The following is a 72089-nucleotide window of genomic DNA, read 5'->3' as shown; positions in this document are numbered from 1 at the left end:
AAATGAAGGTGTGATAGATACAATAGAACAATTATTGCAATGATATGATGTTTGTTTGTATTGTATAGTTGATTGTGTATGACTAGGATGTCCCAAATGCCTGACTAGGGGGCTATGATGGCATAACTGGGGTGTTAGATATAGACCTCTTATATGTAGGTGTGATAGATACAATAGAACAATTATTACAAGATGTGATGTCTGTATGTATTATATAGTTGAGTGTGTAGGACTAGGATGTCACAAATGCCTGATTAGGGTGTCACAAGGGCATGACTGGGGTGTTAGAACAGTGAGATGAAGACATAATAAATGAAGGTGTGATAGATACAATAGAACAATTATTACAAAGATATGATGTCTGTATGTATTGTTTAGTTGATTGTGTATGACTAGGATGTCACAAATGCCTGACTAGGGTGTTACAAGGGCATGACTGGGGTGTTAGATATAGACCTTTTATATGTAGGTGTGATAGATACAATAGAACAATTATTACAAGATATGATGTCTGTATGTATTATATAGTTGATTGTGTATGACTAAGATGTCACAACTGCCAGACTAGGGTGTTACAAGGGCAATACTGGGGTGTTAGATGAAGACATTATAAATGAAGGTGTGATAGATACAATAGAACAATTATTACAAAGATATGATGTCTGTATGTATTGTTTAGTTGATTGTGTATGACTAGGATGTCACAAATGCCTGACTAGGGTGTTACAAGGGCATGACTGGGGTGTTAGATGAAGACATTATAAATGAAGGTGTGATAGATACAATAAAACAATTATTACAAAGATATGATATCTGTATGTATTTTAAGTTGAATGTGTTTGACTAGGATGTCACAAATGCCAGACTGGGCTGTTAGAAGGGCATGACTTGGATGTTAGATGAAGCCATTATAAATGAAGGTGTGATAGATACAATAGAACAATTATTGCAATGATATGATGTTTGTATGTATTGTATAGTTGATTGTGTATGACAAGGATGTCCCAAATGCCTGACTAGGGTGTTATGGAGCATGACTGGGGTGTAAGATGTAAACCTTGTATATGTAGGTGTGATAGATACAATAGAAAAATTATTACAAGATATGATGTCTGTATGTATTATATAGTTGAGTGTGTAGGACTAGGATGTCACAAATTCCTGATTAGGGTGTTACAAGGGCATGACTGGGGTGTTAGAACAGTGAGATGAAGACATTATAAATGAAGGCATGATAGATACAATAGAACAATTATTACAAAGATATGATGTCTGTATGTATTATATAGTTGATTGTGTATGACTAGGATGTCACAACTGCCAGACTAGGGTGTTACAAGGGCAAGACTGGGGTGTTAGATGAAGACATTATAAATGAAGGTGTGATAGATACAATAGAACAATTATTACAAAGATATGATGTCTGTATGTATTATAAAGTTGATTTTGTATGACTAGGATGTCACAAATGCCTGACTAGGGTGCTATGAGGGCATGACTGGGGTATTAGATGTAGACCTTATATATGTAGGTGTAATAGATAGAATAGAACAATTATTACAAAGATATGATGTCTGTATGTACAAATGTATTATAAAGTTGATTGTGTACGACTAGGATGTCACAAATGCCAGACTAGGATGTTACAAGGGCATGACTGGGGTGTTAGATGAAGACATTATAAATGAAGCTGTGATAGATACAATAGAACATTATTACAAAGATATGATGTTTCTGTATGTATTATATAGTTGATGGTGTATGACTAAAATGTCACAAATGCCTGACTAGGGTGTTATGAGGGCATGACTGGGGTGTTAGATGTAGACCTTATATATGTAGGTGTGATAGATACAATAGAACAATTATTGCAAAGATATGATGTCTGTATGTATTATAAAGTTGAATGCGTATGACTAGGATGTCACAAATGCCGGACTGGGGTGTTAGAAGGGCATGACTGGGGTGTTAGATGAAGAAATTATAAATGAAGCTGTGATAGATACAATAGAACATTATTACAAATATATGATGTTTCTGTATGTATTATATAGTTGATTGTGTATGACTGGGATGTCCCAAATGCCTGACTAGGGTGCTATGAGGGCATGACTGGGGTGTTAGATGAAGACATTATAAATGAAGGTGTGATATATACAATATGACAATTATTACAAAGATATGATGTCTGTATGTATTATAAAGTTGATTGTGTATGACTAGGATGTCACAAATGCCAGACTAGGGTGTAACAAGGGCATGACTGGGGTTTTAGATGAAGACATTATAAATGAAGGTGTGATAGATACAATAGAACAATTATTACAAAGATATGATGTCTGTATGTATTATAAAGTTGATTGTGTATGACTAAGATGTCACAAATGCCTGACTAGGGTGCTATGAGGGCATGACTGGGGTATTAGATGTAGACCTTATATATGTAGGTGTAATAGATAGAATAGAACAATTATTACAAAGATATGATGTCTGTATGTACAAATGTATTATAAAGTTGATTGTGTACGACTAGGATGTCACAAATGCCAGATTAGGATGTTACAAGGGCATGACTGGGGTGTTAGATGAAGACATTATAAATGAAGGTGTGGTAGATACAATATGACAATTATTACAAAGATATGATGTCTGTATGTATTATAAAGTTGATTGTGTATGACTTGGATGTCACAAATGCCAGACTAGGGTGTTACAAGGGCATGACTGGGGTTTTAGATGAAGACATTATAAATCAAGGTGTGATAGATACAATAGAACAATTATTACAAAGATATGATGTCTGTATGTATTATATAGTTGATTGTGTATGACTAGGATGTCACAACTGCCAGACTAGGGTGTTACAAGGGCAAGACTGGGGTATTAGATGAAGACATTATAAATGAAGGTGTGATAGATACAATAGAACAATTATTACAAAGATATGATGTCTGTATGTCTTGTTTAGTTGATTGTGTATGACTAGGATGTCACAAATGCCTGACTAGGGTGTTACAAGGGCATGACTCGGGTGTTAGAGGAAGACATTATCAATGAAGGTGTGATAGATACAATAGAACAATTATTACAAAGATATGATGTTTCTGTATGTAATATATAGTTGAGGGTGTATGACTAGAATGTCACAAATGCCTGACTAGGGTGTTATGAGGGCATGACTGGGGTGTTAGATGTAGACCTTATATATGTGGGTGTGATAGATGCAATAGAACAATTATTACAAAGATATGATGTCTGTATGTATTATATAGTTGATTGTGTATGACAAGAATGTCATAAATGCCTGACTAGGGTGTTACAAGGGCATGACTGGGTTGTTAGATAGGACATTATATAAAGGTGTGATAGATACAATAGAACATTTATTACAAAGATATCATGTCTGTATGTATTATAAAGTTGATTGTGTATGACTAGGATGTCACAAACGCTAGACTAGGATGTAACAAGGGCATGACTGGGGTTTTATATGAAGACATTATAAATGAAGGTGTGATAGATACAATAGAACAATTATTACAAAGATATGTTGTCTGTATTTATTGTTTAGTAGATTATGTATGACTAGGATGTCACAAATCCCTGACTAGGGTGTTACAAAGGCATCACTCGGGTGTTAGATGAAGACATTACCAATGAAGGTGTGATAGATACAATAGAACAATTATTGCAAAGATATGATGTCTGTATGTATTATAAAGTTGAATGTGTATGACTAGGATGTCACAAATGCCAGACTTGGGTGTTAAAAGGCATGACTGTGGTGTTAGATGAAGACATTATAAATGAAGGTGTGATAGATACAATAGAAAAATTATTACAAAGATATGATGTCTGTTTGTATTATATAGTTGATTGTGTATGACTAGGATGTCACAAATGCCTGACTAGGGTGTTACAAGGGCAAGACTGGGGTGTTAGATGAAGACATTATAAATGAAGGTGTGATAGATACAATAGAACAATTATTACAAAGATATGATGTCTGTATGTATTATAAAGTTGATGGTGTATGACTAGAATGTCACAAATGCCTGACTAGGGTGTTATGAGGGCATGACTGGGGTGTTAGATGTAGACATTATAAATGAAGGTGTGATAGATACAATAGAAAAATTATTACAAACATATGATGTCTGTTTGTATTATATAGTTGATTGTGTATGACTAGGATGTCACAAATGCCTGACTAGGGTGTTAGAAGGGCAAGACTGGGGTGTTAGATGAAAACATTATAAATGAAGGTGTGATAGATACAATAAAACAATTATTACAAAGACATGATGTCTGTATGTATTATATAGTTGATTGTGTATGACTAGGATGTCACAAATGCCAGACTAGGATGTTACAAGGGCATGATTGGGGTGTTAGATGAAGACATTATAAATGAATGTGTGATAGATACAATAGAACAATTATTAAAAAGATATGACGTCTGTATGTATTGCATAGTTGATTGTGTATGACTAGGATGTCCCAAATGCCTGACTAGGGTGCTATGAGGGCATGACTGGGGTGTTAGATGTAGACCTTATACATGTAGGTGTGATAGATACAGTAGAACAATTATTACAAAGATATGTTGTCTGTATGTATTATATAGTTGATTGTGTATTTACTAGAATGTCATAAATGCCTGACTAGGGTGTTACAAGGGCATGCCATGGATGTTAGAAAGGACATTATACATGTAGGTGTGATAGATGCAGTAGAACAATTATTACAAAGATATGTTGTCTGTATGTATTATAAAGTTGATTGTGTATGACTAGGATGTCACAAATGCCAGACTAGGGTGTTACAAGGCCATGACTGGGGTGTTAGATGAAGACATTATAAATGAAGTTGTGATAGATACAATAGAACAATTATTACAAAGATATGATGTCTATATGTATTGTATAGTTGATTGTGTATGACTAGGATGTCCCAAATGCCTGACTAGGATGTTACAAGGCCATGACTGGGGTGTTAGATGAAGACATTATAAATGAAGTTGTGATAGATACAATAGAACAATTATTACAAAGATATGATGTGTTAGATTTAGACCTTATATATGTAGGTGTGATAGATACAATAGAACAATTATTACAAAGATATGATGTCTGTATGTATTATAAAGTTGATTGTGTACGACTAGGATGTCACAAATGCCAGACTAGGATGTTACAAGGCCATGACTGGGGTGTTAGATGAAGACATTATAAATGAAGTTGTGATAGATACAATAGAACAATTATTACAAAGATATGATGTCTGTATGTATTGTATAGTTGATTGTGTATGACTAGGATGTCCCAAATGCCTGACTAGGGTGATATGAGGGCTTGACTGGGGTGTTAGATGTAGACCTTATACATGTAGGTGTGATAGATACAGTTGAACAATTATTACAAAGATATGTTGTTTGTATGTATTAAACAGTTGATTGTGTATGACTAGAATGTCATAAATGCCTGACTAGGGTGTTACAAGGGCATGACATGGGTTTTAGATAAGACATTATATATAAAGGTGTGATAGATACAATAGAGCATTTATTATAAAGATATGATGTCTGTACGTATTATAAAGTTGATTGTGTATGACTAGGATGTCACAAATGCCAGACTAGGGTGTTACAAGGGCATGACTGGGGTGTTAGATGAAGACATTATAAATTAAGGTTTGATAGATACAATAGAACAATTATTACAAAGATATGATGTCTGTATGTATTATAAAGTTTATTGTGTATGACTGGGATGTCAGAAATGCCAGACAAGGGGTTACAAGGGCATGAATGGGGTGTTAGATGAAGACATTATAAATGAAGGTGTGATAGATACAAAGAACAATTATTACAAAGATATGATGTATGTATGTATTATATAGTTGATTGTGTATGACTAACTAGGGTGCTATGAGGGCATGACTGGGGTGTTAGATGTAGACCTTATATATGTAGGTGTGATAGATACAATAGAACACTTATTACAAAGATATGATGTCTGTATGAATTATAAAGTTGATTGTGTATGACTAGGATGTCACAGATACCAGACTAGGATGTTACAAGGGCATGACTGGGGTGTTAGATGAAGGTGTGATAGATACAATATAACAATTATTACAAAGATATGATGTTTCTGTATGTATTATATAGTTGATGGTGTATGATTAGAATGTCACAAATGCCTGACTAGGGTGTTATGAGGGCATGACTGGGGTGTTAGATGTAGACCTTATATATGTGGGTGTGATAGATGCAATAGAACAATTATTACAAAGATATGATGTCTGTATGTATTATATAGTTGATTGTGTATGACTAGAATGTCATAAATGCCTGACTAGGGTGTTACAAGGGCATGACTGGGTTGTTAGATAGGACATTATAAAGGAAGGTGTGATAGATACAATAGAACAATTATTACAAAGATATGATGTCTGTATGTATTATATAGTTGATTGAGTATGGCTAGGATGTCACAAATGCCAGACAAGGGGGTTACAAGGGCATGAATGGGGTGTTAGATGAAGACATTATAAATGAAGGTGTGATAGATACAGAAGAACAATTATTACAAAGATATGTTGTCTGTTTGTATTATATAGTTGATTGTGTATGACTAGAATGTCACAAATGCCTGACTAGGGTGTTACAAGGACATGACATGGGTGTTAGATATGACATTATATATAAAGGTGTGATAGATACAATAGAGCATTTATTATAAAGATATGATGTCTGTACGTATTATAAAGTTAATTGTGTATGACTAGGATGTCACAAATGCCAGACTAGGGTGTTACAAGGGCATGACTAGGATGTTAGATGAAGACATTATAAATGAAGGTGTGATAGATACAATAGAGCAATTATTACAAAGATATGATGTCTGTATGTATTATAAAGTTGATTGTGTACGACTAGGATGTCACAAATGCCAGACTAGGATGTTACAAGGGCATGACTGGGGTGTTAGATGAAGACATTATACATGAAGGTGTGATAGATACAATAGAACAATTATTACAAAGATATGATGTCTGTACGAATTATAAAATTGATTGTGTATGACTAGGATGTCACAAATGCCAGACTAGGGTGTTAATAGGGCATGACATCATGAGTGTTAGATAGGACATTATATATAAAGGTGTGATAGATACAATAGAGCATTTATTATAAAGATTTGATGTCTGTACGTATTATAAAGTTGATTGTTTAGACTAGGATGTCACAAATGCCAGACTAGGGTGTTACAAGGGCATCACTGGGGTGTTAGATGAAGACATTAAAAATGAAGGTGTGATAGATACAATAGAACAATTATTACAAAGATATGATGTATGTATGTATTGTATAGTTCATTGTGTAAAACTAGGATGTCCCAAATGCCTAACTAGGGTGCTATGAGGGCATAACTGGGGTGTTAGATGTAGACCTTATACATGTAGGTGTGATAGATACAATTGAGCATTTATTATAAAGATATGATGTCTGTACGTATTATAAAGTTGATTGTGTATGACTAGGATGTCACAAATGCCAGACTAGGGTGTTACAAGGGCATGACATGGGTGTTAGATAGGACATTATATTTAAACGGGAGATAGATACAATAGAACATTTATTACAAAGATATCATGTCTGTACGTATTATAAAGTTGATTGTGTATGACTAGGATGTCACAAATGCCAGACTAGGGTGTTACAAGGGTTTGACTAAGGTATTAGATGAAGACATTAAAAATGAAGGTGTGATAGATACAATAGAACAATTATTACAAAGATTTGATGTCTGTATGTATGGTATAGTTGATTGTGTATGACTAGGATGTCCCAAATGCCTAACTAGGGTGCTATGAGGGCATGACTGGGGTGTTAGATGTAGACCTTATACATGTAGGTGTGATAGATACAGTAGAACAATTATTACAAAGATATGATGTCTGCATGTATTATAAAGTTGATTGTGTATGGCTAGGATGTCACAAATGCCAGACAAGGGTGTTACAAGGGCATGGCTTGGGTGTTAGATGAAGACATTATAAATGAAGGTGTGATAGATACAATAGAACAATTATTACAAAGATATGTTGTCTGGACGTATGGTATAGTTGATTGTGTATGACTAGGATGTCCCAACTGCCTGACTAGGGTGCTATGAGGGCATGACTGGGGTGTTAGATGTAGACCTTATACATGTAGGTGTGATAGATACAGTAGAACAATTGTTACAAAGATATGTTGTCTGTATGTAATAAAGAGTTGATTGTGTATGACTAGAATGTCATAAATGCCTGACTAGAGTGTTACAAGGGCATGACATGGGTGTTAGATAGGACATTATATATAAAGGTGTGATAGATACAATAGAGCATTTATTATAAAGATATGATGTCTGTACGTATTATAAAGTTGATTGTGTATGACTAGGATGTCACAAATGCCAGACTAGGGTGTTACAAGGGCATGACATGGGTGTTAGATAGGACATTATATATAAACGGGTGATAGATACAATAGAACATTTATTAGAAAGATATCATGTCTGTACGTGTTATAAAGTTGATTGTGTATGACTAGGATGTCACAAATGCCAGACTAGGGTGTTACAAGGGCTTGACTGGGTGTTAGATGAAGACATTAAAAATGAAGGTGTGATAGATACAATAGAACAATTATTACAAAGATATGATGTCTGTACGTATGGTATAGTTGATTGTGTATGACTAGGATGTCCCAACTGCCAGACTAGGGTGCTATGAGGGCATGAATGGGGTGTTAGATGCAGATCTTATACATGTAGGTGTGATAGATACAGTAGAACAATTTTTACAAAGATATGTTGTCTGTATGTATTATATAGTTGATTGTGTATGACTAGGATGTCCCAACTGCCTGACTAGGGTGCTATGAGGGCATGAATGGGGTGTTAGATGCAGATCTTATACATGTAGGTGTGATAGATACAGTAGAACAATTATTACAAAGATATGTTGTCTGTATGTATTATATAGTTGATTGTGTATGACTAGAATGTCATAAATGCCTGACTAGGGTGTTACAAGGGCATGACATGGGTGTTAGATAGGACATTATATATAAAGGTGTGATAGATACAATATTTTTAGATTATTCTATTTTTAGAACAATCAATACATTTATAAATTCCGTATAAGTCATCATTTCACCAAAGTAGGCACGGGGTTTAAGTATGCATTTCGCTGCATACATAAACTTTAACGATATATTTTTCTATGAAAAAAACTTATTTGTTCATTAAATTATGGTATTATCCTTAAAGGCTTTTACATTATCTTTCAGATGCACCAAAAATTAGCTCAATTGCGTTAATTTTTGTAAAATGCTGACACTTTGAAATTTGAAGATGTATATATGATGACCTATGCGCTTGCTTCAAACATATAACTTAAGAGTGCACAGTCTTTAATCATATATAATATATCTCAATTAAAGTGATATATATATTGCTTTTTATTTATGAAATAGATAAAGTGTAAAATACCTTTATTTTTGGTTAAATTATATAAAACCAACTTTCTTAGTTAAAAAAGATATATTTAATAAACCGATATATACGACTCGTTAAAAGGTCTTTTTTTCTAGCAATGAATCTCAAGGTGTCATTTTCATCGTAGAGGCCTTGGATAACTTTAACATGTGCTTTTCAATAGAGTTCTTATATATATATTTAACTACTAGTATGCTGTATTCATTGTTGTAATGCACTGAAATATGGGCCTTTCCCAATTATTGTTATGTGTTTGTGCCAATAAAATATTTGTATATTTGTATTTGTATATAAATAGGTGCTTTATTAAGCGTAAAACACGATAAACCACCATAAAAGCCTAGAAAAACCAACATAAAGGCAACTACCCATAAGAGTAAAAATCTTCCCCCAGCACCACCCAGGCATTTGTGTATATTACAGGTATAGCCCAAACAAATGCTTATAGTGTCTTTTACATGCCTGAATCTTTATTTATAATACAAAAATATGTGGACGTAGGCCAAAATTTTTTTAATCGACCCTACCCTCAATTTGGATAGCCAGACGCCAATATTGACCATACCAACCCCGGATCTTTTCACCCTAGTGACCAAACTGACCATATTATTGGTCTATACAAGGTGTCATTTTCATCATAAAGGCCTTGGCTAACATTAACATGTGTTTTCCAACATAAATAGGTGCTTCATTAAGCGGAAAACACGATAAATCATCATAAAAGCCTAGAAAACCAACATAAAGGCAACTACCCATAAGAGTGAACATCTTTCCCCAGCACCGCCCAGGCATACCATTGGTTATTTCGTGGCAGCCAGTTTTTATTATTGTCAGTGGAGGATGCCGGAGTGCCCAGAGAAAACCACCGACCTTTGATAGGAAAACTGACAATCCTAATCAATTAAGTAGGAAAGGTCCAGTGCCAAGTATTTCACGTATGATCAGGACGAAAGAGTACAATAGGTATATATCTGCATTGAAGGTCGGGAAAAGGAGTAGGTCCGGTAAGGCCCCTTTTTGGCCCAACAATATAACAGTTTTACAAAATTGTTAAAATGTAAACTTTTAGTTATTTATTGGACAGTTGAATGCTTCTGCTACATAAATATGGGCTGTTTTTGACAATACAATGCACATATATAGGGTTGTATCACCATTAAGTCATGGTAAATTACTGAAATCTTCAAAATTCTATCATTTTAGTTAAATTTTAGACGGTTTCCGTGTAAAACGAAAGTGGCCGCATTCGTGTTCATCCTTAATATTGCAATGAAAGTTGTATTTTATGATAATACATAACATATATAAAGGTTGTGGATGAATACGGATGCGGCCACTTTCATTTTTGACAAAAATCATCTGAAAAGTGACGTTTTTTGGCATATTTGAGTGATTTTTCATATTTGAGCTTCAATCGGATCGTTTTTAATGACTTAATCTGTTAAAATCTTTCACATAAACTAATTGAATTGAGTGAAATAGACACTTAAGTGTTTAAAACATGGTCAAAATCTTTCGTCAGATGAAACTGAAATTTGAGGCCAAAATGAGTCCTTACCGGACCTACTCCTTTTAGCATTATAACTGGGTACCTACCCCGGGTATCTACGGACACCCAAAAAGTTGTTTCAGAGGTTATTCGAAATACACAGATTTGTATGGTAATCTCAAAGCATTAGGCATTAGATTTCACGTCTCCTAGCTTTCTGAATTCAATCATCACACACAGTCAAATTGACCACCCGCTCTAGCAATGGTTTGACTGCCGGTAAAAAACGGAAATTGTCACATTTCTATACCTCAGTCACCATTGCAGTTTAAATTTGTTTACGAACAACATATACAAAAAGCGAATCTATAGCATGTAGCCATATGCGATCATGTCTTTTCAAAGGACACGGTAGATAAAAAGGCAGCAAAAATCATTGATGTATAGGGTATATAACTGGTAATCACAATATCAGATCACAACAAAGGTAGGCAGAGATCAGACATTGATGTATAGGGTATATAACTGGTAAATCACAATATCAGATCACACAAAGGTATTGAAACATGTTAAAACAAATTGTAATTTAAATAAAAGGTGGAAACTAAATATTGGAATTTCACCAAGGTACAGTGTTTCAATATATTTTTTTCTTCTTCATTGATTATATTTATTAATCAATTCATTAGTACCCTTTTAGCTCTACGTTACTTGTGACGTCATTCCTGGCTTTGTTGTGAGTATATCAGCACTGTTTCAATTCTTTATCTTCCCATACAAATTATTGTGGTAAGAAAAAGTTAAAAAGGATAAAAACGTGTTTGAAAACGTACTATTTGTTTTATTTCCAGAGGATCAGTGGCAAACATTTCACCAGGAATTGTAATAAGAAGGAACATCAAGACTTCTATCAGCCTATTTTCAGGCTTTTCAGAAGGAGAGGCAAAAGACTTGGCTGAAGATTTCAGCAACATTGTTGAAAAAAGCGATGTCTTTACTAGGCTTAGTAAAATTTCCTCATCAAAAAGAGAAGTTAATGAAGTTCGGTAAGCTATTAAATTTTACAAGCCCTCCTCTTTGGTAATAATTCTAGATAAAAAAAAGTTGTAAACTGCATAAAGTATGCAATGAAAATAGTTAAAAGCTGCCAAGAAAATAAAGGTTGTGTATTTTTGAGTATGATGAAGGAATAACCATTTGCTTTTCAGAGGTCAAGGTTATTTTGGAAATTTTTATGATATATTTGTTTGGCAATAACTTGAATCAAATAACTGTGGAAAGATAGGATGAACATTCATAACTAATCCGACAAATTTCAGATTAAATCAGGATATGGTAATGAAAAAACATGATAAAGTGAAAAATGATCATATTTAACTTAACCACAACCAAAATATATTCTCTACAATTATTATATAACAGAAATTTAAATCAAATAAAAACAACGTAATTATGTGAAAAAAGGAAATTTTAGGCAACAAGAAATGCGTCAAGATTGACTTATAATTTCCCTGCCATCTTTATTCTACTTAATCGTTAGTTTTCTATTTGTTGTTGATTACTTGTTGCATTTGAATTGCAATATGCAATACTGTACTCAAATATGCATGTATACTATTACAAAAGGAGTGATTACTTTAATTCAAAATCCATGACCCAAATATTTTTACAGTTCAGATTCACACCCCCTACTTGCTATTTGAGGTATAAAACATGAAGAAACAAATTTGGAAAGGGTATAAAAATATAGCAAGTAACACACTGTTCACACTACATGCACCATAGGTACTATATTCGTAGACAATGAAAATCAATGGACGATAAATGTGTCCCCTGACCAATATTGACTGAGGTTACCTCTGGTCACCTTACACCGCTCTTCATATGTTGACTTAGGTTACCTCTGCTCACCTTGGACACATATTGACCATGTTTACCTCTGGTCCAGTTACAATGATGCTCTGATCACATAACACACTCATTTAATTTGGTTACCTCTGGTCACCTTGTACATATATTCACTATGTTGACCTCTGGTCACCTTATATTAATGCTCACATAACACAATCATTCACTTTGGTTACTTCTGGTCATTAAACACATATATTGACGATGGTTACCTCTGGTCACCCTAAACCGCTATTCATATATTAACTTCGGTTAATGTTTGTAGATAATAATGGTCAGTACTTGTGGTACAGTTAATGTGTACGTCAAGAAGACAAAGCATTTTCAAAGTTTTAATGGTTGCATACATTAGTACTCACGAGGGTTGGATGTTTGAAGATCATATTGGTCAACACTTGAGGGACCAATGTAACTTACATACGCCCAATTCTGATGTACTCTGATGGATGTAACATAGGAGGGTGTAATACGCATAATACCATAGGTACTCTGATGGATGTAACATAGGAGGGTGTAATACATATAATACCATAGGTACTCTGATGGATGTAACATAGGAGAGTGTAATACGCATAATACCATAGGTACTCTGATGGATGTAACATATGAGAGTGTAATACGCATAATACCATAGGTACTCTGATGGATGTAACATAGGAGAGTGTAATACGCATAATACCATAGGTACTCTGATGGATGTAACATAGGAGAGTGTAATACGCATAATACCATAGGTACTCTGATGGATGTAACATAGGAGAGTGTAGTACACATAATACCATAGGTACTCTGATCGAGGTAACATAGGAGAGTGTAATATACATAATACCATAGGTACTATGATGGATATAACATAGGAGGGTATACTACACATAATACCAAAGGTACTTTGATGGATGTAACATAGGAGGGTGTAATACACATAGGAGAGTGTAATACGCATAATACCATAGGTACTCTGATGGATGTAACATAGGAGAGTGTAGTACACATAATACCATAGGTACTCTGATGGATGTAACATAGGAGAGTGTAATATACATAATACCATAGGTACTCTGATGGATGTAACATAGGAGGGTATACTACACATAATACCAAAGGTACTTTAATGGATGTAACATAGGAGGGTGTAATACACATAATACCATATGTACTCTGATGGATGTAACATAGGAGGGTGTAATACACATAATACCATAGGTACTCTGATAGATGTAACATAGGAGAGTGTAATACACATAATACCATAGGTACTCTGATGGATGTAACATAGGAGGGTGTAATACACATAATACCAAAGGTTCTCTGATGGATGTAACATAGGAGGGTGCAATACACATAATACCATAGGTACTCTGATGGATGTAACATAAGAGGGTGTAATACGCATAATACCATAAGAACTTTGATGGATATAACATAGGAGGGTGTAATACACATTATACCATAGGTACTCTGATGGATGTAACATAGGAGGGAATCTCAAAAGATTGACACAATGGAGAAGCCAGTTAAAAGTTACATGTATGACAAAAGTTGTGCTATCAGTGGTGTTGTTTCATTTATCAGCGCTAATCCGTATATGGCGTATCCAGAAATTTTCATAAGTGGGGGCCCACTGACTGACCTAAGAGGGGGCCCGCTCCAGTCACGCTTCAGTGATTCCCTATATAAGCAACCAATTTTTTTCCCAAAAAGGGGGGGGGGGGGCCGGGCCCCCTGCCCCCCCCCCTAAATCCGCCTCTGAAATTGAATAATTTGTGTCCGATTCCGAAAACCCGAATATAAAGAAACGAAATGTTGAGTTATATCCAGGAAGAATAGTTTAAAAGGAAGGATGACAAGTTATAGAAATTAAGGTTGAGACAGAACAACAAAAATGACCATTATATTTATATATTTGAATAAAAAAAAATAATCGGTGTCGAAATTTTAGTGAGGCAATTTCCTCACTTGCCTCAAGGGTAGCTACGGCCTTTGCGGTAATATAGTGCATTTGTTCTTTGTCACAAATTACTCCATATAGTGAATATAGTTTATTCATATTTTATTATGGGGCCGCATCGACTTGGGGCCGGATCGACGTGGGCCGGATCGACTTGGGCCGGATCGACTTATAATAACAATCTGTGAACTTTATATCGTGTGAGACAATAGTTTAGACAAAGGAACGTTTAGTGATATATTTGATTCTTTTTCCGAACACCACCACCAATCTTTTCATTTGGTAACCTTATACCTGTTTACGACAGGGTGCTCCGAAGTCAGCGGAGGAATTTACCAGCACAACAACAACAACAATAATGGCTGTTGACAATTATCACTCACTTATTATAAAGTTTATTTTAGATGTTAGCAAGTGTATATATATTCACGGAGTGTGTACATACTTAAAGACTTTTATCCATATTACCCTCAAAAGAGGGGTGTTCCTAACAGAGGAAGCTCATACGAAGAAAAGAAGGTAAATCAATAGAAAGTAGAATTGCGTATTTTTGGATTATTCTATTTTTAGAAAAACCAATACACAGAAAAGCACTATTTATAAATGTTGTTTCTTGGTACCTAAATAATAGGAAATTGGATCGGGAAAGAAACGTGAAATTATCGCAATTAGTGAAGAAATTGATCACTACTTCGAAGTTTTATAAATATCTACACAGCAGTGAACATTTTAAATTTACTAGTTAATAAATTTTATCAAGTTAAAACTGAAGAATATCCTCATCTCATGGGCTTTTCGCGCTATTAATTTTTTGTGACATCACAATTTTAATTGAGAAAGCAAGCATAGTACATATTCATGCATATATAAAGTACGAAAACATTGATCTGATCATATGTGGGGAAGAATATTTAAAACTCTTTTAAACTACCTGTCAATTAACAACATTCAATCGTAAAAAAGAAACCCAGAATATATGGGTCATTTTCAAAAAATGTCGAATTTTGAAATTGAAAATATTATTAAAAGTTACTTATTCAAACAACCCTCTTCATAAGCAAATCAAAACAAACAGTACTTTAAGAACAACATATTAAAAGATGCAATCTTAATGATGTCATACAAAAATATGTTGAAACATTTTTTGATCGGTGGTACATTATTTTGTCTATCCTGTTACCATTTTCAAAAGAAATTTTGGGTTATTAAGAAAAGGTTTAGATAAAATGTTAAGCTTGTTTTACGTAGACAATTAGATGGTTTTCAAGAGAATAAACTTCTATATATATTCATTCTGTAATATAATAGATTATTTGCCAATTTAACAGGTTGTACTGAAAAATGCCTCTAAAAATTGGTTTTCAAAGGTTGTAAAAATTATCACCAGTAATGCAAGTCTAAGATAGCAATTTATATTGTTCGGCATTTTTTCACCCTTTCAAATAAACCCAACATCAAGTAAATCCCTCATAAGGTAGTTTACTTATCTCTATATTTCATTGGTAACAGGAACGTACGTTTCTGATATATTACTATATAAAAGTCTATCCTGTTACCTTTTTGTCTATCCTGTTACCGATATCAGTATTGCACCTGCGAATGCTTAATTGGGAAGATTAATACGTTATAACCTTAAGATGACTTCAAACAACGAAATATTTCATTCGTTTTGCACCTATATGTTAAGATAAAAAAATTAACGACGTTTTTGTCTACAATTGTCTATCCTGTTACTGTAACCATAGCAACCATAGTAACAGGATAGACATAACAGGATAGACAAATTTCTACGTTTTTGATTGCTGTTGTGAAATGACTACTCCCTTTGGTGAAGTGATTATGTTTTTCTATTGTGAATTTGGTTTCCAACACGTTATTGCACTTTTTACAAGTATACTGTTGGTGTATTTAATCAAAATTGGTGGTAACAGCATAGACATGAAAAAAAGTACGCTATATTTTTTTCACTAAATGTCTTGAAATTTCTTTTCTCTACACTGTCGTTCAAGAAACGAGGCGTTTTAAATGTAAAGATTACTTTGCACTTTTGAGATCAACACTGACTGATTCAATATTCATAGGGAGAATAATTTCACGGCTGATTTAAGTAGCGGTAACAGGAAAGACATGAACCTCCTGTACGCAGATTCAATTTAGTTTGTAGATAATATGTTACATACAATGATATAGAAGCTACGATTTTTCGTTAGAGTATTATTAAACGTTCTTAAAAAGTCCCTTTTGCAGATATCAAGGCGATCAGAAAATCGCAAAAAAATCATTTGAAATGTGTTTTTCTGACACTGTACGCAGACAAATACCCCCAAAATGGGTCTTAAATGCAGTTTAATCTTATCAAAATAGATGTAAGGTGTGTTTATTATTAATGTTCTGAATCACAAATCCGACAAGCTTTCATTTAAACCATTACAACTGAAATTTCCATTAGAAATAAAAAAGTTAGCATGGGTGTACTGAAAATTCGACATTTTTTGAAAACGACCCATATGCAGGCTTTAGAAAAAAGAAGACTATAGATGTAAGGGGACGGGTTTAAATAACATGTACATTATGTAGAAATGAGACAATTCTATACAGGAGACCAGATGACCCAGAAATAATAACTATAGGTCACCCCGTAAGCCTTTAACAATGAGCAAAGCCCATACCGCTTAGTCAGTTATAAAATATAAATGTACATGCAAATATTATTATAATATAGCCGTCTAGGGTTTTAAAACGCGTATCACATGTTTATAATCAGATTGTTCAATTAAGAAATTATGCTTCTTTTAATAATTTAATTGAGTTGTAAAAGTGTTGACTGAAGCACAACTTGTACGAAGCGGTTCGTTCGAAAAATATGCACACGATCAACAATATAAAATCCCCCTTCCCTTTTACCACAAAAAAAAAAAAAAAAAAATACAAAAAGAGGCATTCATTTCTTATAATTATATTTCTATGCTAATAAAACAACACAAAAAGTTTGAACAAGTTTTTCTTTTATATACCAGTGCACTTTTTTTTGCAGCACGTGTCAACTCCAATTTAACATATAATTTCGATATTCCTTATGTATTTTTAATTTCAGACAAACTACTCGTAATTTCATGAAAGTTTTTGATTACATTTAATTTTTTTCTACAAATATAACTTCCTTGCCAACAGAACTGCCGTTTTGTTTGTTTATTAACAAAGACTTCCGAAAAGAAATGTTATTCTTATCCTTAATATATACGCTGACTTTAACGACCTTATACTTGTTTAAATACAAAATCAAGAGATGTTCCGGTGATTGCGACTTAAGTAGTAATTTAACAATATTTTTTTTAAAAAATTGTATAAGAAGGCACAAAATTTAAAGTAGGCACGTATACATTTTGGAGGCCGAGTTTACACATTTCCCGATTTTTTATTGAGTTTAAAGTAACATATTTATCTTAAATTGTTATAAAAAACATATTGTACGTCCAAACAATATTAATATAACATCAAGATTTTCGATAATAACCGATTTCTTAAATTCTTTGAAAATGCTGAATCATGCTTACTTTAGTAGCTGTTTTAACGCATCGGGACTTTGGTAGCAATTAGTTAGTATATATATATATATATATATATATATAGGCAAGTAAAATGATTTGTCGTTCAAAGTATTTACAAAATTATAATAGAATAATGGAATTTTAAGGAACAATAACACAATGGTGGAATCTTTAAAAGCACAGATGCACGACACATGCACCAAAGAAACACAACAGGTAACACGTACAAAACAAAAGTAAAGATAATACAAATACCACATTGACAGGATTGATAAGTACGGAGCCACGTCCAATGGATATCACATAAAAAGAGACCAAACAGTAAAAGTAATAAAAATAATAGAACACAGAAAATAAAAGAACAATACAACATGTTATTAAGACAATACACCTGTAATGAATATACATGCTGCATTGTGAATGTTCAACAAATACCTGCACTGGAAAATAGCATTAATTCAGGGGTAATCAGTAATATATGTGTAATTCAGGCCTTACACAGGGTATATACTGTGGCATTCCCGGCTAATGGCTTATATCCCCTTCGCCTTTGGCTCAGAGGATATAAACTCTTCACCGGGAATGTCAACAGTATATCCCCTGTCTGAGACCTGAATAACATATAATATCGTTTGGTCTTCCTTTTTGATATTTTATTTTTTATTTTTTATTCGAGGCCCACTGATGAGTCGTATGTAGGAAAAAATTACGACCAGGAAACTATTGATGATCGCTTTATCAAGTACTATATTCATTAATCTGAAATTGCTACTATAAGCTTTTGAAAATAATTGATAATTAATATGCAGATAATCTAATTTTATGATTGCTTTGTAAGGAATAGTATTCCTTATCCTAATGTAGTTATTTAAAGCTTTGCAAAGAAATGTTATACTCTATGCATAATATTTTGAATGGACTAGAAAAATAAAATGTTGTTCATGCTGTATTTAGTCCCCTCTACAACGGAATTTGGTTTACATGCACACGTATACAAATAACGGTGTTAGTCTAACGCAATCATATGTTTGAACGCTGTTTTCAGTTAGACGTGTATTATATATATGAATTATTCGTAAACTTGCGCAAAAGTTAAACACAAAATACAATTAACATTTGTAAAATAATCGATACCTGATGTTCTAAATTACAACATTCAATTTCACCCTTGATAGGTATACAAGTATTGATGACGTTATTTACGTCTATTGTTGTTGACCTTTGGAGCCCATTTAATTTGTGATATGTTTAGCAAACTTTTACTTTTTTAATGCAGAATATATAATATTGTAGTTTTTACACTTTTTATTGAATCCTTATAATTTTATAAATATATAATATATTTTATTCGTAACCCAACAATGTTAGATCTGCAAATTTTTGAAAGTAATGTTTTGTTCTTCTCTGGCCTGGACTCGAACTCACGCCACAGAGATATCATTCACCAAATCGCCTTGCACTTTGCCCAACGCGCTAGACCATTCGACTATCTAAGCTCTATACAACTAAAAAAGCTCTCATCATTTTTTGTCTAGCGTTTTAACACAGAAAATCGTCTATTAAGCATGAACATGGAATTCCTACAAATCAGCTAAAACATCAATCTCTGAGGATCTTACAAATTTAAATAGAATGAAGTCACGTAAATAATTATATTATAAATACGTCTGAACCAGTGACAACCCTACGACAGATTTTACACATCAGATCACCAGTGATGGTGATACAAAGCTGAACATACATTCTATATATACATCAGTGTCGTAATACCATCCCAACAATGTTATACCAACTAGCAAATGAAAGATGTACTGGATCGTCTAGAATAGGCGATACTACGCAGATGAGGAAAATGTATATAATAATAACGAATAAAATATATGAAATCATATAATACATATTTTTAGTGTACTTTAAAAGTTACATGTAAAATTCCGCTGACTTAATCATAATTAATTTATTGATAATGGAGTAAGAAAGATGTTACACGTACATTATTACATGTATTAAGACGTACATAATATGCATAATCAATTATATTAACAAAGAAAAACAGACCGTCGACATTTATTGTTGTATAATTAGCTAGTAAAATAAAAGTACTTTTATTTTGCTATTATAGCTGAATATATATTAGAATATCTTATTAAACGAATTAAGTATTGACAATTCACTTGGAAACTCAACATATACCCTTACGACACTTACCAAAGAGGAAATCCTGAATAATCATAGGTCTGTTCTATGTTCCTTTGGAATTTCAACCAAAGATGAAGAACTGGATCTTCCATTACTGTATTGGATACTCAAACTACATAAGTGTCCTTACAAACAACGGTATATTGCTGGGTCTTCCAAGTGCTCCACGAAAGAGTTGGTATTGCTTTGCTTCATAAAAAAGAATGGTCAACGTAAATACAAGTATCTTGTCTTAGGAAGGGATAAATCCTACTTTGTAAAAGATGACTTTGGTTCAAACAAAAAATTCTCTGAAACTGATATTATCAAGATGCTTGATTTCTTGGTTGAAAACATATTTGTTACGTTCGGAGGAATTTGTTTTTCAACAGACTGTCGGCATTCCAATGGGAACAAACTGTGCCCCTCTACTTGCCGACTTGTTTCTTTATTATTATGAGGCTGACTTCATGCAGGAACTTCTTAGGAAGAAAGATAAGAAGTTAACAATATCATTTAACTCTACTTTCCGCTATATAGATGATGTTCTTTCACTAAACAATTCAAAATTTGGTGACTATGTTGAATGCATCTATCCAATCGAACTAGAGATAAAGGATACTACAGATACAGTTAAGTCGGCTTCATATCTTGACTTACATCTAGAAGTTGACCATGAGGGTCGGTTGAAAAAAACTTTACGACAAAAGAGATGATTTAAGCTTTCCTATTGTGAACTTTCCATTTCTAAGTAGCAACATTCCGGCAGCACTTGCATACGGGGTATATATATCTCCCAATTGATACGATATTCCCGTACTTGCATTTCCTATCAAGATTTTCTTGATAGAGGGTTGCTTTTCACAAGGAAGCTATTAAACGAAGAGTTCCAAGTGGTGAAGTTGAAATCATCCCTTCGTAAATTTTACGGACGCCATCACGAGTTGGTTGACCGTTGTGGAATAACCGTTTCACAAATGATATCGGATATGTTCCTTACGTCGTAACTACAATCTCCTTCCCCTTCATGAATGTGACCTACCGAATTAGACTATTTACCGGATTTGTAATCACATAAGCAATACGACGGGTGCCACATGTGCAGCAGGATCTTCCTATCCTTCCGGAGCACCTGAGATGACCCCTAGTTTTTGGTGGGATTCGTATTTTTTATGCTTAAGTTTTCTATGTTGTGTCATGTATACTTTTGTTTTTCTGTTTGTCTTTTTTTCATTTTTAGCCATGGCGTAGTCAGTTTGTTTTAGATTTATGCGTTTGACTGTCCCTTTGGTATATTTCGTCCCTCTTTTATTAATATCTTAATAACATTATATACAAATGAATAAATGAAATATTACAATTGTTGTAAACCATAGTCTACATATATATCAGACATTTTTTTAATGCCTAAATGTATTCAACGATTTATTACAACTTCTGTAAACCAACCGTCATATCAATTTTGGAATAAGTTATTTTATTTCACTATATATATTGATAGTTTAATCAACCTTTGATTGGTTGGGACTATTCAAAATGTCATTGAACAAATCGTCATATTTACCTTTGAGTATCATATTCCCCTCTGAAACGTCGGGACGTTACGTGCTTTTGATGTACATAACGACTTTTTTTAATAGCGATATTAAATGTGATAGGTATACAAGTGTTGATGTCGTTATTTACGTTTTTGTTGTTGACTTTCGGAAGCCCTTTTAATTTGTGAGATAATTTAGTAAAATTTTACTTTTTTAATGCAGAATATATAATATTGTCATTATTACATTTTTTTTTATCAATAGCGATATTAACAAATCATTATAATAAGTATAATAAGTTTATTCAAAATTATTTCAGACGTAAAAACAAAACAAATTTGACAAGAGGCACGGGCATAAATGTATAATAAAAGAAAGTACGGAACGAATGCAGTATCGGACATCTTTGGTGCATGTATTCCCCATTTTCATTCTAAATTGTATTTATTAACATATATCATCGACATTATATATACATGTTGTACATTGTAATAACTTGATTCATTTTCAATCTTACTGCATATGGTCTAAAACACATTGAAACAAAAATGTGTAAATTTCTTGACTTTAAATGACATATAACAACTTACTCATATATTTTAATGATGTTGTATTAAATATATACATGTATACATGTTTTTTTTTGTTTTTTTTTAAATATAACGACATAAAAACAACATATGTCACTGATCGATGTTATTAACTACGCAGAACATTGACTTTGTACTTTTATTTAACTTGCTATTTAAGTAGCAACTTTATTTCAGAAATCATCTTTCTATCTACGGCTCTGCTATTACACTTTTTGGTAAGTTTTCAATTATTTTCTTACAAACGGTATTCTAGTTATTTTAATTTGTCCAATACAACTAATATGTAACATATAGTGAAACATGGCTAAACCGAATCCTGTATAAACCGAAAACCTGTATAAACAAAGTTTGTTTTTAAAAACCGTCATACCAACTGTATGCGCTGTGAATCTACTTAAACCTAACATCGGCCAAAACCGAGCAAAATCCTAAGTCTCAATGAGGTTCGGTTTAAACAAGTTTCAATGTTACATACAATTTAATTAGATAAATTTCAGCTCATGAAAACATCAAATAAGCAAGTCAAATTTAATTGAAAGATAAAATCTTACTTTGCTTTAACAATTAACCAAACGTTGCCTAGCCGTTAAATTTCAATGCATGTTTTTTTCCTGACAATAATCCATTTCTTTTTCTTTTTTTTTTATATTTACCATTGTAGTGGCTGGTTTAGAGATATTTATGTCTTTTTTCGAATGCCACATTTTTATACTCTCTCTAATATTTTAATACATGTACCTGTTAGGAAGATGCATTACTTTCTGAAATTACAATGTGTTCTGCGGCTGTTTGAATATATAAACGGAAAATGTGGTATGATTGCTAATTAGACAACTGTCCACAAGAGCCCAAATATATATATAAAAAATGTGGTATGATTGCTAATGAGACAACTGTCCACAAGTGCCCAAAATGACAAATTAATTAACAACTATAGGTCACCGTACGGCCTTCAACAACAATCAAAGTCCATACCGCATAGTCAGTTATAAAAGGCCCCGACATGAAAGCGTAAAACAGTTCAAACGAGAAAACTAACGACCTTATTTATATATTAAAAATTGAACGAAAAACAAATATAATACATAAACAAACGACAACCACCGCATTACAGGCTCCTGACTTGGGAATGCCACATACATATTTAAAATCCATATATATGTGTATTACTAAAGACACAATAGACTATTCTGATTCAGATCAAACAAAACAAAAAACTATTGAAAGGCGGATAGAATTTTAAAACATCCCTAAAATACTAATTTCAAAATCAAAAAGAGATGAAAATGACCAACAGACATTCGAACACCTAACAGACTAAACATATAAACTTTGTTAGCAATGAAAAAATAGTTTTAAAGTAAACAATCATATTTAAGTGCACTGAAAGTTGAAATCAACTACGTTAGCCTACGACATATGGCATTGTAGTTTACAGACTGGTAACAAATATATATTCTGAATTAGTTAGTTCATTGTCTAGCTTTATTCGGATCGTTTTACATTTCCGTTACAGAACAAGAAGTATTATATGTAAATATTGCACAACACATACTTTTCTTGATATTACATTATAAGAAACAAATAATTAAGTTTTATCTAATAATAAGTCAAATTTGTAAATTTTCGGAAGATTTCTTACCCTTAAACGTGACTGAAAACAAAATGTTGAATTTAAAACACGTTTTTCATAGATAAGACTGGAAATAGTTATCAAAGGTACCAGGATTATAATTTAGTACGCCAGACGCGCGTTTGGTCTTCATAAGACTCGTAAGTGACGCTCATATAAAAATAGTAATAAAGCCAAACAAGTACAAAGTTGAAGAGCATTCAGAGTTCAAAATTCCTAAAAGTTGTGCCAAATACGGCTAAGGTAATTTATTCCTGGGATAAAACAATACTTAGTTTTTCGAAAATTCAACGTTTTGTAATACTTATTTAAACAACAATGACATTCAAAATAGAAAATCACAAAGAACAAAAATTGAAACCAAAAAATCAATACGAATCCCTAACACGAATAATTCCACATTTTTTTTAATTTCTGACAGTCCGATTACCCACTTCGATTTTAACACATGAAAAGTGAATTACAGTGGTGTTGATAAGTAATGCTCGTTATCAAGATACTTTGGAAGCAAATCTTTAAACTTCTTTAATGTTTACAACCTGACAGTACTTTTATAAATCATATAAACACTTCTATTGGTAAGTAGGGACTATGGTTTACAAACTGTTACATGTTTTGGAACTTGAAATAAGCGATCAAAATATAACATTTAATGCATACAGGCTCACTGCGCTTACTTCTGGGTTACGTTTTTATCTAAATAATTCCATATTTGTAGACAAAACTCTGGCGTCTGGCGTAATTTATTAAAATTGCGATCCTGTATCGATAATGAGTGTATTTCTAAATAACATATAGATGAGATCTCATTTCAGAATTATGATGAAGTGGTGTTGTTTGATTGTTTTCATCTTTTGCACAATTGGTGTGTCAAAGGGCGGCAGTAAGTATCCTATATGTTTAAAACACTGTAGTGAAGATTAAAGATTAAGCTGCTAGACTCTCTCATAATATAAAAAGGTACGGTCATATCACTGTGATTAAAAGTTCTTCTTTCGAGAGTCAAAAACTACAGACATCGTTTGAACCTTTTTATGTAACAGATATTCAATCATGTTAACACAGTTATCTGCCGTTTGTTTTTATAGTAACTTGGGGATAGAAACCTTCAGTTTATAACGATAATATTAGTACTTTTGTCGAGCTACGAAACTGTACAAAACTGTTCAATGCTACTCTCTTTGTTAACATAAGAACAATAAAAACAAAATCTGCATTTAAGAACAACTAATTTTAAAACTTTTTAAGCAGATCTTCGAGCATCTCGAGCAAACTTAGTAACTTAGCTACTCACTTGAGATAGAAAACTATCGCTAGAAACTTAGGAGGAACGTGGCTTTGCTAACGAAATTGTCATAACATTGACAACGTCATCATAGGTAAAATAGCAATAAACAGGTTATCATTGATCATCTCAACTCGTTTGACTTTCTCGCTTTCGCCTTCCCTGTTCAAGCGAAAAAATCAATCTCGTTGAGAAGATCAACGATAATCTATAAATATCAAAGTTAATCATTCTATATTGTATCGGAGTACTCTACTATTCAGCTCTTTCAGGAAAATGCCTCGACTCCAATGGTAAATGTGGGGAAAAAAATATGTCATGTAATGAAACGTTCGGACCTGAATGGACGTATAACGGGAAATGCTGCAGTGGACGACCATGTTGCAAATGTAAGTAGACAAATACATTAATTAATAGTGTTAGTCACTGTTGATCACATCGAACAAAATGCAAATAAAATTTATAGACAAAGATAGTTATTTTTGGAGAGAAAAAAAATCATAGAACAGCTTCTCATTTCCTTTATTGAAATAATTTGTGCTCAACATCGTTGATGATGTTGTTTTGTACATAGACAGAAAATCTAAATGTGACATGTTTATACTTACAATACCACAACATAGACAGAACATCTAAATGTGACATGTTTATACTTACAATACCACATTTGCAATTTTGCAGTCAAAGACAAAGCAATTATACAAAGTAGTTTAAGCTGCCATATTGTCCATAAAGATTTCTTTATGTTACAATTTTCAGAATTTTTTTCTGTTTTTAACTTATGTTCTGACTTTTCGTCTGCATAATACACACTTGGGAAGCACATTTATGTGTTTACATGTGTTTATTTTGAAATTATTTTCATAATATTCAATAAATAAATGTCAACTTACTTTCAATTAAAACAATTATCATAGTTAAAAAAAGAAACGCCTCACGTCAGCAGAAATGTTTTTAACATAGGTTTATTGATCAACTCGAGTTCTCTCTTAAATCTTTTGATAATATAAGTATAAATTTTATAAAAGCAATCAGTTGTCACTACCTATAGTTTAGTTTTATTTTTTGTGAAAAAATGGTATGTAAAGTGTCTTTTTGTCAACCTTTTTTTCCGTTTTTCCTTTTAAACGGATGACAGATGACGTTTGACGGATACACTTCACAAATTACAGTTCACATGCAAAATATCTAATTCAAGGTTTGCGATAAATGTCAATTATTCAGAAACCATAAACACATAATACATCGATTTTTGCACACAAACATTAAGAATGGTTTTAATTATTGTTTCTTTTTAATTTTGTAAAAATGCAAAAAAAAATATCCCGTCCAAAATAAAAAAAAAATTCCCTTTGTAATCATTTTCTTAATAAGGATTAAAAATTTCATAGCAGTCTATGTCTAAATCACCATAAAGTTCAAATGGAAATAACTGTATACCGTCGCTGAAATTCGCTATGTGCCTTCATTGTAATATGCAAAATTAAACATAACATCAAAACTAATGTATTCTGTTCCTTTACAATTAACTTTCACGACAAAAGGGTAACACACTGCAATAAAAGAGGGACTAAAGATACCAAAAGGGACAGTCTAACTCATAAATCTAAAACAAACTGACAACGCCATGGCTAAAAATTAGAAAGACAAACAGAAAAACAATAGTACACATGACACAACATGAAAACTAAAGAATAAACAACACGAACCTCACCAAAAAATAGGGGTGATATCAGGTGCTCCTGAAGGGTAAGCAGATCCTGCTCCAAATGTGGCACCCGTCGTGTTGCTTATGTGATTACAATTCCGGTAAATAGTCTAATTCGGTAGTCACATTTATGAAAGGGAAGGGGATTGTAGTTACCACGTAAGGAACATATCCGATATCATTTGTGAAACGGTTATTTCATAACGGTCAACCAACTCGTGATGGCGTCCGTAAAATTTACGAAGGGATGATTTCAACTTCACCATTTGGTTTAATAGCTTCCTTGTGAGAAGCGGCCCTCATTGTCAATTTCTAGATGTAAGCCAAGATATGAAGCCGACTTAACTGTATCTGTAGTATCCTTTATCTCTAGTTCGATTGGAGAAATGCGTTCCACATAGTCACAAAATTTTAAATTGTTTAGTGAATTAATTGATTGTTGGTTGCTTAACGTCCAGTGGCAAATATTTCATGCATATTCAGGATAGAACAAGTTCACAATAAATACAATAGGTAGGTTAATACGATAGAGGCCATCTGGGATGATGGTCGGGGGAATTTGGACTGCAACTGGAAAATGAGGGTATCTTGGATAGGGACAGAAAGTTTGCCTTGCAACAGGCCACCTACGGACCCCTCAAAGGAGTTGTTGCCAGGGTTCTTAACGTGCAAAGAGCGTGGCACTCTCTTTACACGAGACATCGGATTTATCGTCCCCCTTCTGACCGTACCTGACTGCGAACTTGATACATCCCACACAGCCAAACGGACGCCCCACTTCGGCAAGCGTTTTATTGCCGGTCGGGATAAGACCAAGTGACCATATTTCTATACCCCAGTCACCCTTGGGGTGTTCTTTCTTAGTGAAAGAACATCATCTATATGGCGGAAAGTAAAAACGTTGCCTTATTTTGATATTTTTTTGCAACGTAAGTATAACCTGTCTTTTTAGGTCTTTCCACTTTTCTGTGGAAAGACCTATTGTTTTTCTTCTGATTATTTTTTTTTTCTTCCGCCTAATTTAGTTCTTGCGATAAACATTTGTTTCGCAATATGTCGCTTAGATATTTTGTATATGATATCGAACAGTTTATGCGCTTTTGAAATTTACCCTACGTAAACAAATACTTTTCTTTGTAGGAGTTATCTCCCCAAACACTGTTTTCCTTGTTAGCGCATCTTCTTCGCAACCGTAAAAGATTATGACAAATTTATTTTACAAAATTGCTCGTTATATCCTTCGCATGATTTGTCCTATTTTGACCGAAGCGATATGACCGCTCCATATGAGAGTTATTTCCCCTTATGCATCTGATATAAGTGATATGAATTTCTATCTTATAAACCATAAGTGATAGAGACCTAGGATCTTTTGATTTGAGGTCCTTGGTCCCAAAAAATGAAAATTAGGTCAAGGTCAAAGGTCAAGGTCATATTCTAATTTTTGAATATGGCTCATTTCCACTCGTTTCCAAAAAACGTTTAAGATATCGACAAATTATTTTTTCTCAATCGTTTGTTGTGACATGTCGTAACACGTAAATTTTGATTGCAAGGGTACGTTGAATGTGAAAGGGAGTTTTCTCCCCTTTGGTATTTAAAAATACGCGTATGGTGATATAACTCATTAACTAAACATAATTAAGACCTATGGTCTTTTGATTTGAGGTTCTTGGTTAATGACCTTGAAATTGTTCACAAGGTCATAGCTTAATTTGACGTTCTAGATTTTGACCTTTGCTTTTACCCCATCTGTATACATAATAAAGTCATGAGACTTTTTGACAAACGGTATCAAACCATTTAAACTTAAAAAAACAACCGGAAGTGACCTTGTGTAAACCGGAAGTAGCTATTTATTGTACTTTATTACATAAAAGTATAAAAACAAGATATTTTTGGAATCAGTGTCAAGTAAATAGTCAAATATTATCGGAAATAGAGTTTTTCAAACCGGAAGTAAGAAATTATCTCCCTTATCTAAAAAAATATTGTTTAGAAACCATATATTTTTGGAATCAGCGTACAATAAGCTATCATTTGACGATTGAAATGACATTTTTAACCTATTTTTACACCTTTCATATTAAAATACATTGTTTTGGTGGAAAGACCTTCAATTGTTCTCTGAACAATTGGTTTTTAATTTTCTTTCTGTTTTTCTTTTGTTCTTCTATTTCTTTGATTTATTTATATCACATATATTCGGTTTCTGTTTCTTTTCATCATTTTCTTCTGTTGTGTTTGTTTTGCTATCATAAACAGATGTGTAAAATAAAAATGTCTATGCATTACATGCACGACAATTTTTTTCTGTGGTTGAGAGTTGTTTCATTGGCAATCATTTCAAATCTTCTTAAGTAACTGTTTCTTTTGTATTTCTATATCCCTATACCATGTTTTTTTTTAAATTCAAAATGAAAAGTTCTGATTCTGTGTCCAGCTTTGGCTCAAAAGTAAAATTACAAAAATATCGAACTCAGAGGAAAATCCAATCGGACAGTCCATAATCACATGGCAAAACACAAATCACATCAAAAACGAATGGACAAGAACTGACTTGGTACAGGCATTTTCAAATGACGAACAGGGTGAATTGAACCTCGTTTTAAAATTTGTGTTCTCTTTGGTATATAGCTGTTCATTTTTTTTTATTTAGGTGTATATTTTAAATATTTGGGCCTCCAGCATCAATGACAAGACATTGATTGTCGAAATGTGCGTCTGGTGCAGACGATTGGTAACATTTATTTCTTTAATGAAGTTCTGTAAAATTTAAACATAATGATTCTTTTATAACGTTATTGTAATTACGCCATCGCTTTATCTTTTTAATGTTTTAATTGCTATTGTTGATAAAATTGTAATGATTTGTTTTAAAAGCGCCGTGTGTTCCTGAAACTTGCCCAAACGGGTTCAAGATATTATCAAACCAAACAATTAGTGCTAATTGTTATTCAACGTCTATTGGTCTTAGATCGACAACCTGGCATGAAGCTTTTGTGAGTATGTTAATTAATCCCCATTTGCAAGAACGAGCATGTTACTTCGAAATCAAACAAGAATCACACACCATATACAATACTTTACTTTATCTGTAAGCAGACTATAGTTTTAATATAAGATTACAAAAAGGTATAGGTTTGATGTTTTTATTAAGGGAGATTTCAGAATTCTTAATCCCTGACTTAAGTCATTTTCTATAATTTCCTATAATTCCTAATCCCTAACGTATAAGAGTAATAAATGACTACCTGGTTTAATGTACGAAGGATGACGACTTTCAAAAAGTTTTTCTACAGTGTTCATAATTATGTCATTGGCGTTATATCTGTATCTGTGTTTGATTTATACAGTATTTGATGAAAGTCTGGGTAATTTTGTTGCAGAAGATTTGTATATATATATATATATATATATATATATGTACAGTTGTATATATGGATACCATGTGACGTTTTGAGAAGTGTTGAATGAAGCAGAAGTATTTGGACAAAACTTTATCTAAATAAACAATGGTATTTTGATAGTAGAACTAAAATAGTACAACACAATAACTGAAAGTTCTTTGGCGTAATTCTGACTCCTTATTTTCATATTATCGACTTTGGACTCCGAAAATTAATATTTTCGACATGTTACCTTCTCTGCGATATCCTGTAAACCGGTCAAGCAAGAGCAAAGAAAATATGTAGATTCAAATGTCAACCTACAAATTTAAGGGAAAGTTTTCTGTTAAAGGCTTTCTATACATGACCATATCTGCGAAGAGTCAAAATTCAGTTTTCGTAAATAAGAAAAAATCTCACGTCCGTGGTTACTTAATTTCGTGGTTTTGCTGGAGTCAGCATACATATATCTTGTCTATATATCTATGAGTGTTTGGAATTACTATAATTTCATACTATGAACATCGATATTATTTCCTTTCTAATTTTAAACTGTATACACATCACATCTCTAACACCTGTTCATGAAGATAACGAAGAATTATCGAGCACCCTTTTTTAGTTTTATTCTTGACTGACCCCAGTGTACAAATTTTAAGAATAGTTTTATTGCTATATAAGAAAATTATTTGTGTTCTTAAACGGAAGGTAATACAAACAATAGAAGTATACCTAGCTACACAATTATTTTCATTTACCTTTGTCATTATTTGTATAACATTATTGCAAATGGCTGAATTTTTTTAGGATTGACTTTTTTTCTGCAAATGTTTAACATCAAATTATAATCGATCAGATTTATTCGTTCTGTGTTTCTTCATTTGTGTTACTACTTCTTTCATTGAGGAAAGCCATTTAAATTGATATTTTATAGTGTGCCTGTCTATGTTGTGATGTTACACTATTGGTTTAGATAAGAATAAAGGTGTGGTACATGTACCATAAAAAAACGTATAAATCCATTGCAATTGTTGGCAGGAAGGAACCTGATGTTGAGTAATTGTCGTTTGTTGATTCGGTTAAACAGTGTTTTTCTCGTTTCTGGATTTTATTTGTTTTTTTTCTCCATCAATCTATGAATTTTGAAGAGCGGTATACTGCTGTTTCCTTTATTTTTATATAATTTGGACGTTGTTTTTTCATGTTTAAATGGTTTTACACTAGAAATTGTTTGGGGCCCTTTATAGATTGCTGTTAGGTGCAAGCCAAAGCTCTGTACTAAAGACCGCACTTTGACCTGTAATGGTTAACTTTATAAATTTTGACTTGGATGGAGAGTTGTCTAATTGTCAAACATACATCATCTTATATCTATATACAAGTTTATAGAAAATTCATTTTCATTCGTTGAAGATTTAATTTCGTGGTTTACCTGTACCCACGAATTTCGAGAAAATGAACGGATGTAAACGTGATATGAATATCATCTTACTTAATTTTAGGCCATTTGTGCTCAGACAGATGGTGCCTACATGTGGAGACCGAACACTGAACAAGAAGCCAAAGCTGTCTTGATTGAACTTAATATTCGTAAGTTGAGAATGTATCATTATTTGTTTAAGATGAGGTTTTCCAGTAATCATGAATTACAAAAACAAAAACTGTGATAACAAATTCATAAAGTTCGTGTCAAACCATTTTATCCGTTATTACGTATTACAAAAATATGTGACAACGAATTTAATCGGTTTGGTAACTATTGTAAGACTACAATGGGATGATCTGCTTTTTATTTAACTACTAGGCAACATTTTCCAAACTTGGCCTCAATCTTTTATATGGTGTCTTTTTCTAACAATTATGATTTTAACCTTCATTCACCTATTTTGTCTGTTTGTTTTGTTAACACATCGTTGTCAACTTAATGGAATTTGATTCGACTGACATACCAGTAAAAGGATACACTGGTTAAAAAGAAGGTTAAATCCACCATTATTAATATACGAACATCTGCCATTTGGTAAGGACCTTTTGTTTAAAATTGTTCCTCGGAGTTAATTTTTTTTAAGTTTACTTTTCACAGGTTATTTAAGCTGCTGGATGCTCTTAGAAGCCTGTGTTGCTCGTCTGTATTAAATGTTTTGGAAATCATGTAAAATAAAGGTTATTGTGATAAACAAGTAATATTTCTGAGGTACGAATTCGATTTGAGGAAAATGTATGTAAATAAGTCAATGATTCCATTTTATATGTTTATGTACACAGCTATGTATCACCATCATTGATGGCGATCCGATGGATAAATCTGTTGTAGAGTTGTCACTGATTCAGACGTACTTATATATATATATATATATATATATATATATATATATATATATATATATATATATATATATATATATATATATATATATATATATAAGAATGAAGCTATTTCTATGGTTTACCAAAAATTCACAAAAGTAAGGAAATTTCAAATGCGATATCAGAACAAAACAGTGAATACATAGAACTTTTAACACCAAATGATTTAAAATTTCGACCTATTGTGGGCGAACCCAGCAGCGTTACACAGAATTTAAGCCATTTTATAGACATTGTGCTTAAACCTTTATGTCGTGAAGTTCCAAGTTTTATACGAGACGATTTGGACTTTTAAATCATCTACCAAAAACTGTCAACCCGAATTCAGAACTTATTACTTTTGATATTGTCAGCCTATACACAAATATCCCTCATGACTTAGGAATTACAGCCGTAAAATATTGGTTAGAAAATACGGAAAACGTCATTGAAAACAGATTAACAAAAGAATTTATCTTTGCATCCATCTTTGAAACTTATACTAGAAAGAAATATTTTTTACTTTAACGGAACATACTATCATCAGAAAAAAGGAACAGCTATGGGTACTAAAATGGCGCCTTCATATGCCACTTTGGTACTTGGATATTTGGAACAAGTACGGAAATGATTTTGCCATTTACATACGTCAAAACTGGAAACGATTTCTTGACGATTGTTTTATAATTTGGAATTCAGATATATCTGTCTCAGATTTTCTTTCTGATTTAAATTCTTTAAATCCATATATTCGTTTCACTATTAACAGAAATGTCAGGGAAATGCCGTTTTTGGATATTTTGGTTATTACAACGGAGGAAAATAAGATTGTTACAGATATCTTCTCTAAAGACACTGATACACATATGTATTTAAATTTTTACTCAAACCATCCAAAACATGTAAAATTAAATATACCTTTTAATCTAGCGTCAAGAATAATCACTATTACAAGTACAGACATATTACGCAATAAAAGACTGGAAGAATTAAAAAAGTATTTAAAGAAGCAACACTACCCGGAACAAGTAATAAATTACGGAATTCAAAAGGCACTAACAAAAGGACCAATTATTACAGAATCACGGCGATCCAAAACTACTGAGGAATCATCGAACAATTTAAACAAAATTATTCCGTTTGTCACAACTTATAATCCGCGAGATTATGACATATTTAGTTTCATGCGACAAATTGAAACAAATTTACACAAAAGTGAAAGAATGGACAAAGTCTTACAGAAAAAGAAGATTATCAACAGCAAAAGACAGTCGAAAAGTCTGAAACGATATTAAACATCTTCAAAATTTGGCTTTAATGAAACTGTGCCAATTGTAAAAAAATGTACCGATAAACGTTGTATGACTTGTCCAAATTTAATAGAAGGAAGTTCAATTTATTTAAAAAATGGAAAACATTTTACTGTTAGGCAAAATATGTCTTGTAAAAGTTCAAACGTCATCTATTCTATCATATGTTCAAATTGTGAGGCATTCTATGTTGGAGAGACAAAAAATGAACTGCGGACTAGAATGACTTTACATAGACAGCAAACCAACCATGAAGATTTAACACTTATCAGGGCAAACGACCATTTCCATCGTTGTTCTAATGGACGATTTAAAATATCTCCATTGTATATGGTCAATCGTCAAAATGATTTTCTCCGGAGGAAGAAAGAAAAATTATTCATAAACATTCTCAACCCGGGATTAAATGATAAATGATATTCTAATTTTAACGTAACATTTTAAAGTCTTGAAATGACATTAGTAGTCTCCCTTGTATTTGTTAATGTCATACTATTGTTAACGTCAATCAATTGTACCTGAAGATCTGCGGAAGCAGTGAAAGTACTAGTAAAAAAGTGATGCATTGAAACCGTTATTATCTTTTAATAATTTTCTTATATATATACATATATATATATATATATGTTCCATATTTTTAAAACCAAATTCCATACCGCAAAACTTTTTTAAATCTTTCACACAAAATATTACGCACCATAATAGATACCAGACTTAGTATAAAATTGAGAACGGAAATGGTGAATGAGTCAAATAGACAACAACCCGACCATAGAACAGACAACAACAGAATGTCACCAATAGATCTCCATTGCAGCGAAAAATTCCCGCACCCGGAGGCGTCCTTCAGCTGGTCCCTAAACAAATATATATATATATATATACGATTTCAGTGATTATGAACGCCATACTAAGCTCCATATTATACACAAGAAACTAAGATAAAACAATATACAAGACTTACAAAGGCCAGAGGCTTCTGACTTGGGACAGGCGCAAAAATGCGGCGGGGTTAAACATGTTTATGAGATATCAACCATCTCCCTCTACCTCTAGCTAATGTAGAAAAGTAAGAAAAGTAAAAGCATAAAAGTAGACATGTTCACCATAAGCCGATACCGAAACCAAAACCGATTCCGATATCGAAACCAAAAATAGTAATGAGGTAAATGATAAAAATTTGTAATGTTTAATTCCTTTATATTGAGTGACATTTGAATCAATAGATGGAGCATAACTTCAATTCAATAATTTACATAATTCTAGCCAAAAAATAAAATTAAATTCAACGAGTATTCAATGCACTATTGCAAGATATATACAATTGAAATGTGGATACAAATTTATTAATTATGTAAAAGCTTTCGTCGAAAGGAATAAACTGTATAAAGACAAACATTTTTATGTCATTATAAATAAACAAAATTCTTAACATTCAGGTTGCTTCCGCGGTTTATTTATCCATCAACAGTACATCATTTTAATGAAGTATGTTTAATTCTCATGAGAGCGCTAGTCAAAATAAGTCAAAGGAATGAAGAAATGGTTCTCTTAAGTTGACCAAATAATCTTTTAATGGTTATGATTTGTTAACATACATTTGAAAAAAATGAATTTTATTTAAGCAATACTTTTGTTCACAAAGTTATCCATGAAATTGGGTCAATTCTTCATTGAGCTTTAACATCAATGATAACATGGCATTCATCTGAGGAATTGGAATCTTCAAAGGGTTATTGGCCAGAATTGGAAGAATCAGTTACATTTATTGATAGTACCTCCCATAGAATAAATCTCACAAACTAAATACCAGGCATTTTTTTTTATAGTGGACATGTTCATTGATTCACTGTATACATATGTAAGTCATAATAGACACAGTTAAGAAAATAATATACATCTGTAGATTAATTCTGGTTTGCTAAGTATTAACAATATATTGATAGATGCGATTGGTCCACACGATATATTACTGTTTTCTCGTGAATGTTACTTAATTGTCGATACCCTATACCCATCTGAACATCCTATTGCAACACCATATACTGTAAGGCAGCCCCAATAAAATATGCAATAATCCGCTTTCACATCTGGCATACTTAATTATAATCCTGGTACCTTTGATAAATATTTACACCACTGGGTCGATGCCATCGTTGTTGGACGTTTCGTCCCCGAGGGTATCACCAACCACGTAGTCAACACTTCGGTGTTGACATGAATATCAATAATGTGGTCATTTTTATAAATTTCAACAAAATTGATTGATATTGTTTCTAGTCAGGAATATGAAGGTTTTCCATTAGTTTCACTGACTACTTATTTAGTTTATCAAGTTTTAAGATGTTCGCTTCTCTTGTTTTTGAAATTATGCGAGATTTTCGGAACTCCTTGGTTTTATCTATGAAGTGCCATTAATAAAATTTCCCCACTTACCATTACTTTTCTTTTCATAATTGCATTACATGTAGTTTAAAACCAGTATTTTTAAATCCAAGAAAATCCTTGTTATTTATTTCTAATTTTTTTTCAAAGAAAAATGAGACCAATGTAAAGGCATAAAAAGACCACAAAGAATCATTTCCCGCCATAATTTTGATAGACTGTATCTAGAAAACAAGCACATGGACCCTTCTTGGTTTTTTTTTTCTCTACATTTGAGTTTTTACATTCATATTCTATTAATTAAAATCAAACTTTTAAAAAGCTAATTATTTTGAAACAGAATGGCGGACTTTTATAAATTTTTTTATCATAGTCGTTATTTATGTTCATACCTTAGTTTTGTTCTACCAATTTTCAATGAAGCTCATTAACATTTAATTCTTTTTACAGCAGTAAATGCTGCGGATGTGTGGACCGGAGCAAATGATATAGATAAGGATGGGGACTATACATTTGCCGTAGATGGTCCATTTTCATTAAATCATCTCCCATTTGGTCAGGGTAAATTTTATGATAATTAGCAAAAGCATATACACCATACGTCGATGAGACAGCAAATAAACAACACAAAAAAGAAGCGTCATCTACAGGTATCAAACAATATATGTGTATAAAAAGGTAACTTTTAAAATTCAGTCCATAACAAGATAAAAGCATAAAAACCAATAGTTATTTTTCGATTGTGACCTTCCAAATAAGACTGAACTACGGATGTGTACAATTTACAACCCCACATGTGCCACTAGTTGGGCAGCATTTTCTTACCCTTCCAGAGCACCTGATATTACCGCTTGTATTTATATGTTGTGTTTTGTTTACTGTTCTTTTCTCCGTTTTTCCCATGGCATTTTGAATAGATATAAGATAATGGGGTATAAATGCCAAGGAAACAACTCTCCATCCCAGTCACAATTTGCCAAAAAAAAATAAACCATTATATGTCAGCATGGAGCTGTTGATCACTCCGAACAACATGCAATCCAGTTTGTGTTCGACTAACAGGTTTGAAAAACGATAGTTTTGTTTATTTATTTTTTTTAACGTTTTTTTCTAATACAATCAAAAACAATCAGAATAGAAATTGTCCCTATTGTATTATTTAATACGAAATACGAAATAAATATTCGGTTATTTATTTCAGTCATTAATGTTGACCCAAATTCGCCCTGTGCTGTGAAATTATATGCCGTCGCCGGTGATTTCTGGTATTGGCAAATTGTACCCTGTAGTAGCCTTACTGCTGAACACTACATATGCGAATACAAACTGGTAAATATACCCTTGGTTTAGCTTTTAATTAGAAAAATCAATGTTCCATTACAGTATTAATATATAACTTCAACACCATCATGAAAAAAATACAATACATGTCACAGACAGGTTACAATCGTCTGGCATTCGATACAAATAAATGATGAAGTAAAGTAATGATACTTGTACTGGCCGGAGCAGCGAGTTTAAGTAAGATGACTGGGTTTATGTAAAGATAAAATAATCAGGAGCTGACTTTAATTTCACTACCAATCCAAATGGTAAAAACTGAAAATACAACTATAAATCATTTTACAATGTGTTCAATGATATTTAAAGTCCATTAAAAATACGGATAAACAGTTCGAATATATATACGGCTGTTAATGTTCTTTATTATAATAAATAGATGAATATTCTTGAACACGTCGGGTTCTGTCTGAATTAAATTGTGTAATCGCAAATACGAACAGTTTGAACGGTTAAATGATCATAGTTTCTTTACAACATAGGTCAATATATTAAAACAGTTCATCGCTGATGTAAAGACATACTTTGTATGTTTTTAAAAGTGACTCACGCTCTGGTTTGCCACGAATTGTTCCTTTGGACAACGTGTCTTCTGAATGTTCCTTGCAGTTGTGCACACGGCCTGCTGAGCAGTTTTCATCACTCAGAAGAGAGGGGAAAGTAACATGGGTCCCTACACTGTCCTGTATAAAAATCCTAAAACTTGAGCACATAAAGGGATGTACGTAATGAAACTTAAACATTGATCACATGAAGAACAAATGATGAATGAGTTAAAGAACACTCCCCGTCTGTGATCTATCTGACATCACTATTCTATTATTTAAACAAAAATAATAATAGATAACGACAGTCAAAAGTTCCACTTATATAAACTTAGGAGTAATCCAACAGGAGGCTAGGTATAACACCACTTCTATCCTTAACAAGGCGGTCTTTCCGACGGGATTGCGGCAATTCAAAATCCAGATCCATTGCTGTAGTTCTGATGAAAGAATATCCCGTCGACATCGATATGCAATCCAACGAGGACATTTCGCAAAACGGACGCTTTCCCTTGCGGTTACGGCATACAGTACACCAGTCGATGCCATGTTCCTTTTCTCTGTGACTTAAGTCAAAATTGTCCATTCTACGTCCCTTTTATCCTTGCATATCCAAATGCGAATTGAAGCTGTACGTAAGAATTGAATGATTTCGGATGTATTTCTCTTTGTCGGTGTTCACTTTTTGTGGTGTTGCACAAATGGTGCCGGTGGTGGTCCGAGCATTGATCAAGGACGTGATGTGCCTCTATTAGGTTTCTTCAAATGAGCAACAGGATTTTGCATTTTCAATCAATCGATAGAATATTTTTTTGCTGTTCTTGCAAGTGTTGATATTGCAATATATCTTCAGGTGTAGCAATTTCGTTCTGGTAAAATTGGAATGCTATCGCATTCAATCAGTTGAAGCAGATTGAATCTAGTATTGAAGAATTCAGGAGCGGCGAGAGAACGGTTGCTTTGGTCGTCAATAATTGCATACATGCGATTTACTTTGTCCTGATTATTTTTGTGAAAGACATTCACATGTATCTTGGCACAAGATTTACTACTGTTGCCATCTTTGCAGATATATGTGCAAGTTGAACTAACAGAGGTTAACTTGGTTTCAGCTAACTCAAGTTGCTCCACGCCGTAGGGTGTATCAATAAGCTTCCCTCCGTCGACTGATGTAGGCGTTGAAGGCGGTGCACCTTTAGGTCACTCGATTTGTGTGTAATGCAGTGATGTGTTATAACTTCCGAATTCATTGCAACTGATACTTGCGTTGCAATCACGACTTCTGTGCATAGTCGAATCACAACACTTGTAACAAAGATTGTTTTACCTCAACAGTTCCTTGTGTTCCTCGATTGATTTGGCACGGAACGCTCGGTATTCGTTTGATGTAAGCTTTGTATTATGCAAAATGCAACGACTTTGTTGTTCACTGATGTCTCCAGGTTGCTGTTCAATTGCTGTCTTATGCACATTGAGATTAGAATATGTGTGAGGTGTGAACTTTGGCGCAGCATCTTTTGTACTTGGTGTGACTCTTGACCCAAAAATGAGCCCATGATCGTTCTTGATTTTGCTAATTTCCCTGATGAACACAGATAATTCTGTGAAAGGTGAAAAGGCAACTTCATATTTAGACTTGTTTCTTGAAGCCCTTGTTATCCACTTTTCTCGGAGTCCGTATGGCAATTTTTGCACAATAGGATTTATCACGACGAAGAGTCGAAATAAGCACGCAAACATCCCACCATGGGATTTTCCTTGTGATATTCTATTTCTGATAAAATATCAGACAAGTCATATAGACGTGCGCTATCTCTGTTCATCAAGGTAGGAGAATTAGCATATTTGCTTGTAAGAGAAGCCTCCAACATTTCTGGAGCACCATATCGCTCATCCAGTCTCTGCCATAACCTTTGTATGCCTCTTGTTGGGTTGTTGACGTTTGATGCCCTAATTCTCATGGCAGGTTTGGCAGACTCTGACCTCAGCCACTTAATCAGTTGGTCCATTTGTTCCGAGTCCGAAACTTGTAATTTGTCTTTGACGTTTTTTAAGCTTGCTTTCCTTGTACAGAAGGATTCTGTACGGTCGTTAAAGTTTGTTTACCGGGAACACAACATGTCCTTACGTAGTAGAAATATCCGACGTTGGATTGACTATTGCTGGTGTGCAACAGGGATCTCTTCTATTACGCCTTGTTATTGGTGTTCAGCAGGGAACCCAACTGAAAGGCTTAGTTGTTGTATGCCGGTAACTTTTCCCAGATCTGGGATTATTGTAACTTCCGGTGACTTAGTATCAGAAGGCAAAACAGCAGATGTCTGTGACGGCAAGTTCATTGCCACAGATGGCACGAACGCTGTTGCTTCATGATTCAGCTCAATCTTAACAGGAATTCGTTTTATCTTTTGAGGTCATGTAACTTCCTGTACAGCACGCGGTACATAAAGTTTATTGGATCTGCTAACCCTTCCGGAGCACCTGAGATCACCCCTAGTTTTTGGTGGGGTTCGTGTTGTTTATTCTTTAGTTTTCTATGTTGTGTCATGTGTACTATTGTTTTTCTGTTTGTCTTTTTCATTTTTAGCCATGGCGTTGTCAGTTTATTTTAGATTTATGAGTTTGACTGTCCCTTTGGTATCTTTTGTCCCTCTTTTATTGACGAAATCTTGAACACGCTGGAGTGGGTCCTCTGTTTCGTCAGGAAGATCGCTAAATGCTTAGCTGCCATCGTATTTCAGGATACGAGCCGCGGCTTCTGCGGCTGCAGCCTCAATATGTGCTTTGAGAAGGTTCAAATTGACATTTTCCCAACTTACTCGTGCTGCCTCTCGTTCTAGTTGAGCTTTCCTTTGTGCTGCCTCCTGTTCCATTTGAGTTTACAGGAACGCAGCCTCTTGTTGCGTTTGCACTTTTCTTTGTGCAGCCTCTTCTTCCATTTGAACTGCTTTACGTATGGCTACTTGTTCCATTTGAACTTTTATACGTAAAGCTTCTTGTTCTGCTTGAATGGCTTGTTACTCCATTACGACTTTGATTTCAGTTTGTCTGAACAGAGCCTGTTCCTCTTATAATGCCTCCTGTTTAAAGATCAATGCATGTTTTTCAGCAAAGGCTATTTTTGACATAGCAGCTCCTGCATGGGCACGCTTCCTCCGTGCAAGGCTTGACATATCGGAGCCATTTTAACTTCCGCTATGAGAATTTTGCTCAACCATAGATGTTCTTGTTTTGGTGGATTTTGCCTTTGTTAGTGCGCGGCGATGCTCGAGTAGGGTTTCCTTAGCCAGGTCTATTTTAGACAGTCAAATTTCTGATGATTGATTACATGTGTCTATGTTCTTAAGACTTTCAGACGTTCTGGTCTTCGTCAAAAAGTTCAGGTACTCATCTGTGCGCTTACGGTAAAGGAATACAGGCTTGTAAGATTTTGTCCTCTGCCGTAAGTAATTGTTGGAGCTCGTTAATATGAGTGGTCATTTCTAATAACTTCAATTCTAAATCTGACCAAAGGTCCTCTAGTTCCTCACAGAACTTGTCATATTTCTCTGTGAATGCTACATGTCCTTTTTCGTTTGGATCGGGATTATCATCTAGCTGTGTTGTATTAGATGGATGTTCTAATAGTTCTTTAGAAACATCTCTCTCTAGGAGTTGAACCTCGTCTTGCTGTTCTACGTGACTGGGATCCATTATGACTCAACGTTGTTGGGTTGCTGCCTAGTACACACAAGTTATGTAGTCCACTGTCAGTGTATAGGTATGAACGTTGCTACGTTGTCGTTCCTTTTCTGGATATATAAACACAGGTGGTCGTCAATTTACTAGCAGGAAACGTTGTCGTTGAAACTACGTTATGGGTCGACTGACTGTCGTGGAGTGGCGTACGTTATCCAAAAAAAAACAACAGGCAAGTTGTAGCTTTTTCACTGTACTGGTTGGACCAGCGAGTTTAACCAAGATGACTGGGTTTATGTAAAGATAAAACAACCAGGAGCTGACCTTTATTTAACTACCAATCCTAATGGTGAAACACTGAAAATACAAATAAAAATACAATTTAACAATGTGTTCAATAATAATTAAAGTACATTAAAAATACGGATCAACAAGTTTCAGATATATAAATCTGTTAATGTTCTTTATAATAATAAATAGATGAATATTTTTGCACACGTCGTTTTCTGTCTGAATTAAATTGTGTAACAGCAAATACGAACAGTTTGAACGGTTAATTGTTCATAGTTTCTTTATAACATAGGAAAATATTTTAAAACAGTTAATGTAAAGACAGCTTTGTAATGTTTTCGCTGAATTCGCCTTGCAGTTGTGCACACGGCCTGCTGAGCAGTTTTCGTCACTCAGAATAGAGGGGAAAGTAACACGGGTTCCAACACTGTCCTGTATAAAAACTCCAAAAACTGGAGCACATAAAGTGATGTACGCAATGACAAATAAAGAATATAAAATATTGATCACATGAAGTACAAACGATGAATGAGCTCCAGAGCAGTACTCTTATTTGTACAAGTGGTAATTGCCGAAACCCCTGGTTAAGATGAACCTACTTAAGCCGTTCGGCCACCCCAATACGCAATAAATAATATAATAAATATTTTGGTAACATTGTTTAGAATATCAACAATTTGATTAATATCATTCTTTGATTATATATTTACTGACATATCGTGACTTTCTTAAACTAGCAATTGACTATCAGTTTTCCCGTTTTCTCTGAGGAAATATTGAAGCAATAAGGCTGTTCATTTTAACTTTTAACATTATTATGATTATATATTTACTGACATATCGTTTGGTTATTTTGATAAGTTTGATTATCTTAAACTAACAATTGACCATCAGTTTACCCGTTATCTTTGACAACATTTTGAAGCAAAAGGCTGTTCAATTTAACTTTTTACTTTGTAAAAATGTACTGATGGGAGTTTATCGCTGCATTGAAGGTTGCTTATTGTCATCTCTGGTACTTTAAGGTAGATACGTGGTATACCGCCATTTTGGATTGTACAATCATAGTACAAAATCGGTCTAGTTATTTGGCCAAATCTGCAAATTTGGAAATAGATTTGCAATATAATGGTTAAGAATGTTTCTTTATATCAAGAACACTTGTTAATTTATTGTATTATTTAAAATATTTTAAGAAATATCTAATTTTTAGTTTTGAAAATCATTTTTTTCAAATGAGCTATTTAAGGGGAGATACCAATGCAAACATGTATTGATGGGAGTTTAACGCTTCATTGAAGATTGCTTATTGTGACCTCTGGTATTTTAAATTGATGATATTGGATTCAATCAAATCAATATTATGTTCGATTCCGTTTATCATCCCATATGGAAGCAAACAGTGCGTCTCTACTTGCAATCTTTTGTTATGATATGTTACCTTTATTTTAGAAAATTTAAAATGATGGACATCAAAATATATATGTGGGTGAATTAACGCGAACCAATTAAATTTATTGATAGTGTAAAGCGAACAAAATGAACTCATTTTCATTTGATCAATGAACAAGCAGACAAGAGTACCAGATACTATTAGTTATGTTCCTTATAATTATACCCACGCTTAAAGAAAAATGGGAGTCTACTGTTTCACCTCTGTCTGTTCGTCCGACAATCCATCCGTCCGTCAGTCCGTCCGTCCAATAGATATCTTTCTCAGGAACTACAATACTAGGATTTCTCCAATTTGGTTTCATGGTTTATATAAGTCAGTTATATCGTGTGATTGGTTTTAAGATTCATCCCTCAACAACTTCCTGTTTACCGATAAACTCATGACAGATATCAGGATTAAAATTTTATATTTACGCCAGACGCCGAGCACTTGTAACATTTTACATATGGTACACACATTGAAAATTGTTATCACGCTATTCTTAGGAACTGCAATACAATGATAACCGGCATTTGGTTTCAGGATTTTTATAAGTCAGTTATACTGTGGTGTGCGTTTTCAGATTCATCATTTAACAACTTCCTCTTGGACGTATATTTGTTGCAGGCGGGGGTAAAATTAGTGAGCAATAGGGCACATAATCACTTGTTGACTAACATTTTCTAACCTATACAAATATATATCATATGATCTCCATTTTTAAATCAGATAGTAGTTATTTTTATGTGTCTGTTGATTTACAGTATTGTGTTTTTCAGAGAGTCTGTCCGTAGAGAGGATATATGCCATTGAAGTACTTGATGAAATAAAATCGTTCAAGCAGATTTTTCTTTTCTTTGAAATATAAAATAGAAAGGATATATCAATGCAAAATGAACAAAACAAAAATAATCAATTATGAGCGTGATCAGTGATCCACCATGGCATTGGTTGGTATGGTCATGTCATGCCATGCAATTATGAGCGTTTTAATAGTACGTCGAATTCGGCTTGATACCAATAACCTGGACTTAAATTAGTGTGGCGTGTTTAATTTTCATTAAATTTTGACAACAAATTTACTTTGCCACTTGGTCAAAAATAAAAAAATTATAAAAATGGCCATATAAGTGATTATCGTCAACACTGAAGTGCTGACTACTGAGCTGAATCGTTAAAAATAAACTAAAACAAACCACTTGGTCCATAAAGCTTCTTTATAGGCAAAACATTTAGGGAAAATGAAAATAGGAACTTATAAGACAAATAATTCATACATGAGAGCTGCTGGAATAGTTCAACACAGAAAAGAACAGTTAGAATTGTGTCTTTTATCAAATAGGTATTTACATTGTGTTCAGTGGTTGTCGATTGTTGATGTGGTTTATAAGTGCTATCTCGTTCTCGACTTTATATGGTTTAAACTGTTGGTATTCTCGTTTATATAGTTATACATTTGTCATTTTTCGGGACTTTTATACATTGCTATACTTAGACCGAAATTTTACCTTTAATGGCTTATTTTTAAAACTTGTGAATTGCAATTGAATAGAAAGTTGTTTCATTGACATTTATATCACATCCTCTTGTATCTACTAGTTAATTAAAAGAACTCGTATCAAATTTGTCTAAGATGACTAAAAGTTTAAAAAAAACTAAAAAAATATGTGAATGTAAGACCCAAATCCGTTAACAGAGATTTAAAAGATGTTACCGAAATGTATGTTGATGTTCCTGTGGTAGAGTTTCAAAGAATATTGTGTCTATATGTAAATACTAGAGTGTCTTCTAGAAGATTAAAAAACAAATAAGCACTCAGGAAAATTCCACCTACAAAAAAACATATCGTTTGACAAGGATGAAATTTTGTCGAATAATAAGTCCGTCATGGCTTCAATATTAAAACATTCCATTGAATAGTAAATCGGAGGACCTACCTTGTACTGTATTGGACACTGAAGTTTTACAAAATTCCACATGTTCCCTGATAGTACTGTACATTGCGCCTCTGGTATATTTTCTTTCGCCCATCTCCTAAACGCCCTATACTACGTACCCGTTTCCGAATATTCAGGGAAAATGTCTAATTAAGGGACCTAGGTATTACTATGACATATGGTTGCAATTATAATGTCAAATGAGTAATATAAAATAAAGTCTTCCAAATGTAGATTTCACTCTTGAGCTTTGATGACAGTCTTTCACATTTGTCTAATCCGCTAGGCTTACACTACATAAGAACTGCCTGTTTATTTTCAAAAATGTTAGTGAGACTACGCACTTGACTAACATGATGAAAAAAAATTCCTCCCTATTTAGTTTACAATTAAGGAACTGATGCAATAAGCATCAGCAATGTTCGACATCACAAGGAAGTACATTTTCTAATTCCGCTATATTTTCAAAACAAGTCGTTCCTATTATATTCTACGGTTACATCAAAACTTTTCGACTACAGAATGTAACTACAAGCAAGCGTTGCAGCACCTTGATTTTGAACAATACATGAAAATCAAATAACATGTGTCTATTCCAACTCGCCTACTTGTACTGGCCCTTTGGCCATGTTATTAACTGAGATCTTACATAATTCAACATGGCCATCACCGAAAGACGATCTCTTATGGTCCTAAGTTTAGAGAACTGAAAAACTGTGTGAATGATAGACCGAAATCTGTTAACAGAGGTAAAGAAGCTGTGAAATATTTATCATCTGTTAACAAAATAAATGGTGATCTTCCTGTGGATAGAGCTTTAAAGGGTGGAACTTTTCAGATGGTCAAAATGAATATGACAGTATGCTTTCTTAAAAGATTATTAATTTGCGAATCATAACAAACACAAATTAAAAAAACATGCAAATATGGTATTAAACCTTGAATGTCTTCAATGCAGATGACAGTTGTCTAGTTTTGTTGAATTGTCTTCCGACTTGACTTTTGATGGAAAAAAAGTAAAATCACAAAAATACTGAACTCTGAGGGAAAATTCAGAACGGAGAGTCCATAATCAAATTTCAAAATCAAATGTCAATGTCAAAAAAGACATCGAACGAATAGACAAAAACTGTCATATTCCTGACATGGCACAAGCATTTTCAAATTTTGAAAATGATGGATTAAACCAGTTTTATTTTTAGCGCTAAACCTCTCACTTATACGACGATTGCATCAAATTCTTCTGTACCGTCATCGATGCGTAAACAAAGTGTCCTAAATAGGAGTAGAAAAGCATTACAAACCCAACCAAAAACTGGGGGTGATTTCCGGTGCTTTGGAATGGTCAGTTTATTCTGCTTCACATGTGACACCGGTCGTGCTTCTCATGTTATTACAAAGTCGGTAAATACTCTTATTTGGTAGGTCACATTCATGAAAAGGAAACAGTATTTTAGTTACGATATATTAAAGGAACATATTCGATATCATCTCTATAACGGATATTCAATAACTGTCAACCAACTCGTGATGGCGTCCGTAAAATTTACGAAGTGGATTGAGGTTTGGCATTACGATGTCTGATCTTTTAATTACCAAACGTGACTTATTTCCTATTGTGTCTCTTGCTGAGTGTGAAATCGCATTGCTATAAGACGTGTCAAGATACTTTTCTATCCAAAATTGATGTATTTAGTTTTTATGTAATATTTGTTATTCTCATCGGATTTTGTCAAATGTCTTATCGTTTGTAGTTGTAACTCTTATTTTTTTCTGTTGTATTCGTGTGTTATGGTAAAGATAATTAATCACCCGGTTCATTTATAAGATTTTAGTTTGATTCAAATAAATTTATACGATATATTTGGTTCACAGTGTGATTTAGAAGAAACACCGACATAGCTAGATAATACAATTAATTATCTAATTACTACCACAAGTTGATATTAATTAATATTGTATAATTTTCATTGTTGTTAATGAATATTATATCAATATGACAAACCTAATCTTGAATTGTATCCAAATTCTTTCCTTTTTAATAGATATTTTTAGAAATTCAAATGTGACGTCACGTTGTGAGTAAATCGCTTTGGGTAATGTAACTCGGCTGGGATTTATATGTGCTGCTTCAGATTGTTTTATGTATCTGTCTTTATTCTGTAGCTAGTCACCACTTCGGTTTTATCATGTATATTTGTTATATAGTCATTTTATAAAAAAAAAAAACTGTGTGCAATAGTATGAATTTTTCTAAATAATAAGGATGTTCTTATCCCAGCCCGATAATCCTAGCCGTAATATTTACATTTTTTTGAATTTTTGGTCCTCAATGATCTTTAATTTTGTACTTGTTTTGGCTTTCGAACTTTTTCATCTGAGTTAGTCTTGTGTTGTTCAAACGCACTTCTGGCGTAATAAATTTTAAACCTGGTACTTTTTGGTAGCTATTATTCGTGTGTTTCTCTGTCCTATATGTTCTCCCATTTATTTGTATTGTATTCCTGTCATGTAATGTTGTCATTTTAAGGTTATATTTAATATTGCCATAACAGCGGGAGGTTTAACATGCCACAACACCAGTTTCAACCCACCATTGTTTTCATAAAATGTCCTGTACCAAGTCAGAAAAAATACCATTGATATATTAAAGTTCGTTTCTGTGTTTTACATTTTAATGTTGTGTTTCTGTTGTGTCATAGTTCTCCTCTTATTTTTGATGTGTTTCCCTCAATTTTAGTTTGTAATTCGGATTTGTATTTTTCTCAATTAATTGAAGAATTTCGAACAGCGGTATACTACTGTTGCCTTTATTCAAAAATGAAATGGTCACAATTGAAAATCTGAAATCATCTCTGTCTCAGTAACGTTTTGTTTTCAACCGACCCTCATAGTTAATTTTTAAATATAAGTCCGAATCAAATGACAAAATTAAAAGCTCAAAACATCAAACGAATGGACAACAACTTTCACATTCCCGACTTGGCACAGACATTTTCTTATGTAGAAAAAGGTTGATTGAACCTGTTTCTATAGTACCAAACGTCGTACTTATATGACAGTTGCATTAAATTCCATTATATTTACAACGATGCATGAACACAAAAGAAATAATGGGCACAATTGTCAAAATAATGATACAGCAGTTATCACTGTGTCACAATCTCAAATAAAACAAAAACAAACACATATTTAACAGATATTGAAGCATAAAAAGCATCTATCAAATTTCACATTCATTGCTTACTTACATATGTATTTTAAATCAATCCATAAAGGATTGAAATATTTGTCATGTGACTATAGTGTAGAGTTGCGTTTTTGACATGAGAATGTAAACAGGGAGAAATATAAAATAATTTTGTCGTTCAAAGTATTTTCAAAATCAAAATTTCACATGGTGATTGGTGGTAAACAGGGTAAAAAAATCAAAAGTTTTAATTTGTTAGAACTTATTTCAGAAGAAGACCGAGATTTCAAAATATACCGAAGTTCTTATCTACGTACAAAACACATCAGCAAAAAGTAACAAACACCACGTTAGCGGGATAAGAACGGAGCCACGTCGAATGGATATCACAGAAAACAGACTAAACAGTAAAAGTAATATTAATAATAGAAGAGAGAAAATAAAAGAACACGATATTAAGATGATAAACAACGCCAGTACGCAGAATCCATACAGCAAGAACATCATGTATTATTTGTGAAGTTGATACGAAATATTTATCAAAAAGGTCTTATTACCTTCCAACAAACTTTTTCTAGAAAGGGACGGGACATTCAGATATACCCCTGGTTCATCACCTATCTGCTCAGACACTGATGACGTTTTACAAAGATAAATTGAATTTGCAATTTAATGATTGCCTAAAAATAACTGTTATTGATTTAGTAAGAAGATAGATGGTTATAATTTTTCGGATAACCGTCCTATGACAGAAAATGAAAAACATTAGTTATGATTATTTTTAATATTTTAAAGTTATTTTTCACAAATATTATTATCCTTGTTGACGACTGCATGGAAGATCATTCAATCCGTTGGCGGTAAAACCACAACCAGTTTTGCAATAATGAACGCAATTTTCGCTCCGTCCGCTATTTGGTTCACCAGATGACCAGTAACTAAATGATATCCCAGCATTATCAGACGTCCACCTGCACTGTCCTTCTTTCTCGATATCGTTCAGGCCTATTCATACTTCAGCTATGAAAAGCAAAAATGTTAATATAGATATAGGAAGTCTCATATCTACTAACATGTATCAGTGAGCAATAAAAAAGGAAAACAAATGCAATCTGTCCACAATTTGTATAAGTAATGAAAGGAAATTGTCGTTTGATACATGATAACCCATTTATACATAATATATTAAAACTTTCTAATAACTTGAAGGTTATATATACGCTATCAAATTACGAAAATGTAATTTTTCATGAGAGATACACTATTCATAAAAACAAAAAGACAAAAAGTTAACATCTACGGGTTATCGTCGTAGGTAAAGAATCTTTCACAAAAAACCAAACACCTCCACGAACATAAACCCTCTTTTTCAGGCAAATTTAAGTTAAAGCATTTAGCTTAAGCAATTGACAACATGTGTACTATGGATGGTGAGTTGTCTCCTGGGTACTTACATCACATCTTCTTATATTAATGTTTACGATAGAAAATACCATGTAATGCTGAAATCAACCATGCATTCTCTGCTACACTTTCAACCTTTACCAAATAACCACCTTTTTTGCTGACATTCATTCTACAATAAAACATGACACGATTAAGGCATATAGAACGCACCATAGCATAGTCATAGATATGGTTATCTAAAAGCGTTTTCGTCGGTTACAGTTATAATGAAAAAAAAAGAGAAAAAATACCGTGATTACAGAGAAGAAAGTTTACTGTTTATTTTAACTCCCGGTTTTTGTTAGAGGCTTTTTCTAGCTATAACACCAGATTTAATTCACATTTTTTTTCCATAAAAAAATTGCTGTTTCAAGTCAGTAGTATGACAGTTATTATTAAATCTTGTGATGTGTTTTCGATTTTTGCCATTAGCTTATGGACTTTTCCAATTAGTATTTTTTGGAGCTCGGAATTATTGTTTTACTAGTATTTCTGTTTACCACTGTTTCAGCTTTTGGGAAATTGTTGCGCTCTCGGTACATATCTTTCGAATCATATTTTTAGATTTGTGGAGTATGTAGTTAACTTTAACAACTGTTTAAAGGTGTCTCTGATATCACACTTTGAACTGATTATTAGTATCCAAAATGAGTTTTAGAATTTGAAAATTAATTACAAAGTTATAAATAGTAAACTAAAATCATAATACATATAACATATTGCTATCTGATGCGTAATTAGGTTAATGTTATAAATAACATGACGAGAGGGAAAACTTTCAGCGAGACCGTGCCTTAAAACATTGTTTGTTTTGATAATGGATCAATTCAATCAATTAATTAAGATGTGGTAACAAAACAGGAATGACGATATATACTGTGCTTCACAGTTGTTTTTTTTATTTAGTGCTATCCTTAATAATGTTTGTAACATAGCAAATTTAAACGTCGCTTTAAGTTGCTATAATAATTGCTCTGATATTCTGTTTTATTTGAAACTAACAAAATTACTTATCATACATATTTTTTGTCACGTCTTTTCATAACATTATCATTTATGGTGTATGCTTCACTGGAAATGGTCGTTTGAACTGTTAACAGAAATTAAATTACAACAAAACAGATTTATGTTATTACATTAAATTACCTTAGCGTTATTCCTTTTTATACACGAATAAATAGCAATGACCCATAAAGAACATCCAGTTATGCTGACATGCTCCTGTAAAATAGAATAAATAAGAAACTTTATAGATGGATGCATGAAATGTGTTGTATCTTCCTGTTGTCCATATATCAATATTATTACATTATTATTAAAAAAATGACAAAAGAAAAATTGACCAGAAACATCGTCCGCCATCTTTGGATATACGTAACTGTAGTTACAGAGATCATATTTGCCCCAGTGATATATACTACTTTTAAAAGTAAACCAGCACTTCTTTTGAATTTGGCAATCAAAAAGACTGATACCGTTCTTTAATCAGATAAAAAAAAAACAATAAACATTTTTTCACTTAAGTAATTTTAATTTTGTGTTGGTATACAGTTTTCAAACGCTTTATGCTCGATTTCCAAAAACAGTGATGAGGTCGCATTCCCGTTTCAGGAGATTAGTTAAATTTTGAAGAGGTTGTTGTGAGTTTTAGCGGTATAGTGTACATTCTTATTGAAATGTAAGTTTATTTTACAATATGCAAATGTTTGCGTATGTTAGTTATGCTTTCGAGGAATGGTGTATGTTGCAAAACCTCAGTTGTTTGCAATTTTTCTGTGATTTCGAGTTAAAAGTGTGTTCTTTACAGCAGTCTGTAAAATTAAATATGAAAGTCTTCTTATTTTGTATCAAATATATAGAATTCTTTAAAATTCTTATTTTATTTTTTATATGATATCTGATTGCGTAATATGTCACATTCGATTATGACAATTGTACTTACTTTTCTTCAAATCATTTATTTCAGACTTCATGTTTTTCATTTTCTTCTGAATTCCATTCAATAAGGATTTAAATTGTGTTACTTTGTCTTTCTTAATTATTCCTTGAATACTGTTTATTGCTACTATATGATTCTGATTACTGAGGGTGTGAACTTTGTATAGTCTCGTTTCTGTACGGTCTACTTGTTTTATTATCATCCACATGCAAGGATTATAGGACGATTGATCCGATGAGTCTGCAAAAAATCTTTTTTCAATGTCGAATGAAGAGGCAACGGACAAAATCAATAAAAAATAGACGCAAATATGCATTTTGTCCACAAAAAAACAAAACTAAAGACAAAACCTAAAACATGTAAAACGCTCTAATTTTTCTGTAATTTCCAGGAACTGACAAAAAAAATGTAAAAAAACAATCAAAATACAGAGTAATTACATGTTTTCGTGACAATTATTGTAATATGATATTGAACATGTTGTATAGCCTTATTATTGTTTTAGTGGGAAAAGATCACGTTTCGTCAGTTATTATTGAAAAACGTAATTGAATTCAATTGACTTTTCTTTTAATTGATACATGTATGTGTGTATCTTTTTTATTCATTTTGACTTCTAGTTTTATTTTATAATTTGTTTATGTACACGTATTCATTTATTATTATTTATTTGTTTTTAATTTTTTTTTTATATATTTCAGTATGAAAACTTTTCGTTGAGTTAATATCGCTATAAATGAAGTAATTGCATGTTCTTTTTAAAATGTGGTTTATTTTTGTTTCCTTTTTGGGTCGGTAACATTTATTGAAAAAAAATTCCCATTTAACTCCATTCTCTATTTCTTTATTTTGTGCAAGTTTCATTATATTCCTATCGTTTCGCGGTTCAATTTTTTTCGGGTTTAAAGATGTAGCTTTGACATTTGGTATATGATATCGAACACTTTATATGTTTTTTCAAACTGACATCGCTTAAAAGAATACTTTCCCATGTAAGATTTATCTCATTGAACACTGTTTTTCTTATGTTTTCTTCTACTTCGCAACCTTAGGAGAAACAGACAAATTTCATTTTTCCAAATTGCTTTTTATAGCATTAGAATGTTACGTTTAGTTCTGACTGAAGCGTTAGGACGGCTCTATGTCACAGTTATCCCCCTTTGTTTTTATACTTGTTTGAGAGTTCATTCTCCTGGTGAATACATTTTTTAAGTTTATTTTGTAAATTGGGTAGCAAAAGATAAACATTGTTTTAGTTATATTGTACTAAAACATAAATATGTGTAAGTTGATACAGTCAAAACTGGTATTCATGCTTAGCTAAAATTAGATTTATATATTAATATCAAAAGTATCAGGATAATAATCTATTACGTCAGACGCGTGTTTCGTCTACATAAGACTCATAAATAAAGGCAACAGTAGTATACCGCTGTTCAAACTCATAAATCCATGGACAAAAAACAAAATCGGGGTAACAAACTAAAACTGAGGAAAACGCATTAAATATAAGAGGAGAACAACGACACAACACTACAATGTAACATACACAGAAACGGACCAAGCATCAGACAAAATCCCACGAGAAAAACAAATATAACATCAAAACCAAATACATGAATTTGGGATAGACAAGTACCGTGACACGTCTTATCGCAATGTGAATTTACACTCAAAATTAAGAGAAAACAAACAACCCAACGTTAAAATATAACACATACAGAAACGAACTATAATATAACAATGGCCATATTCCTGACTTGGTACAGGGCATTTTTAAAGAAAAACATGGCGGGTTGAACCTGGTTTTGTGGCATGCCAAACCTCCCCTTTTACAGCCATGTCATCAGTGACAGTCATATCAAAATATGTATCACGCCAAACAAGTACAAAGTTGAAGACCATTGAGGGTCCAAAATTCCAAAAAGTTCAAATTCGGTTAAGGTATCCTATGCCTGGAATAAGAAAATCATTAGTGTTCCAAAAATTCAAACAAATTGAACATCTCAGTTCTGAAATAAACACCATTCACTATAAAATATCATATGCCTGAATGATATCTTTAAATATCGAATAACGCTTGTTTTTTAGAGAGAGAGAAACAAGTAAAAAAATAACAAAATAACAAAAGGTAAATCATTTGGCCAAATTTCATTTATTCACAACAACAAAAACTAGTTTTTTATTACACCATTTGACCAGTACAGATGAAAATAATTGTTTTCTTCTTTTACAATCAATACAAGCACAAAAAGTAACAACAAAAACAATATGAAATATATAGCTCGTATTGTTATCTGTATAAAATATACATAGTTAGTCTAAACATTGTAATGATCAATTTATTTATATAACATTTTTAAAAATCTATAGCAATGCTTTCCCACTAATATTGGCCATGTGAAAAAACTTACATTTGAAACAAACATTTTCTTCTTATATTCTTATTTTAGATATTCAAGTAAAATTATTATTGGAGCAAGTAATTTTAAAAGGGGAATTGTGAAATAGTATTTGCATATAAGCAGTCAGTTTGGGCAAAATTTGTCAAAGTAAGCTAAATAAAAACATCGCTTACATATTATTGACCTACAAATGATTAATTTAACCTACTTTAATCCGTGTTTTTGTGACCTTCAATTTATAATATGCAAACTATTCGGATGCCGTGCTTTTATTCATGTGGTGCCCGTCAAACCTTATTTTTCTTATCATTATATACATGTAACAAACAACTTTTTAAAATCTTTCTTAAAACGTTATAAAACCATTGCTATATTTTCATAGTTATTAAATGATAATGAAAGTTAAGAGATCATAATTTCGCGCTAAATTTTCAAGATAGTATATATGTCAACGAATAAACGAACCTAACATTTTTTTTCTGCTTTCTTAGTTCTGTTTTTCTATACTATAAATCTATAAAAGCCTTTTTAAAAAGCTTGTTATTTCGAAAAAAAAACAACATCGTTAATTTCATTAAGAATAAAGATCTTAAATTAAATTGAACTGCCTTGTAAGCAATTGTAACACAACTGGTTAAATAACTCTATTTGTCACGATTTTGGAAGAGGTTTAGTTAGTGAAATTGCTTTATCTGAAACACCAAAGACAAATATATGCGTACCATGCTTAAGAAATTCGATATAGTTATCAAGACTATCGAACAAGTTTCCATTAAAGTCATACTTCAATTGTCCGGACTCCTCTTTTGTATGTATTCTTAAATGTACTGTTTCATCTTTTATCCTAAAATATATCATGTTTATCAATTAACCAAACAAAATATTATGTTAACTTCTATATTTGAACGAGTTTCATTACTTATTATTTATCTGTCGTACTGAACGTGTTCATTGATATCCATTGTAAATACATATATGTATGTAAATGTGTGAATGCATGATGTTTATTTTAAACATGACAATTTGTAATATTTTCCCATTAATTAACGGTCCAACCCTTTTCATTGATTGGAGTTCTTACGCACAAATATACACGGATATGTTCCAATTGTAATATTTTCCTCTTTCGTCGAGTGTAATTTAACCAGCTTTGTACTAGTTTTTTCCTCTATGTTTTAAACTTTTGATTATTGGTTGTACCTTTGGTATTTTGGTTTCTTTCGTATCGTTTCTAATGAGAATTAAGATAATATGTGATGTTTATAACATTTGTGAAACTATGTACAATCAACACATTTTAATACAACCATATTTTTTTTTTAAAGCAAATTACATTTTCGATTTCTTTCTCCAATAACTTATATATGGTAAGTTAGTAATATGTTTTAGATTTCTGTACTATGGTCAGAGTGTTGTACCTTTCCTCATTTCTATTCTCAATTATATTTCATATTCCTTCCCCGTGTTTGATTCACCTTTCATCTTGAAAGGACATAACCCAATACTGTTGATACTTACAAGATACTTAAGATATAGTTGCCTGTTAATGTTCTACTTTCTCTTACGAGAAAAGCACCATCCCCCATATGTTTGTATTTCTTTAGTAAAGTGTCTGCTTCCACGCGCGTCATCTTTCCATAGTTCCATGGCTCTTTATTCTGTAATGATAATTCTTAAAATGTAGACTAAGGGAAATTTAGATTATTACATGTTTAGATGACCAGATAAAGGCAATTTGCTTTATATTGTTTGTACAACATAGTTGCCTGAATACTATGAAATAGTTTTAAATAAAAACAATCACTTACCAAATTACAAAGATTTAATACACACCTGATATTCTAACTCTTAAGGACAGCACAAATGTGTTTTGAAACACGGAAGACCGCCACACATATATAATCTCTTGAAGTAACAATAATATTAAACATGAAAAAAATAAAAGTTCAAAGATCAATTGAAAGTCTTTCCACATACATTTTCAAAATAGATTCAAACATCTCACTAAATAGTACAAAATTTGGTGACTTATTGAAAGAATCTATCATAGCAAACTTGAGATAAAGGATGCTACAGCTAGTATACAGCCTTACATCAGAAATTGACAATGAGGGTTGGTTGAAAACAAAACTTTACGACAAAAGAGATGATTTCAGCTTCCTAATTGTAAACTTTCCATTTTCTATGTAGTGACATTCCAGCAGCGCCTGCATACGGAGTATATATCTCCCAATTGATCGATATTACCAGGCTTGTATTTCTTATCATGATTTCCTTGATAGAGGATTTCTACTCAAAAAGAAGCTATTAAACCAAGAGTTCCAAATGGTAAAGTCGAAATCACCCCTTCGTAAATTTTACAGACGCCATCACGAGTCGGTTGACCGTTATGGAATAACCATTTCACAGATGATTTGGATATGTTCCTTACGTCGTAATTACAATACTCTTTTCCTTTTCACGAATGTGACCTACCAAATTAGGCTATTTAGCGGATTTGTAATAACATAAACAACACGACGGGAGTGGGATCTGCTTACCCTTTCGGGACACCTGAGATCCCCCAAAGTTTTCAGTGGGGTTCGGGTTGCTTAGTCTTTAGTTTTATATGTTGTGCCTTCTGTACTATTATTTATCTGTTTATCTTTTTTTTCAGCCATGGCTACAATGTATGTCAGTTTATTTTCTATCTTTGAGTTTAATTCTACCTCTGGTATCGTTCGTCCCTCTTCTTTAACAATGTTCAAGGTCATTGATAAGACGATGTTTTTGATTTCTTCAAATCATCATGATCTAGGTTTCTATAGACTGATTAAAACCTGTATGGTTTATTCATAAATTCTGCTTGAAATGAGGGAAATAATTGTCATCCTCCAGTTCAGAAAATGTCACTTCTGGTCTCATATGACATTGTATTTTTTATGAATACATAAATATATTGTTTGTATATACTGTAGTCTGTACAAAGGGGATATTTTTCAATTTATTGAAAGTATCTTGCTCCCGCAAATGACAGTTCATGAATGTCTATTAATTAAATACGAGATTTCTAGGTATTTAGTCATGAATAAAAGTGCAAAAACGTACTACCTGGTTTAGTCGAAGTTACATGCAGAAGACCTTTTCCAGATGTATATGTATCCTTACATTTTACAAAGACTGGCTTTATAATGAACCACAGTGAAGTAATAATCTTAAAGCAAGCAGAAGTAAGATAAAATGTCGAAATAAATAGCGTCAACCAAACTTTGACATTGACCATAAGTTTAAGATCATTAAACAAAGACATGTAATCAACCTCTTCTACATATGATTAGTGAGTTGTATCACCTTAAAGCTAAGATAAAATGTCACAGAGAAGAGAAGAGAAAAGTGGAAATAGCTATTATTCTCTTATACAGTTGGAAAGTGTTAGACATAACAAGAAAACATTTTTCGGGAGGTAACTATTTCACAGAAGAGTATTCGGTTAAGCAGTTTCAGTTTCGAAAGCGTATAAATAGTTCAATGACATCAGCATACGACATATTAACAACAAAACAGCGAAGGAAAAAAAGATAACCGGTAAATTGTAAATATCAGAACAAAAGCAATACATTTTTTTTTCACGGAAAAGTGGAAAGATCTAATACCCAGTACAATATTAAAAGTTTTTTTATTCACGGAAAATTGGGAAAAAAACCTGTTAATAGTAAATGTGATAACGCGTTTTATTTCCATATTTCAATATAGTTAAATATTAGTAAATATCATGATAAGAATGAAAACTAAACCGTGTGATAATCCTGTTCCAGATATCAACTTTTATAAATTAAACACCATGACAAAAGTGGAAAAGGAAAGCATTTTTGATTGCCCTGAACCTGAAGATCATTTGACAATGTTGTTGTATGTTTGGCAACTAAAAACAATATATAATATAATATACCCTAACAACATGAACAACACATAAAACGTTAATGATGATGATGATGATGATAGGCATTGAGGTCACAGCATTTGCAACGAGTTATATTAGTGATAGAAAACGGTAATTTGTCTGTTTTGTTCAGGCATCATTGTAGATATTACGCAATTTGATGAGACAGTCGTACACAGTGAGAGTTTTAGCTCTATAAAACCAGGTTTAATCCACCATTTTTAACAATTTGAAAATGCCTGTACCAAGTCAGGAATATGACAGTTGGTGTCCATTCGTTTTTGATGTGCTTTGTCATTTAATTTTGCCATGTGTTTAGGGAGTTTCCGATATCATTTTCCTCTGAGTTCAGTATTTTTGTGATTTCACTTTTTTTTTATTTACTATGATATTCACCTTAACCATCAATTTATTAAGAATACATTATCATATTACAATATGGTAATACCATGAGGAGCGTTACATTTTTTTGCAACTGATTATATAATATGATATAATATGATATAATAAGGAAACTCCGTAACACTATGAACAATAAATAAAATATTGATGATGATGGGCATTGGCAACAAGTTGAACTAATGGTCCAGAACGTTAATTATATCTACAATTATAGCTCTTATAAGGCAATTTATTACCTTCCAGATATCTTGGATAGACACGATCCTATGCTTCTCTGATGATTTTAGTCTTGGGTGAATTTTCTCTTTACACGTACTGCATAAGAAAATACCACACTCCTCGCATTTCCACTCAACTTTGTTATGGTCACATAATTGACATACGAAAGCAGATTGAGCTACATTCACACTAGATTGTGCTGCCATCTAGAGTCTAAAATAAGAAAACAAAAGAAAAATGAATTGAATATATTCAGTTTATATTTGAAATGTCTGTGGCAGAGAAAGATAAAATCGAAAATAAATGATATTGCAAGTTTTTCCCTTGAGATTTGATCAGGTGTGTCGTCAATGTAAGTCTCTTTTTATATCCCTCCCTTTCACATACATGATTATAATCCCATTCATCAGAATTGGTAATGCTATAAAGACAATACCGATAAAAGTATAAGATATACATTGCAGTTGTTTGAAATATATACCAGATATATAGTATCACTTGTATGAAAGACTGGTACGGACATTTAACTTTTTCTAAATTTATTATTTTAGTTCCAACCTAATTTGTCGTAGTTCTCAGTTAAGAATTCGTAGTTCTAACGTGACATTTTACACTTCCAACTTGACCTTTTTCATGTCCAATGTTATATTTCTCAGTTTCTAGCTTACATTTCTCCGATTGTAGTTTACAGATCTCAGTTCGTTCCTAGTTTTCAGTTCTCATTTTCAATTTAAAAGGAAAACAATTCAGGTTTGACAAATATCAATTTGAAAATTAAAAAGAATGTCAAATCGGAACCGACACATGTTATTTTGGAACTGATACATGTCAAGTAAATACTACAAAGGTAAACTTGTAAGTTTTTAAACACAACATTGATAACAGAATTTTCAAACCGTTAAATCGAGCAAAAGTGGGTGACTAAATTTAGAAACTGTGTTTTTCAATCTATACATTGGTATAAGTTAAAAGCGACTTTATAAGTTGTATGCATTTCGTAAAATCGTTTCTTTCGCGGAAGGTCCTCTATTATCAACTGATCTTAGTAGTTCAATTGCCATTAAACATGCAGAATTACAATGATATAATGAGTTCGAACCCAACTAATTGCAGGTGCGCTTGACTCCAATTGTAATTGTAATTGAATATCACTTCCAGTTTTCCTGCCGCAATTGACTACTAAACAATAGCCAATAGTTCTAAAAGTATCGTTATACACCAACTTATCAATCTGTAACTCCTAATGCAAAGATTGATTTTGAGATTTCAATTTCTCTGGTAAGGAGTTGGTTTCCCTGAAATCGGATATTACTACTTATTTTAAAATTAGATTTTGACATCTAAAACATTTCTGCTGCGTCATTTTTTTTTCCATTTGACACTGTTATGAATATATACTTAGCCAAAAAAGTTTAACAACACTTTTTTTTCATTTTGTTTTTGTTCTTTCTACAAAATAACATATCTAAACATCATTGATTTGGTCATAAAGTTTACCTGTAATTTTAAACAGTCTTACCTTTTCCGGGTGATTTATTTCGCGCAATTTCAACTTTGCACGTGAAATTGATGTTTAACCTTTTGTAGCTGTACTTTTAAACGAAATTTTAAATTCCTTTTTCACTATAAACGTTAAGAGACACACAATTGGTAAGAAAAACGCATAAACGTTTGATAAAATAATCGTCAGAAAGCTCTTGGAATGGTTGATGCCGGAATGAGTGTTGCTGACGTCGTGGCTCGATTTAAGGTGCTTATGTCATCAGTTTAGAGACTAACAAACATATATCGACAAATTGCAACTGCACATGATCTTGTAGACCGAAACAAACTAACGTTAAGGAGGAGCGCTATCTTCACTTTCTGGCCATGAGAGTAGTGCATTGACGAAGGGTAGGTGCTGGGGTGCTTGTCAATTCTTCATTGAATCACTTAGGGCATGGAGGAGAAATTGATTTTGAAAAACACTATACTCATTTCCGCATTTTGACATTACTGGGCTCCATACAAAGAAATTGCTAGTGAATGTGAGTGATAAACATTCATGTTGATTCTGACATGTCATAATTCCGTTATTTTGTAATTACTAAAAGTATATGTTGTTATGATTTTGTTATAAAATAGAATTTTATATTTGTGTTGCAAAACGTTTTTGGCTCAGAATATAAGACAATTACTTGCATTTAACAACTTACTTTTCAAGCAATTTTTGTAATTGTTGGAAATCGGCGGGTTCATCCTACTCATTTTTTTTTATAAACTATTGACTCTAAATATGAATTTGGTGAAGATTGGTTGCGAGTGGCTATGCACTATTTATATAAATGATCTTTTTTTCTAAATTTAACTGACGATAATGGAAGATAGATGTCAAGCGAAAAGAAAGACATAAACGTGGGCATCCATGTATGATATCTGTGCACCTGCCCAAATTCAGTTGCTTTCTTATGTGCCAATGTTGTCTCCGGTATACAAACTGATATTAATTACAGATCTCAGATTATTTCTCTACATCCGTTTTTATTTAAAAATTATTTCCTTAGATATAAATTTCTTAAGCACAGTACGCCTGTTGATCACACATATGCTACTTCTACAGATTCGAGCCAATAAACAACATACAACGGTCAGTTGATTGGTAAATTAAACGTTTGTTGAAACCTATGTTGAAAAGACTAATCTAAAAAAATACGGTAACCAACAAATAATGTTAGAAATAAAATATTACTTACTACATTTACGACGTACTTCTCTCCTATATATAGATGTATATATATCTTTTAATATTTACGAATGAGGAAGTACCTACTTGTTCCTTGTTTCCTTCCTGCTTCATATTTTTTTATGTCATAACTATTCAAGTTATTTTATAAGTAGGAGTGTTCACGAGATTTTCTTCAATTCGTTTCACGTTTTGAAGTATAAAACAAAAAAAGAAAATTGTGCTTTGTTTTCATTTTTTTTTTGTATTACAATGTAGGCTATGGTGAAATCTATGTCGTTTATAACGTAAACGACGTATATGTCCTGCGGGGGTTTAATCAAGACATTGCATTATTATATATCATATACCAAAACATGTATAACTTTAATACTGACCATGGTTCATTTAAATTTTCGTTGAGGTAATGACGTCATATTGACTTTTTAATCACGGCAAAAATTGGGTGTGCAGTCTATGAAAATGTCTTCAACAGAAGACGGGGAAAATGATGCTGATAGTTATAGGAGTATATTACCATAGCCGTATTTGGCACAACATTTTGGAATTTTGGGTCCTCAATGCTCGTGAACTGTGATTGTTATGCTTTATAACTTTTTTTATTCGACAAAAAAGCGCGTCTTGCGTATTAAATTATAATCCTGGTACCTTTGATAACTATTGATTATCTGACTCATATGAAACGAATGTTGGAGATTTATACAATGAAATCAATAGACATGGTAACATCAGAAATGGATTGTAGTTTACTTTTATAGAGCCAAATTCCGACAGACAGCCGCCTTTCATTCCACATGATGGACCTTTTGATTTTTTTATTTTTCGAAGTTCCTGCAGAGTATCTGTGTGATTTGTTCCTGAAATGTCTATTGTGTTGGCAAGAGTTGAAGTGATTTTGACTAAAGATTCTTCAAAAATGTCTAGCCTGTTGTTGATCATTAGGACTGCATTTGAATCAACCTGTTCTGGTAAATTTATATAATTTTCATCTTTATTTGTAATATTTGTAACGGTACCATGTTTCTCACTTTTATTCAGGGTTTTATCTTTATTTTCAGTCTTGTGATTTTCATCATCTTTCTCTGAATTTGTCATTGAACTGGTACATGTAAGAAGAATTTTTGGATTTGTTTCTTCAGTCATGTCAGTATTGGTGTCATTTGTAGTTACACTTACAAAGTTATCTCTTCCTTATTTGTCTAGTTTACTCATTAAGTTATCTACGAGTTGTTTACAGGCTTCAAATTTTGTATCGCAAAATGACTCCCAATCTTTAACTTGGATCAAAATTTTCCCAGTTGTAAGATATATGATGACTTTGTAAAGAAAGTCATCATCAGAGTCTAAGCTACCCTTATTGGACACAACTAATTCAGTTTGTATAATTTTCTCATTTTCAGATTTCTTATCAATCAATACCACATCAAAACCAGTGCCTTCCTGGTTATATATAAGATCTTCGAGAGCAGATATCCCAGCATGAATTCTTGTATTTGATGTTATAAAGCTGGCACAGTTTTCTTTTTGTTTGTAGAACGACTTTAACAATTATTTGGATAATTGATGTTTATATAAAAGATTAACTTAGTTTAAGTCATAGATAGGGTTCCCCCATGTGTACCTCTCGATCATGTTAGCCTCATTTTCATGTCCCTTTTGTCATCAGATATTTTCATTACGTTTTGATGGGATTTTTATAATTTAAATTTTTGATTGGATTATATACTGATTAATGGATATTTATACATCATTCTGTGTGATCTAAGACTTAAAACGAATTCATGGTAACTGTCCCGTTTCTTAAATAACAAGCGTTCCTTGTGGATTCAAAATCGCTACAAGAAGGAAATCGGCAAGTCGTGTTCAAACAGAAACATTAGACGACCAAAATCCTTCTAATTGGACTGTGTCTCAACTTAAGGCTGCCCTCGGTAAAATAGGGATTAAGATTACTGGGAATTTATCTAACAGTAGTTTAAAAAGACTGATTTTGGACAATCAACCAAAGTAAAATAGTTCCGCTAGGATTAATAATTCCGATAATTTAGCTGAACGGAATACAGTTTCTGATGTAAGTGATGCTACTATACGTGATCCTATTGATATCAATACTTCCGATCGCGATGTTCACTCAATTCCTATTTCAACCGTTCAGCAGGAGATTACTACTCCGTCTATATCATATGCGCACGCAATTCCTCAGCTTCCGCCCACTGCTGCATCTGTACACGCAACTGTAAACAATAACAATCAAAATGCAAACATGTAAAGCCTCTTAATGAATACAATTCAACTCTGCCAGCAATCTATGCAACAAATGAATAAACAAGGAGAGCAGATACAGCCAAGTTTCAATCTATCAAAAGCTTTAGGACAAGGTTCAACTTCCCTAGGCATTGCGCCGTCTTATAATTCCACTATTCCCGTTTATTCCACTAATTCTTCAACTCCAGGAAAATTCGGATTCCCAGCTTCCTCCTTTTCAGCTCTTGACATGGTTTCCCCCGAAATTAGGAACGATATCATTACAGGTAAAGATGTCAATCTTAATATGTTATTGATTCCAAACTATGAAACCTCTACTATTAAAAAGAATAAGGAATCTAATGTAAGACTCCAGAGAAATTTATCAATGGACGAATTTGTAATTGCCTTTGGGCGTTTCAAACGTATTATGGGTACAGCTTTCCCTAACAGAAACGAGGAGTTAGTCTTATACCTGGCACACATTATTGAAACAGCTAACATCTGGCCAGACTGTTTTTATGAATATCACAAAATATTCTCAGCTAAATGTGCCGTCATGCTAATTCAGCACAGCATCAAAATAGATTGGTCAAAAGGGGACTCAGATTTACGCAATATGGTATGTGCAGGTTCTAAGATCAACACATGTAGAAAGTGTCACTCAACAACTCACTCCACCGTTATGTGTAGTGTACAGCAGCAAAATTTTCAGCCACAAAGAAATTCCAGAAATACACCTGATTCTCTTGGCCGTGATGTTATTTTTGTAGATGGTTTACCCGTTTGCAACAATTTCAATGGATTTAAAGGTTGCACTAAACCTTATCGTAAATATGTCCATGCTTGTAAATCTTGTAAAAGTAAAACACATGGCGAAGTTGCTTGTCAAAACTACAAAGAAGGTTATCAACAAAATGATCAAAACTCAGTTAAAGCAAGCAGTAAATCTGTACCTAAAAAATGACTACCTTTTGACTTTAAAACTTCGTCACCTATTAATTGTGACCAGTTAGAATTTGAGCTAAGAAACCACCCCGCCAGAAACTTTGTTAGCTTACTGTGTAATAGTGTTAGATATGGTTTTGATATGTTAGTTTCTGACATTAATATGTCTACTTATGAATGTAAAAATGCTTTGTCGGCCAGGAAAGATCCAGATTCAGTAACTGCTCTAATTCAAGATGAATTGATTAAAGGCTTCCTTCATGGATCTTTTTTACATCCCCCTTTTTTCTGTTTATAGGGTTAGTCCAATCGGAATAGCAGTACATAAATATTCTTTTAAGAAAAGACTTATATTGGATCTTTCCACGCCTCACAACAGCTGTGATCATGATAGTGTGAATGATTTAATAGACATATATTCGAAGGAGATTATCTTTCTGTTTGAAGATTTCTGACTATTTTTATATGTTTCTGTTACATTATAAAATTTAACAAGACTTTCTACGTCTGTGTTTATTTCAGATCGGGTTGTATTGGCGGCCATTGCTGTTTTGTTTTGGTTATCGCAATATTGGTATTCAAATACGTGTACTTTTTAAACTCAAATATTTAGCTAATTTAGGTAAATTTTTCATCCCTCCTTGGACATGATGTTTAACTACTCAAGCTTTCATTGATTGACAATTTTGTGTCACTTTAGTTCATATTTCAGTTAGTTAAGAGAAAAACATTTGCGTACTCAAATACAAATGTATGGTGGCTGCTATCGAAGTGCGTTTTTTCCTCAATGTAATGTTTTGTAAACTGGATATATTGCCTTTATATTTGACCTTGATGATATTTACCTTTAAGGTCAAATAAAAAGTCAAGGTCAAATATTCATAATTCTATAGGTCAGCCTAAAATCAAAACATTTTCTTTCTTGTCGTGTTGATATGAAAATGAAGAGAGGTGCACGTGCACTGATTGCTTATTCGACAACTATCCGTTTCTGCTAATATGCAGCGGTAGTAAGCAATGTATAGGCCACAGAACAGACAAGACATTTGTAGTGCAGCTTAATGGTTTTTCCCTGGGTGTCATTTCCCACCCCCTTATAAAAAGATGTTGCTATTTAGATGTATCTAGAATAAAAAGGTTCAGAATCATATCCCTTGCCCATATTTAATCTTAATTGCCTTTCTAGTTCATCTTGGGGGACATGCTCTGCCACTGCATACAATTAATGGTAAATTGCTTCCAAGAGTTTACTATTTCTACCTGTAAATCATATATATATTCTCAATCAGCCTGACAACACCTTTGAGTATACCATATATGTTTTTGCTGGGTTTTGTGACCTTTATATACACTGTTCATATTCCTACCAATAAACCATATACAATAAATATATCACAACAAGACTAAGTGTGCCATATATTTGTTCCTCATGTCCTAAGCCCTTGTTTCATAAATTGTTAAATTTATTGAAAAGAACGCATATTTCCAAACATCAACCATATATTGTTACTTGCAATGACATTTTTTTTTACAAGAGTGACTTATAAAAGGGAGACATTATAGTTTTAATTCACTGTAACAGTTCTACAGAGGTGTAGTTAAATTTAACAAAACATTGTAGGATTTTGACGTTATGCAGACATTTTTGATATCTGCAAATTCAGAACTTAATGTGTGTACCAATATTATTGCGTATTCATTGTAACCGTCAACAATGAGGAAATTTATCAAAGAAAATCCATATTGATAACTGTAATTAAATATTGTTCAAAAATGAAAATGCAACTAAGGTTATGTCACAGTTTGGGTCAGATAGAGCTAACTACAAGGTGTGGGGTTTCCAAGCTTGATGCAGATCATATGGCGACCTATTGGGGTATATTTTTGGTTGGTTAACTTCTGAGATGAAATGTTTTATATTTAAAATGATTTAACCCTCAACATCACATTGCGACAGATGATAAATAATACTGTGCATGCGTCTGTCCGTCCTAGGATCGGATTGCATTGTAAAATTTCTAGCATAGTTATCTAATTTCTATAAAATTTGTGCAGTTACTTTCTATAGATAACTCATCAAGGCTGAAAATTAGCCCTGTTTAAACATTTTAAAGGGGGGGTAAACAAATTGTACCAAAAGCATATCAGAAGCTTATTTCGAAACTTTACCTTAAAAAAAATTACATAAAATATGACCGGGGCAAGAATTTTCTAAATGTTTTTTAAGATCTCCCTACCGTCTTTTACGTCACTACTGTCAGAAGAGCTCGTGTTGGAGTTTTTGTCCTAACATAACACATTTTTTGCCTATAACATAAATTTTAAACTCTCCAATATATAAAAACTTTACAAATACATGGTAAGGGTTTCCTAGGAACCATGTGTCTAGCCTGTGATTGTTGCTGTCAGTGTTAAGGTATGATATTGACATAACCAGATGCTCCAAAGGCCGCAGCTTTATACGATCATAGAGGTCGAACCCTAAACAGTTGGGGAAAGTATGGACACAACATTCAAGCTTGATACAGCTCTGAATTTGGATTGTGATTAAATAGTTGACAGAGCATAGGTTTCTGATACAGAATGAATGTGGTATTATGAGCTTAAAATATTCAAATTTACCTATCATGGTCCAATATCCAAAATCTAAATACATTGCCATGGATTGATCCAGCATATCAAAGAATCCAAAGACTTCAATGTTTGCCGAAATCAAACAAAGTTTAATTTTGGACCCTTTTGATCTCAATGTGGACCAATTTGATAACAGGGCCCAAAAATCTAAAATCTGAATAAATAGTTAGATTTAGCATACCAAAGAACCCCATACATTCAATTTGTGTTGAAACAAAGTAAATTTTGGACCCCAATTTGGACCAACTTGAAAACTTGTTCAATTTTTGATGAAAATTAATCAAATAATCTTTACCATTTGGAACTCATGTGGACCAATTTAAAAACGGGAACCAAATTCCAAAACCTAATACACGGTTAGATTCAGCATATTCAAAAATAAAACCCCATTGAAATTGGTCAAGAAAAAAAGCAATTTATATAATATTTGTAAACTATTGTTTTTGGCCCCTAATTCCCAAACAGTTTGGGCCATAACCCCCAAATCTATCCCAACCTTCCTTTTTTGGAGGGGAATATTGTGATTCAATTTTAGAAAGATCCATACACTTACACACAAGTTATTGTCTCGAAACTAGAAAAATACTTATTTTGACCCCTTTTAGGCCCTTGTTCCTAAACTATTGGGACCAAAACCCCAAAAAGCAATCCCAACCTTCCTTTAGTGGTTATTAACCTTGTTTTAAAATTTTATTGATTTCTGTTTACTTATACTAAGTTATTATCCGGAAACCATTCGTCTTCGGACGCCGATGCCGACGCTGACGCCGACGTGATACCATTTTTTTTTCATTTTTTCGGACGTGTAAAAAACGAGTTTATATATCAGTAAAAAACAGAATTTCAAAGGATTCAATTTGTTACGTTTGAGATGCTATTTCTTGGATTTGAAGATTAGCGTCTGTCCAAAGTTACTAAATGTTTAAATACACTTTACAACTACATTGATATACAAATTGATATTTTAATTGTTTGTTGTTAAACATTAAAAATCTTTACATTTTTCAACTGAATCGTGAAAAAAATAACCATAGTTTTGGTCTAAATATTCTCTTATAACACCTTTGTATGCTTGTTTTATTCTAGTTAATGACGAAACAAAGAAACACTTATGATGTATTAACAGCAGAACAGTTAATTTGAAGATTTTTTTTTGATTTTTGAAACAGGATTTTTCACTGAATTATCTCCCTTTGTATCATAGAAAATCTTTTATTATGGCATCATTTATTGTAATTGTATTTTCTTCATTGTTAGTTTATTCAATAAAAACTTACATTGTTAAATATAAAAATGCTTTAAGAAAAGAAGAAAAAAAAGAAAACAATATCTACAGATTGATATATAATTACATTAGATGTATGTTTCATTATCATGATTATAAGATTTTATTCTGATTGACTAACTGCAATCTCTCATTGTACCTTAATCAACTTCATTACACAGTTAAATTTATCATTCATGATGACACAAGGTCCCACAAAAAAGTGCACAGGTAGAATTCAATAAAAAATGCATTTTACTGGATTATCTCCCTTAGTACCATATAAATTCAATATGTATGGCAACATAAATTGTAATTAAACTATGTCATTGTTACTTTGAATTAATTAGTTAAATATTATAGTGTTTTTGAAAAAGACACACTTACATTTCCAAAATTATCCACAAAATACTATTTTAAATGCATTGCTTTATAGAGAGAAAATGTGAATTTAGATATTTTTCTATAAGAATTTTAGAATTATTACAATGAGCAAGTTTATTAGCTAAAATGCATAATGAAGTATTCCAATTAATAAAACAAAGTGAATTATCTTTATATTTTTAATGGAACAAAGGCTGGGGAGTTTTGAAAATATGTTCTTTTTTAATTTTCTGAAAATGTTTTTTACTGGATTATCTTCCTTGGAATAATCAACAAACTGTTTCTTGAAAAATGTATATACTAATGAGTTTCTAAAGCTTCAACACTTGATTATTCAATAAATCATTATTCTTGATCTCGTTGTTCTCCGCATTAATAAGTTTCAGGGTGTTGAAATTGGTCAATTTCATAGAAAATACTGCCTTAAACATTGGGAAACTGGTTCCCGGTACATTACAGCATCTCTAAGCTGAACGACATTGGAACCAGATGAAATATTTTTTTTTCCACTTCTTTCATTGTGTTCTTTAAGCACACAAAATTTCAATGAAATCTGATGACCCCCCCCCCCCCCCCCCCCCCCCCCTTGTGGACTGTTTTGTTATGGTTTTATGGGAAACTTGGTGTTAAGCGATCAGCGGCCTTTCACAATTGCTCTGTGCATTCTGTCCTGAAATTTTGACATTTTTTAGCTGAAAAGGTTTTAGATTAATATAAGAGTTTCAAACAAGCCGGAATGTAAAAGGTGTACAAGACTTGCTTTTTATAGATCACTTCTTTAAGTCAATTTAAAATTAGTTTTGTCGGACTGAAAAGTAAAGATTCAGATCACTGACACATCTTTCCGGTGGTAGTTTGTCACCTTTTCGTAAAATTTATTAACCAAGTGGAATATATGAGGACACATCTTAAGAACAGAATCAAATTACTTTTTACTGGATCGGTTAATGTTTTTACTTCTTGTCTTAAATAATAATGATGCATTGGTACTAACGAATGCGTGATTTAACGTTATTTCCCTTAAATGGTCTGTCTGTTATAACATGTGCAAATCAGTACGAAAAACTAAAATAATTGGAATATTTGATTTAAAGTACTGTAGGATAATAATTTTGTTTAAAAACCAACTTATGATCATGATAGTATGGGGATATTACATTTACTCGTGTCTAAATGCCACTTATTCTTGTTACACATGTTTGGATTAATACATGTAAATGTACATGCATCTTCCATTTTAATAACTGTCTCTTAAGTCTTGTTTTAGAATGCTCGTCTCGATAGTTACCTGGGTGACCAGTGAATAGATTGTTCAGACGAGCAGTTACACCAATACCGACGTCCGTGTGGTTAGGAACCAGACGATAATTGAAAATCTGAATCGCAAAATATACAGATACCCTCACGACACTTACCAACAAGGAAATCCTGGATCTTCATAGGTCTATTCTATGTTTTCTTTTAGTTTGAACCAAAAATGAAAATCTTCCATCACTGTATAGGATGCCTAAACTACATAAGTGTCCTGTCAAACAACAGTATGCTGCTGGGTCTTCAAAGTGCTATACGAAACATCTTTCTGAATTATAAACATCTACTTTATCAGCAATCAAAGCAGGGTTTCAAAGTAATTGTGAAACTGCCTATTCTAGAAGTGGCGTGTATCAAATATGGATACTAAAAAATCTTTTATAGTACACACTATCTAAGATTCTGTCATTTTGCAATATTATTAAAACATTTGACTTTTCTACACTTTACACAAGTATTCCCCATTCCTAACTAAAAGTCAATTTGAAAGAGTTGGTATTTCTTTAAAGAACAATGACAAACGTAGATACAATTATCTTGAATACGGGACAAATTTTACTTTGTTAAAAATCATTATGATTCAAATAAAAAATATCTGAAGCTGATATTAGCAAGAGTCTTGATTTCTTGATTGACAACATATTTGTTACGTTTGAAGGACTTGTTTTTCCATATACTGTCGGCATTCCAATGGGAACCAATGGTGCCCCTCTCCTTGCCAACTTATTATTATGAGACTAATTTCATTGAGGAACTTCTTAGAAAGAAAGATAATAAGTTAGCAATATACTTTAATTTGATTTTCCGCTATATAGACGATGTTCTCTCACTAAATAATTATAAATTTGGTGACTATGCTGAACGCATCTATCCTATCGAACTAGAGATAAAGGATACAACAGATACAGTTACGTTTATATATCTTGACTTACATCTAGAATTTGACAATGAGGGTCAGTTGAAAATAAACTTTACGACAAAAAAAATGAATTTCAATCTCCCAATTGTGAACTTTCCATTTCTATG

At 32.7% G+C, this 72089-nt stretch overlaps 2 long non-coding RNA genes across 3 annotated transcripts; one reads left to right on the top strand and one right to left on the bottom strand.

Annotated features, from left to right (window-relative positions):
• Positions 1-22876: 22876 nt before the first annotated feature.
• LOC143053562 (uncharacterized) lies at positions 22877-44944 on the top strand. The gene is made up of 8 exons (XR_012971407.1): positions 22877-22968; positions 25202-25269; positions 25944-26060; positions 30263-30381; positions 32271-32358; positions 37260-37370; positions 38011-38138; positions 44879-44944. It is a non-coding gene; the product is annotated as an uncharacterized LOC143053562 (long non-coding RNA).
• Positions 44945-54743: 9799 nt separating this feature from the next.
• Positions 54744-62375, bottom strand: LOC143053561 (uncharacterized). 2 transcript variants are annotated; one of them, XR_012971405.1, is made up of 4 exons: positions 62289-62375; positions 59574-59769; positions 56535-56674; positions 54744-55860 (listed from the first exon to the last, which is right to left on the bottom strand). It is a non-coding gene; the product is annotated as an uncharacterized LOC143053561 (long non-coding RNA). The 2 variants fall into 2 exon arrangements; XR_012971406.1 differs by lacking the exon at positions 62289-62375 and adding an exon at positions 60225-60242.
• Between the last annotated feature and the right edge of the window lie 9714 nt (positions 62376-72089).

Source organism: Mytilus galloprovincialis, chromosome 12 (assembly GCF_965363235.1).
Source record: "Mytilus galloprovincialis chromosome 12, xbMytGall1.hap1.1, whole genome shotgun sequence".
Lineage (NCBI taxonomy): Eukaryota > Metazoa > Mollusca > Bivalvia > Mytilida > Mytilidae > Mytilus > Mytilus galloprovincialis.
The sequence above is the reverse complement of the archived record's forward strand: the minus strand, read 5'-3'. Positions and strand labels throughout refer to the sequence as shown.